Source organism: Papio anubis, chromosome 1 (assembly GCF_008728515.1).
Source record: "Papio anubis isolate 15944 chromosome 1, Panubis1.0, whole genome shotgun sequence".
Classification (NCBI taxonomy): domain Eukaryota; kingdom Metazoa; phylum Chordata; class Mammalia; order Primates; family Cercopithecidae; genus Papio; species Papio anubis.
Window position 1 is genome coordinate 11,577,276 of NC_044976.1, and position 71,155 is coordinate 11,648,430.

The 71,155-nt window shown below is 43.8% G+C and overlaps 3 protein-coding genes and 1 non-coding gene across 7 annotated transcripts in view; all 4 read left to right on the plus strand.

The window, feature by feature from the left end:
• Positions 1–7,371: 7,371 nt before the first annotated feature.
• Positions 7,372–29,883, plus strand: AADACL3 (arylacetamide deacetylase like 3). 4 transcript variants are annotated; one of them, XM_009195893.3, is made up of 5 exons: positions 7,372–8,091; positions 11,495–11,711; positions 13,203–13,266; positions 17,910–18,490; positions 28,082–29,883. In XM_009195893.3, exons 1-5 carry the CDS (start codon positions 7,924–7,926, stop codon positions 28,129–28,131), a joined length of 1,080 nt encoding a protein of 359 aa, XP_009194157.1. In that variant the 5' UTR covers positions 7,372–7,923; the 3' UTR covers positions 28,132–29,883. The 4 variants fall into 4 exon arrangements, with proteins under 4 accessions (XP_009194157.1, XP_017812817.1, XP_003891184.2 ...); XM_017957328.3 differs by having other exon boundaries at positions 7,373–8,091; positions 28,085–29,883; XM_009195947.3 differs by lacking the exon at positions 28,082–29,883 and having other exon boundaries at positions 7,374–7,783; positions 8,001–8,091; positions 17,910–20,209.
• Positions 29,884–33,204: 3,321 nt separating this feature from the next.
• Positions 33,205–33,308, plus strand: LOC116272448. Its single transcript, XR_004181126.1, has one exon. It is a non-coding gene; the product is annotated as a small nucleolar RNA U13 (small nucleolar RNA).
• Positions 33,309–38,504: 5,196 nt separating this feature from the next.
• Positions 38,505–53,686, plus strand: C1H1orf158 (chromosome 1 C1orf158 homolog). Its single transcript, XM_003891136.3, has 4 exons — positions 38,505–38,831; positions 48,185–48,298; positions 51,831–52,008; positions 53,285–53,686. Exons 1-4 carry the CDS (start codon positions 38,721–38,723, stop codon positions 53,464–53,466), a joined length of 585 nt encoding a protein of 194 aa, XP_003891185.1. The 5' UTR covers positions 38,505–38,720; the 3' UTR covers positions 53,467–53,686.
• Positions 53,687–70,731: 17,045 nt separating this feature from the next.
• Positions 70,732–71,155, plus strand: part of LOC100997607 (PRAME family member 12) — a 7,926-nt gene continuing 7,502 nt past the window's right edge. Inside the window, exon 1 of the mRNA XM_003891137.3 lies at positions 70,732–71,155. This exon is cut by the window's right edge and continues 1,649 nt beyond it. The gene's annotated coding sequence lies outside the window, so the exon portion shown is untranslated.

Below are 71,155 nucleotides of genomic sequence, written 5' to 3' on the forward strand. Positions count from 1 at the left end.
TAGACATGTGTGTTCCCTCCTTAAATTTGGATTCCCTGTTAGGAAACCTGCTGGGTTGAGTGAATTATCAGTGGTTAATGTTAAATCATTCTTTTCTAACAGAATGGCCTCATACTTTAAGATTCTTGAGTCAGTAAGCCATCTCCCTGCTCTCTTGTTTAAGATAGTTCTAACTTGGTGAGGTGTGCTTACTATCAATTTTCCTCCAAAGGTTAACTTTCTGCGTTCCTTGACTAAAATTGCTGTAGCCACGATGGACTGGATGCATTGAGGCCATCCACAAGTGAGTGGATCTGAGACCTTTGATAGGAAGGCCACAGGCTGCCAGAGGCCTCCGTATTCTTAAGTCAGCACTCCTAAAGCTACCCCACTGTCCACATTAACAAAAAGGTGGAACAGCTTTTCTAGGGAGGGTAAGGCTAAAACAGGGGCAGTTATGAGCTTTTCTTTCAGCTCCTTGACTTAATCAACTTCCTCAGAAGTCCACAGGAGACGGTTAGGCTTCTCCTGGGCAAGTTTTTGATATAACAGTTTATTGTACAGTGTGTGCAGTGCATATGAGTCAATCCGTAAGCGGCAGTATCAGACTAAGCCTAAAAATTTCCTGAGTTCTTGTTTAGTTTGAGGCAAGAGTAGGGACACGATTCCCTCGATTCATTCAGGCCCTATTCTTTGCTTACCTGCACTTATTAAGTGGCCTAAATATTTAACTTTGGGCTCTACTTACTGAAGCTTTCTTTTTGAGACTTGTAGGCCCTCAAACTGCAGATAGTTAAGAATATGTGAAGTGAAGTTAGTTACTTTCTCTATATTTTCAACAAATATAAGAAGGTCATGCACGTACTGGAGAAGGTGTATTTGTTTTGGGATGACAACTTTTTCTAATACTTGTTCTAAAATTTGGCCAAAAAGATTAGGGGAATCTGTGAACACTCTGGGTAAGACTGTCCATCAATATTGTTGTTTCCGCCCCAAGTGGGAATCCTCCCACTCAAAAGCAAATATATCTTGGTTATCTTCAGCCAGGGGACATGCCCCAAAGCATCCTTCAAATCTATTACAGTAAACTATTGGTGATTATATGGAATCTTGCTGAGAATGGTGTAAGGATTGGGGACAACAGGGTGGGTAGTCTGGACTATTTTGTTAATAGCTCTAAGGTCCTTTACTAGTTGGTATGACCCATCTGATTTCTTGACTGGCAGTATTGGGGTATTATAAGGGGACATACACAACTCGAGAAGCCCGTCTTTAATAAGGCCTTCTATTATAGGTTTCAACCCTATCCTACCTTCTAGGTGAATAGGATAGTGCTTCCTTCTTACTAGTTCTCCAGGGTTTTTTAACTTGATGTGGATTGGAGGGACTCAGAGTTTCCCTCAGTTCCCTTCTTCGGACCACATATTAGGATTAATATATTTTTCATCTGCAGTGGTGAGTAGGTTTAATGAGGTGACGAATCCTCTTGGGCTGACTTGTAGACCTATGCCCCACTTTAACATTAAATCCCTTCCCAATAAATTAGTTCCTGCTTCAAGGATTAATAAGAACTGAATATGAGCTGAGTGATCCTGGTACCTAACTTCTAAATTTTTTGCTCTAAATCCTTCCCCTTTTACCCCAGAGACTAAAAGTTCCTCTGAGGAGGAGACATTAGATGGGGGGAAACAGAGGAGCGGGGGGCCCCTGAATTGACTAAAAAGGTGATAAGCTCATGTTTGCGTCCCACCTCTAAATTTATCAAGGGCTCCCGGTGGGACTCAAGAAAAAAGAGACAGAGCCCCTGACCCCTCTATTCTTCCTCGAAAGTTATGAGTGGAAGGACTTCTTTTTCCTTTCTTAGTTCAGGACATCCTCTCTTGAAGGCCTGTTCTTCCACATCTATTGCACCTATCTTTCCTTTCCTTGCTCTTAGTTTTGGGATTCTTTAACCCTGCTCCCCCATACTCTTTAGAGGACGTGGTAGAGAGGGCCTTGGTCCTCCAGATGGAGGCTGGGGTCCTTTAAAGGAGGGTTTGGACCCTTTATAGTTTCTGACTCCCTGGAAATTCTGTCTAGAAGTACCTGGGTTTGGAGCCATCTGTTGGAAGGTGGATAACGTAAGTTTTGTCTTTTGTTTCTGTTTTTCTTCGTCCCTTCTCACATATACTTTCTGAGCTTCCCTAAGCTCACTTAGGGGACAGTCTTCCCAATCGTCTATCTTTTGTAGCTTTTTTTGAAATGTCTGGCCAACTTTTAGTGACAAATTCAAGTTTCAACATTCCTTGCCCAAGGGGATCATCTAAATTGAGGCATGCATATTGCCTCATTTGCTCCCTCAGTCTGTCCAGGAATCTCATAGGCTCTTCGTCCTTTTCTTGTTGTATATCAAATGCTTTAGAAAGATTTTGGGTTCAGGGTACTGATTCCTGAATTCCTTTTATTATTATCTCCCTTAGGTCCTGCATATTTTCCTGGTGATCTGCATTGTTATTGTCCCACTGGGGGTCTCGGGCAGGGAATTTCTGGTCTGCTGTAGGAATGTTTTCACCGGGAGGGTATTCACATTCCCAAACTACCATAGCAGCCCTATGAATCATACTCCTTTCTTTCCCTGAAAAGAGGGTGCCCAAGATGGACACTAACTGGACCCAAGTGTATAACTGAGGTCCTAAGAATTGGTCAGTTTGGTCTGTGACTCTATAAGGGTCATCTAGTAGCAGTTTAAGCTCCTTTTTAAAATTCCGGACTTCTGAACTGGTTAAGGGAGCATTTACAAAGTCAATGGCTCCCCCCTCCTTGTGGTACCTCTTTCAAAGGAAAGAGAATTGGGGCTGACCCCTTAGGTATGGAGGGAAATGGGAAATTCTGAATATCTTTTTTACATTGTTTTACCTCACACTTGATTCCTTTTAGAGAGGGGTATTTAGGTTGGGAGAGAACAGGCTGGTGGGATGGTAATTCCCTAGGGTCAGGGTTATAAGGAGGAGGGATAACATGAGTAGAGGAAGGATTTGGAATGGGATATGAGGCGGCAGTGGCTGCCTGAGGGGAAGGATTGGGGATAATGAGCAGGGGAAGATAGTTTAGGGGACCCCACACACTGGAATCTTTAGGTGTGAGAGCTGGCTCCTCTGACTTTTCACTTTGAGTGCCAGATTGGGTTCTTCCCTATTTGTTTTTAAGGGAAAAAGGAGGGCAGGCCCTTGCCTCCAGCAAAGAGCATAGCCTAGTTCTTCTTGAGACACTGGACTTTTTATAATTAACATTTTGGATTAGAAGCTGACACAGTACATCCCTCGGTACAGACAAATTTTGTACAGAAGATTGAGGTTTGAGATCTGGATCCACAGAGTCCAAATAAAACAGCAACATTTATCATTTTTGCTTTTTTCCTATGTTTGAATTGCTTCATTTGGCCAGAAGATTGAGGGTTTGAGGATGGGTCCCTGAGTCCAAATAAAACAGCAACATTTTATCATTTTTTGCTTTTTCCTATGTTTAGTCCTTTCATTATCCTTCCAGTATTTTAACATGAGACCTAGGGGACTCTCTGGGGGATATCTTTGTTACCATCTTTATCCCTCTTGCTCCCTGTCTTGCTCAGGGTATTTCCCATCTTGATGGTTTTGGGGTAAGGTTCAATTTCCCTTACTGGAAATTTCTTGCCTTTTGGGATGAGGCTCAATTTCCCCTATTGGAAATTTCTTGCCTTTTCTACTACTGGAGGTTTGTGTGAGGTTCAATCCCCACTAATGGGGATGTCTCACCTCTTTTTAACCCCTAAGCCACCCCAACCAAGGAGTATTTCACCGCCCCCCTGCGACTTTCTTACCTTGTTCCCAGCCAACAAGGAAATCCTTTACTAGCTCCTGTGGTGTCTTTTGCTCAGTCCATGCACAGACTTTTGTGGCCGTTATGGAGGATCTTTTTCCCCAGGTTGCTGGCCGGTTTCCTTCTGCATTACTGAGTTTGGGTTATTTCTCACACTGGATGGGTCCTGATTTCTCACTCCTGAGGCCGCCACAAGGGGGCAGGGCGCGCCTCCTCCTGAGAGAGAACCAGAGACCGCTCCTGGAGGGGAACGTAATCCTGGACGAGCCCCAAAATTGTTATACGTAAAGTTTTGGTGCTGCAAAAGAAATAGCACTAAAATACAAATGTTTTCTTCTCAGAAGGTGATTTACTTCTATAGAAGGATGCGCCCTTACAGATGGAGCAATGGTGAGTGCACACTTGGACAAGGGAGGGGAAGGGGTTCTTATCCCTGACTCACGTGGCCCCTTCTACTGTGTCATCACCCTATTGGCTAGGGTTAGACCACACAGGCTAACTAATTCTGATTGGCTAATTTAAAGAGAGTGATGGGGGTGAGTGGTTTGGCGGGAAAAATGAATGAGTCAGCATGGAGCAGGTAATCAGAATGATTCAAGGGGGAGCAGGTAATCGGAATCAGTCAGGGCAGAGTAGGTAATCAGAATTAGTCAGGGCGGAGCAGGTTATCGGAATGAGTCAGTGCAGAGAAGGTAATTCGAATGGGTCAGGGTGGAGCAGGTGATCGAAAAAGTTTGCTTTATGAGGAAGTTAAGTTTAAAAGTAGAAGGTAAAGAACTGAACATACTGACATATGATTCTTTGAAGAGAAATTTAGAATTCATATCTAATACAAGGATCTGAGCTCTGCCATTGTAAGGCTCAACCTTCTGAAGTCCTTGTCATGTACTCTGGAGCAAGGGAGCACAGAAGATTCTGTGGAGACTCTGTGGCCAATCATTGGGGGAATCACATGGACATGGTATATAGCCAGGGAATGGCCACAGTGTTCTCATTCACATTCCAGTGGCTAGAATGCATTACTTGGTCCCACCCAGATGCCTTAGGGGCTAAAACATTGTCTTTCTGTGGGCATATGAGAAAAATGAGGGAGTTTGAAGAACACATAGAAATGCTCAGTCCTGGCCAGGCACGGGTGGCTCATGCTTGTCATCCTAGCACTTTGAGAGGCTGAGGTGGGCAGATCGCTTGGGTCCAGGAGTTCAAGACTAACCTGGGCAACATGATGAAAACACATCTCTATTAAAAATATAGGCCAGGTACAGTGGCTCATGCTTGTAGTCCCAGTGTCAGGCCTCTGAGCCCAAGCCTGCACGTGTCCATCCAGATGGCCTGAAGCAAGTGAAGAATCACAAAAGAAGTGAAAATGGCCGATTCCTGCCTTCACTGATGACATTCCACCATTGTGATTTGTTCCTGCCCAACTTTAACTGATGACATTCCACCATTGTGATTTGTTCCTGCCCAACCTTAACTGAGCGATTAACCTTGTGAAATTCCTTCTCCTGGCTCAGAAGCTTCCCCACTGAGCACCTTGTGACCCCCGCCCCTGCCCGTAAGAGAAAAACCCCCTTTGACTGTAATTTTCCACTATCCACCCAAATCCTATAAAACAGCCCCACCCCTATCTCCCTTCACTGACTCTCTTTTCAGACTCAGCCCACCTGCCCCCAGGTGAAATAAACAGCCTTGTTTCTCACGCAAATCCTGTTTGGTGGTCTCTTCACATGGATGAGTGTGATACCCAGCACTTTCGGAGGCCAAAGCAGGTGGATCACCTGAGGTCAGCAGTTCATGACCAGCCTGGCTAACATGGTGAAAACCTGTCTCTACTACAAATACAAAAAATTAGCCAGTGTGGTGTCACACGCCTGTAGTCCTAGCTACTTGGGAGGCTGAGGCAGGAGAATTGCTTGAACCCAGGAGGCGGAGGGGTCAGTGAGCCAAGATTGTGCCACTGCACTCCAGGCTGGGTGACAGAGCGAGACTCAGTCTCTCACACACACACACACACACAAAATAAAAAAAGAAAAGATAAAAATTAGATGGGTGTGCGTGGTGGTGCATGCCTGTAGTCCCAGCTACTCCAGAGGCTGAGGTGGGAGGATTACATGAGCCTGGGAGATGGAGGCCGCAGTGAGCCAAGATAGCACCACTGCATTCAAGCCTGGGTGACAGCACGAGACCCCATCTCTAAAAAAGAAAAAAAAAGAAGGAAGGAAGGAAGGAAAGAAAGAAAGAGAAAGAAAGAAAGAAAGAAAGAAAGAAAGAAAGAAAGAAAGAAAGAAAGAAAGAAAGAAAGAAAGAGAGAGAGAGAAAGAAAGAAAGGAAGGAAAGAAAGAAAGGAAGAAAGAAAAGGAAGGAAGGAAGGAAGGAAGGAAGGAAGGAAGGAAGGAAGAAGGAAAGAAAGAAAGAAAGAAAGAAAGAAAGAAAGGAAGAAAGGAAGAAAGGAAGAAAGAAAGAAAGGAAGAAAGAAAGAAAGAAAGAAAGAGAAAGAAAGAAAGAAAAAGAAAGAAAGAAAGAAAGAAAAAGAGAAAGAAAGAAAAAGAGAGAGAAAGAAAACAAGCTTCAGGCCGGCTTCCTGACATCTAATTAAGTCTTCCCATGTGCCAGACTCATACTAGTGCTTGACACAGGCTGGTGTTCTTGAGGCAGCCAACAATCCTATGGAGTGGGGAGTACTATTATTATCCCCATTTGACAGACTTGGAAACTGAGGCTGAGTGCACATAACTTGCTCATGATCAGCATGCTGGCATTCGGCAGAGCCAGGATTTAAATCCAAGTGTTGCAAATGCAGGGTTTCTCAACCACCTTACTATCAGCTTGTTGGACTGCATAAGTCTTTGTGCATTGCAGGATGTTTGGCAATATCCCTGGCCTCTTGTCTATGGCACTCCAGCACCAGCCCTCTGCCCCTTCCTGAGTGGGGACAACAAAAATGTTTCCAGATAGTCCCATATCTTCTGGGAGGTAAAATCTCCCCTGTCTGAGAACCACTGCTCTCTCACTCAAGCAGGGAGGCAGGAGACACAGCACATATTGCTATTGTTACTGCAGATGTGGGACTTGGTTGTTAGGGGAAGATTTCCAACGGTGACATCAACCTTTGACCTGACCTGGAAAGGCAAGCAAGCACAGTTTCCCGGATTTGCAAGAAAGAGGACAAAGCCTGTCTATTCATTCCGTCACTCCATAGGCATTTGCTGAGCACCTACAAGTACCAAGCCCTGATCCAGCCTCTGATGATAAAATGGCACAAAAAGAAAATCCCTGTCTTCCCAGACAATAAGCAGACAAGTGAGGCAGGTGATGATAAAGGTCACAGGGAAAAACCAAGCAGTGGGGGGGTGAGGAAGGTGGGGGATGGGGAAGATGGGGGATGGGGAAGGGTGGGGGATGGGGAAGGTGGTGGGATGGGGAAGCTGGGGGATGGGGAAGGGTGGGGGATGGGGAAGGTGGTGGGATGGGGAAGCTGGGGGATGGGGAAGGGTGGGGGATGGGGAAGGTGGGGGATGGGGAAGGTGGATGTAGTCATGCTGGCGGGAGTTAATTTAAATAAGATTGCCAGGGATGCCCTCACTGAGAAGGCAGCATTTGAGCAGAGACCAGCAAGAGGGGAGGCATGGAGCCCGGCCGAGGTCTGGAGGAAGAATGGCATACAGAGAATGGCTTGCTGTACAACAGCTCTGGGACCTCCTCCGCAGGCTGATGGATGGATGATAAGCTGGAGTTGAATCAGGGAGTGGGGGATGAGGTCCAAGGACTGGTGGGAGGAATTGTGTTTGTGATGTCCATTGTGACTTGTGGCTTACCCAAGGCTGTTTCTAGTTAGCAGTGCCAGATTGTAAGCTGAGACTCTAGAACTTTCTTTTCTGGCTGGATCAGGCTGGATGGGTCACTTTCCCCTCTGCATGGGCCCTGTCCTAGAACCACATCCTCACCTGAGTCTGTGACTCATCTGGGCTGGGTCAGTGTTTGTGGGATGGAGGGAGGTGGGGAAGGGCAGGTGTGACTTATAAATGGAAGAGATCTGGGGCTCCGAACCGTGTCCTAAATGGTTTACACTGCGCACAGCTTCCTCTCAGCCCGCTCTGAGCTGGAAGCAGCATGTGGGTCCTGGCCCTGATCTTCCTCGCAGCAGACTGTGTGTTCTCACTAGGGGTCACTCTATGGGTCATTTGCAGCCAGTTTTTCATTGTGCACATCCCGGCAGCGATTGGCCACCCCGTGAAACTGAGAGTCCTTCATTGCATCTTCCAGTTGCTGGTGACATGGGTGAGTTTTGTGTTTTGTGTGTCCCCTCCAGCTGAGCATTAGGGAAGGGAACAGGAAAAATCACACACCAGAAACTTCTAGCTGAATGAACACCGGTATCATGGGGCCCGCAGTGACGGGGGATCGCACCTTCTGAAACCTGCATAATCTCTATTAGGTGGTTCTCAGCCTCTTTGGGTGTTTCTGAAGCTAGCCCCGGCTAATAACCACAAAATTCGAAGAATGATCTGCTTTCTCAGTTAACAGAAGGAGAAAACCAGTCTGGTTCTATCCACCTGTGTGTCTCCCATCTGACTTCCTTTTTTTGTTGTTGGTTTGCTTTATTTTTTAAATTGAGGTAAAACATGCATATAAAATTTACCATCTTTACCACTTTTAAGTGTACATTTCATGTGTCCATAAATGCGTCCATATTATTCACAGCACTCGCCACTCTCCGAAGTTGTGAAGATACGAATGAATTTTCCTGAGGCTCTGGGCCCCCATTGCTATCTGCCTGCTAGCTACAGTTAGCAAGCCACAAAGTAAACAGGTAGCAGATGAGTAAATTAGTGTCGGTGAGCAAAACGACAGAATATGACTTAAAAAATATGTTGTTGCTTTTGAGAGCTAGAAACCTGCCTAGGTAACATCTGGTGTAATTTGTTCAAATACCTGTAAATGGAACTGTGTAGGTGTTGCCAATATGGATTTCTTGTACTTTTTCTTGTACTTTGACAGAAATTGAATATACAAAATATTTTTTGTAAGTTTCTTACATAACGAAAAGCAATCGCCAGCGCCTCTTCTCAAGAGACACCCTAGGTGTTTCTTCTATGTTATTCAAAATAACTTCTATGCTATTCAAAAGAATGTAGCTATTACCTAAAAGAAAAGATCCCAGGAACTCAAGTCTTCTGATCTCCAGAGTCAGCTTTTATAAGATGCAGTGATTGGGTCCTAGGTTTTCCTGCCCTTGACTCTCAGATTCTGTAGTCCAGGCTCCCAAATACAGTGACTCGATTTCCTCCTTTACAAAGTAGGGAAAATTGCCCCTGCTTCACAGCATTTTGTGGAGACTCCATGAATAACCCTCTCCAGAGGGCATATTATAATGCCTGGCGCAGAAGGAGCCCTCTCTAAATAGTAGCCATTGTTACTCTTTCTTGATTCATTTATTTTTTATGCAAAGATGTGTCATGCAACTGCTGTGTGTCCTGCGCCAGTTCTGGGCCCTAGGGACAATGACAGGCGAGAGAGATGAAGTTCCCACAGGTCTGCCTTGAGGGAGTTTGTAGGGTCCAGGCGGTGGGGGGCGGGGAAGTGGTCCATAAAGGACCAAACTCACAAGTGAACAAGCTACAGATAAACAGCTTCCCAAAGTGGAGAATGCAAGGAGGACAGCAAAACCCATCAGGGGAGTCGAACAGGGCTTCTCTCCTTGGGCTCCTTGAGCCTCTGGGGTCACAGAACACAAGGGGGTCATGGATTTGGATGGGGTCAAAGTTACCCCATTTTCACAACTAACTTCCAATTGAAATTCTTTCTACAAGGAATGAAGGCAACAAACCACAGCCCTGAAAGCCAGACCTCGACTGTCACCAAAGAGGAATCAGACATATTTGCATAGCCTATTAGATATTGTGGAAACTCATGTATTCTCCTCATTTCTTTGAAATTAGGATAGTGTCAGGCAGCAGCTAGATCTTATTACTCTATGTGCTAGTAAGGAAGCACCTATGTTATTATGTCATACATTTTAATATTTTGATAAGTATATTTTTAAAAAACTGCTTTTCTTTATAATCCCATGTATTTATTTTATGTATTTAAAAATGTTCTGGGCTGGGTGTAGTGGCTCACACCTGTAATCCCAGCACTTTGGGAGGCTGAGGTGGGAGGATCGTTTGAGTCCAGGAGTTTAACACCAGCCTGGGCAACATAGTGAGGCCTCTGTCTCTCCAGAAAAACAAAACGAAACAAAACAAAACAAAACAAAAGTTCTCAAATGAGGCCTGCAGTCTTTTACCCGTGGCCAAAATTGCTGTGGCACAGACAAGGACTAGGAAACACTGGGAAGGATACCCAGAGGGAGAGCCCTCTTTATTTATGTATTTTTAACTTTTTTTTTGAGCTGGAGTTTCACTCTCATTGCCCAGGCTGGAGTGCAATGGCATGATCTTAGCTTATTGAAACCTCTTCCTCTCGGGTTCAACAGATTCTTCCACCTCAGCCTCCCAAGTAGCTGGGAATACAGGAGCCCACCACCACACCCGGCTAATTTTTGTATTTTTATTTTTTTAAATTTTATTTATTTATTTATTTATTTTTGAGATGGAGTCTCGCTCTGTCACCCAGGCTGGACTGCAGTGGCCGGATCTCAGCTCACTGCAAGCTCCGCCTCCCGGGTTTACGCCATTCTCCTGCCTCAGCCTCCTGAGTAGCTGGGACGACAGGCGCCCGCCACCACGCCCGGCTAGTTTTTTGTATTTTTTAGTAGAGACGGGATTTCACTGTGTTAGCCAGGATGGTCTCGATCTCCTGACCTCGTGATCCGCCCGTCTCGGCCTCCCAAAGTGCTGGGATTACAGGCTTGAGCCACCACGCCCAGCCAATTTTTGTATTTTTAGTAGAGACGGGGTTTCACCATGTTGGCCAGGCTGGCGTTGAACTCCTGACCTCAAGTGATCCACCAGCCTTGGCCTCCCAAAGTGCTGGGATTACAGGCATCAGCCACTGTGCCTGGCTGTATTTTCAACTCTTTATGAAACCTTGACCTATACCAAAGGGGAACAGGGTGCCCACTCTCCAGTGTCACCATCACTGACTCCTGGCCCATCTCCCTTCCTTGTGTCCCTAAATGTCCCTAACTTTTCCCTCATTTTCATTTATTTAAGAAGCCAATCTTGGACATCATATTATTTTATCCTAAAATTGTTCAGTAGGCATTTTCAAAAGATATGAACTCCCCCTTCCTGTTTTTAAAAAATGTACCCACACTATAGTTAGCTACACAGGCTTGGGGTGGCCAGATTGGCTGGGATGGCACAGGAAGGCCTCCCTGGAAACAGAGGTCATGCCCGGGCTGAGGTGGAGCAGGGCCTCGTGGTGGAGGCGGGTGTTGCAAGTACAGGGGCCATCGAGGGCGCCCAGAAGTCTGGCTTGTAGTGGCTGCAGTGGAAGGTGTCAGGAGAGTGGGTTGAGAGGAGCTGGCTGGTGCTGTGGTCACCTGGGCCTGCATGAGAGTGGATTTTCCTGCAGGTGTCCTGAGGGCACTGAGGGCTTGAGCAGGGCTGTGGTCCAATCTGACTGCAGTTTCCAATCACTCCTTTCGTCACCTGTGGAGGGTAGGTTGTGAAGGCCAGACCCGAGATGGCCTGTGAAGAAACCCATCTCGACAGATTTCTTCTTCTCTCTCCAACAGGGAATGATTTTTGAGAAGCTCAGAATCTGTTCTATGCCCCAATTTATCCGTTTCGTGCACGATCTGCCGCCGCTAAAGTACGACCCCGATGTTGTGGTCACAGATTTCCGCTTTGGGACAATCCCTGTGAAGCTGTATCAGCCCAAGGCATCCACCTGCACCCTGAAGCCTGGCATCGTGTACTACCACGGTGGTGGGGGCGCCGTGGGGAGCTTGAGTAAGAACGCTTTTCTCAGATCTCCCAAAGGGTGGTGGCACCCCTTAACATGACTTGAAAGAATGGGCATCTTCCTGGGGCTTAAAGTCTGCTATTATTACCAGGGAACACCAGGGCAGTTCATGGTTTGCAGATCATTGAGGGGGCAAAAATATGGGATATATTGCCCTCTTATGTATCTCCTTATTTACTTAAATGTAATCCTTAGTTAACTGTAATAATACTGTAATATAAGGAAGGATACTGTAAGGTAAAGATCCTGAAATATACCCTTACTTGCATTTATATGTGTACATATGTATATACATATAAATATATACATGTATATATCACTATTTTACTTACAATCACCACCTCTATTTAGTTGGAAATAAGGATATTTTAAATGAAAAGAATTAAAACACAGCAGTTTGTGTCACGTCAGGTGTTGCTAAGACAAATTCTGGTACAGACAAATAGGAAGATTTGAGAAAAATCAATGAGAGGAAAAAGTCACTATTGAGACAAATAATAATAACTATCTTAATTATTACTCCCAGGGAATTGGGGGAGGGGAAACATCTTTATATGCTTTGTAATCTGTGAAATGCCAGGGTCCCAGTGTGGCAGCCTTTGAGAGTAAGGGATTTAATGCAAGGGTGATGTTGGTTTTGTCTATATGAGAATGATAGTAACAGCCAATATTTATTAAGCAATATTTATTAATATTACTAATTACACACAGGCACTGTGAGAACCCTATAGGTGGATGATCTCATTCTAACTCCAACACTCTATGAGTTAGATATTCTCATTACCCCAGTTCACAGATGAGGAAATCGAGCCTCAGGAGGTTAAGAGGCGTGCTAGGCACGATGTCATCTCAAACTAGAAGGAGGCAAAGATGAGATTTGAACTCCAGTCTGTCTGAATCCAGAGCTCACACCCTAAACCTCTGCACTCTACAGTCAAACAGCTTTGCAGATATTTTTTTTTTTTGAGACGGAGTGTCGCTCTGCCGCCCAGGCTGGAGTGCAGTGGCCGGATCTCAGCTCACTGCAAGCTCCACCTCCCGGGTTCACGCCATTCTCCTGCCTCAGCCTCCCGAGTAGCTGGGACTACAGGCGCCCGCCACCTCGCCCGGCTAGTTTTTTGTATTTTTAGTAGAGATGGGGTTTCACCGTGTTCGCCAGGATGGTCTTGATCTCCTGACCTCGTGATCCACCCGTCTCGGCCTCCCAAAGTGCTGGGATTACAGGCTTGAGCCACCGCGCCCGGCCTGCAGATATTTTTAATGACTTGTAGGATGGATCGGAGGGTGGGCGTCTTAGAGAAAGTTGTTCAGGCAGTACCACGAAGGAGAATCAGTGAGAAGATTGACTGGAGCTTTGCTGGAGTAGAGGAAAACCTAGTCAGCGTTGGCCCAAGGGCTGTGTCTATAAGAAGAAGACAGCAACAATGGCTGGCAAAGGAAGCCTTCCTAGTGAATGTTAAAAATCTTTTATTTTCTAGAAACCCACCATGGCATATGCTCTCGTTTGTGCAAGGAGAGTGACTCTGTGGTTCTGGCAGTTGGGTGAGTAAAGGGGAGATTCCAGGGAGCCAGCAGGGAGCAAGGCTCTGATGCGGAGAGATGGGGTGGGAAGAAGAAATGGGGGTGGGGGTGGGAGCAGATTGGTGCTGGAGGAAGCCCAGAGGCGAGGATGGGCTGGGAGAAGCCAGTGAATAGAGAAAGAGGAGGCGGCTGGGTGCAGTGGCTCACGCCTGTAATCCCAATACTTTGGGAGGCCACGGCGGGCGGAATCCTTGAGCCCAGGAGTTCAGAGCAGCCTGGGCAACATAGTGAGATCCCATTTTTACAAAAAATACAAAAATTAGCCAGGTGTGGTGGTATATGCCTGTAGTCCCAGCTACTTGGGAGGCCGAAGTGGAAGAAGAACCTGAGCCTGGGAGGTTGCAGTGAGCCGTGATTGCGCCACTACACTCAGCCTGGGTGACAGAACAAGACCCTGTCTTAAATAAAACAAAACAAGAAAAAGAGAGTGAGAGAAAAATAAGGGGAGGTGAAGACAGATGGAGAGACAGAGAATGGGGAACCCCTTCCTCTGTGCATGCGGGCCTTGGGTTTGTTTAAACAGAGGTGTTCTGTGCGTTTGGAAGCTGGGTAGGAGGTGGTCTTTTTTAAGCGGATCAGGTGCAGAGTTTCACTACACGAACACCTGGGCTACATAGCTCTTCTTGGAGTAAAACAGCCCTGCACCTCCCTCTGCTAAACGCCTGTGGTACCCTGTACCATCACTCAAACAACCCGTAATGCTGCCACATCCACTTCCAAGTGCTCCCAAAAGGGAGGTCCCTCTGGCAGAGACCCACTGAAGAAAGCGAGAAGAACAAAAGCAAAACCAAACCCATTGTCTCTCCTAACGGATCTCTGACAGCCACCACCCAGCCTGGAGCCTCAAAGAGGGTGTGGTGAGCATTGGGTCCCCTGTCCTGCTGCCTGACGCAGCATCACACACGTGGTTCCTCCTGGTTAAGTCTCCCTGTAGTTTCACGTAGAGGTACACACTCTAAAGAAATATCAGTTCTCTATCAGTTCTCTGCGTCTCAGTGGGGGTACATATGCCAACTTTCTTATGGCACAGCTACCTGAGGAGAGTAGAAAATGAAGAGATGAAGCCGGGCACAGTGGTTCATGCTTGTAATCCCAGCACTTTGGGAGGCCAAGGCGGGTGGATCACTTGAGGCCAGGAGTTCAAGACCAGCTGGCCAACATGGTGAAACCTTGTCTCTACTAAAAATACAAAAATTAGCCAGACGTGGTGACATGTGCCTGTAATCCCAGCTACTCAGGAGGCTGAGGCAGGAGAATCACTTGAACCCGGAAGGCAGAGGTTACAGTGAGCTGAGATGGCGCCACTGCACTCTAGCCTGGGTGACAGAGTAAGACTCCGTCTCAGAAAAAAAAAAAAAAAAAGAAAAGAAAAGAAAAGAAAAACAAAATTAAGAGATGAGATGAGAGAGGGAACTGGATAAACCCCTGACTTTACAATTCTTAGCTCCAGAAGGGTTTCTACCATGGGACGTTGCTGGACACCTTATCATTCTGGTTGTGCCAAACCAAGAGATTGTCAGTAGAACATGCTAGCAAGTCTCCGCTAGAAAGTTATTTTCTAAATCCAAGGTAGACAGGATTTTGGAGTTAAGGGCATTGCTTTCCAGGACTTCCTGTTCCCAGGTGGCCTGAAATGGGGGTATGGAATGGAAATGGTATCAGCCATTTGTTGGTCCCATAGAGTATTTCTGTTTCTTTCTCTTTTCTTTCTTTCTTTTTTTTTTTTTTTTTATTTGTGACCAGCATTGAAAAATAGTGAACTTTCTCACAAAATCTGGATTTCTGGAATCTCTTAGCAATACCAGGTAGGCATGGCAGCAATGGTGTTGAGTGTGCATAGCTTGTTTGGAAGAGTGCTGTATATCTCTGGCCTCTGGTGGTACAGTCAGTCCTCAACACTGTCGACAGGTTCTTGGAACTATGACTTGGAGTAAAACCAATTTTACCTATTACAAAACCTAGGCTAATTGATATAAACAGAATTAAGCTCTGATGGTATAATCCTGGCCACAAAACACCAGCAAATTTATTAAATTTTTTAAAAATTTATTTTACTACTTTTATATTTTATCATTTTCTTTTTCTTTTTCTTTTTCTTTTTGAGACAGAGTCTCGCTCTGTCACCCAGGCTGGAGTGCAGTGGCGCGATCTCGGCTCACTGCAAGCTTCGCCTCCCGGGTTCACGCCATTGTCCCGCCTCAGCCTCCTGAGTAGCTGGGACTACAGGCGCCCGCCACCGTGCCCGGCTAATTTTTTTGTATTTTTAGTAGAGACGGGGTTTCACCATGTTAGCCAGGATGGTCTCGATCTTATGACCTTGTGATCTGCCCGCCTCGGCCTCCCAAAGTGCTAGGATTACATGCATGAGCCACCGCACCCGGCCTATCATTTTCTTTAGTAGAGGTGAGGGCTTGCCATGTTGCCCAGGCTGGTCTCAAACTTCTGAGGTCAGGCAATCCTTCTTCCTCAGCTTCTCAAAGTGCTGAGATTACAGGCGTGAGCCACTATGCCTGCTGTAAGCTTCTAAATAAAGACCAAAACCTGCTAATATTAAAAATTGAAATAAACGTGAGCTATACATATATTTTTAAAAGATTGATAAAAACAAAAAGATAATTGTTTGCCCAATTCTTGGTGAATCAGTGAGTGATGGTGGTCATTCTGGTGGTGGGTTAAATCTAGGAATAAATGTTTGCAAGGTGAAAATTGTCAGGAGTACCTCTGACCATCTCCCAGTTCAAAACTAAGCACTCACAAATGTGGCAGACTCACTGAGAGCTTCTGTACTGCATCATTTATTTTTGTGCAGATGTATGATTATTGTAGACTGTACGCATTTTTTTTTTTTTTTTTTTTTTTTGAGATGGGCTCTCCCTCTGTCACCCAGGCTGGAGTACAGTGGTGTGATCTCGGCTCGCTGCAACCTCCGCCTCCTGGGCTGAAGCGATTTTTGGGCCTCAGCCTCCTGAATAGCTGGGACCACAGATGCACACCACTACGCCTGGCTAGTTTTTTGTATTTTTGGTAGAGGCAGGGTTTCACCATGTTGCCCAGGCTAGTTTTGAACTCCTGAGCTCAGGCGATCCATCTGCCTTGGCCTCCCAAATTGCTGGGATTACAGGCATGAGCCACTGTGCTTGGCTGACTTTATAATTTTTTTTCTTTTTTTTCTGAGACAGAGTTTCACTCTTGTTGCCCGGGTTGGAGTGCAACGGCGCGATCTCAGCTCACCACAACCTCTACCTCCCGGGTTCAAGGGATTCTTCTGCCTCAGCCTTCCTGAGTAGCTGGGATTACAGGCATGTGCCACCACGCCCGGTTAATTTTATATTTTTAGTAGAGACAGGGTTTCTCCATGTTGGTCAGGCTGGTCTTGAACTCCTGACCTCAGGTGATCCGCCTGCCTCGGCCTCCCAAAGTGTTGGGATTACAGGCGTGAGCCACCACACCTGGCTGGCTTTATGCATTTTTCATTTTACAATAACGTATATTCCTTCATCTATTCGGTTTCCAACTCACTTATTCTAATTCAGGGTCATGGGGGCTGGATCCTATCCCTGCAGCTTAGGGAACAAGGCAGGAACCCGCCCTGGACAGGACACCCTCCTATCGCAGGGCACACTCACACCTACACCCACATTCACCTGGACCGGGACAATTCAGACATGCTCATGAATGTAACATACACGTCTTTGGGATGTGGGAGGAAACTGGAAGACCGGGAGAAAACCCACACAGACATGAGGAGAACGTGCAGACTCCACACAAACAGTAGTAGCCTAGGCTGGAGTCATTTTTCTGCCTTTCATCAATATAATGAAACAATGTTGAATGAAATGGCATTATTTGAGGGCTGCTTTTTTTTTTTTTTCTTCTTTGAGACAGAGTCTCACTCTGTCTGTCGCTCAGGCTAGAGTGCAGTGGTGTGATCATAGCTCACTGTAGCCTCAACCTCCCAGGCCCAAGCGATCCACTTGCCTTAGCCTCCTGAGTAGCTGGGACTACAGGCATCCACCACCACGCCCAGCTAATTTTTTGTATTCTTTGTAGAGATGGGGTCTCACCATGTTGCCCAGGCTGGCCTTGAACTCTTAGACTCTAGGGATCGGCCCACCTCGGCCTTCTAAAGTGCTGAAATTAAAGGCATGAGCCACTGGCCTGGCCGACCTGCTGTATTTAAGTCTATAAGATCCCCCCTAACAAAATCTGTAGGTATGGCATGATTAATTAAAAACCCAAGCAGGCCTTGAAGTTGCTCATACAAGAATCATAAGACAGGAAGCAGGAGCAGGTGAGTCAGGGAAGCAACATGAGGTAGGTTCAGGAAGATGGGGCCAGTGTGGGTGATATTTACACTGTTGGCCAATTGGTGGATGTCTCGTGACACGGGTCCCCCATTAGGGCATTGAGACAGTAGGAATGGCACCTGCCTAGGTATGTGGGCTGTATGTGTCTCGTCTCATTTAAACCTCACACCTAACTACCTGCTCAAGTTTCAGAAAGGGAAGTGAATGGACTAATTTGGGCTAAAAGATGCTAGACGCTGATATTTTTGGATCTGCTGGGGCGATGGGTATCAACTGTGTTTCTTGATTCCTTTTCAGTTACCGCCAGTTACCTAAGCATAAGTTTCCAGTGCCAATAAGAGACTGCTTGGTGGCCACCATCCACTTCCTGAAGTCCCTGGATGCATACGGAGTGGATCCAGCCCGGGTTGTGGTCTGTGGTGACAGTTTGGGAGGGGGAATAGCCACGGTGGTTTGTCAAAAACTTGTGGACAGGCCAGATCTGCCCCGGATCCGAGCTCAGATCCTGATCTACGCCAGTCTCCAAGCCCTGGATATACAAACCCCTTCCTTTCAACAGAGTAAAAACATCCCCCTGCTCAACTGGAGTTTCGCCTGCTACTGTTTTTCTCAATACCTGGACTTCAGCTCCTCCTGGCAAGAGGTCATCATGAAAGGCGCCCATTTGCCTGCCAAAGTCTGGGAAAAGTACAGAAAGTGGTTGGGGCCAGAAAACATCCCCGAGAGGTTTAAGAAGAGGGGCTACCGACCGATACCCCCTGAGCCCGTGAATGAAGCTGCTTACTTGGAAGTAAGTGTTGTCCTGGATGTGATGTGCTCGCCTCTGATTGCAGAAGATGACGTAGTGTCTCAGCTCCCGGAAACTTGCATCGTGAGCTGTGAGTATGATGCTCTCCGGGACGATTCGCTGTTGTACAAGAAGAGGCTGGAAGACCTGGGAGTGCCCGTGACCTGGCACCATATGAAGGATGGTTTCCATGGAGTGCTCACCACCATTGACATGAGCTTCTTTCACTTTCCGTGCTCCACGAGAATTCTGAATGCGTTAGTCCATTTCATAAAGGGGCTGTGACCATCTTTCTTCTCTGCTGGTACTGCGGTGTGGATTCCACTGGCCCCCAGCCTCCCACAGGGCTCTCTGTTGCTGATTTAGGTGGTGCATAGTGGGGCTAGGGAAGGGGTAGAGGTTGCTGTCACTTTTCTAGTCCAGGTTCTAGAACCACACGATGCATGCTCCTGATGTCCAGAGGATGTGGTAGAAAAGACAGGTGTGGGGGTGGGAGTGGGGGTCTCTGTCTCTGTTCTCTGTTGGGAAAATCTAGGCTGACAATCTTCAGTGGCCATTTGTGGGAGTGAATCAGCAGGTAAGAGCTATTCTCAGCCTCCCTATGGGGCAGTTCAGGCTCTCCAGATTGATCCATACTGTGTGTGACTTGTGTCCACTTGGCTGGACTTTGAAATAGCACAAGGACAACACGCATAACCTCACGGGGCTTTCCCAATGAGGCTCAGAGGCAGGAGCTCTGATGCTCTCGGCTGCTGTGAGGTAGTGGTGGTGGTGGAGAAACTGGCTTCACCCACCTTCTCTTCTGTGAACAGTAGTGACTTTTCCTGCTGTTTCTCAGCCTCTGGGATCAGAGTCTTGACTGCCTGGGCTGGAAATGTTAAGATAGAATGGATAGAGCTTCCACAGTTGTTGGCATCGTGTGGTGGGTGAAGACAGCCTGCAGCTGCCCGACTTGGGGAGCTCTGGAGCTCCTGGAATCAAAGCCTGGCTTTCAACCAGAAGCCCCAAAGCAATATTCTAAGAGTTTGAGGAGAGAAGTTGGGAGGGAAGTGGGGTCCTGAGTTAGAGAACCATGAAGGCTGAGTCTAACTAGATAACCCTGTCCACAGTGCAAAGTCAAGACAGCCAAAGGAACAGAAGATGTATTCGTGAGAACTATTTCTTTTTTAAGACATGGAACCAACTCAAATTGGCCTCCATTAGAAAGAGAATAGATTGGCTTCATTATCATTATCATTAAACTAGCTATGAAAGCCCTAGATGGCATCTTCTTCCCCTAGAAGGCTGTTTCGTCTACAATGAAAATCTGTTGTTTCGTGTAATCACCTTCATCAATCATCTTAGCTGAGTCTCCTGGATAACTTGCTGCAGCTTCCCCATCTTGCACTTGCTGCTTCACCTTGCACTTTTATGATTATGTTATGGAGACAACTTCTTTCCTTCAACCTCATGAACCAACACCTGCTAGCTTCCTCACTTCCCCCTCAGCCTTTATGGAATGAACGAGTTAGGCTCTTCCTCCAGATTAGGCTTTGGTTTACAGGAATGCTGTGGTTGATTTGATCTCCTATTCAGATCATTACATTTTTCTGCATGTCAGCAATAAGGCTGTTTTGCTTTCTTATCTATCGTGTTTCTCTGGAGTAGCACTTTTAATTTCCTTCAAGAACATTTCCTTTGCATTCACAAGCTGGTTAACAGGTATAAGAGATAGAGCTTTTGGCCTGTCTCAGCTTTCAACATGTCTTCCTCACTAAGTTTAATCATTTCTAGCTTTTGATTTCAAGTGAGAGATGTGTGACTCTTTCTTTTACCTGAACACTTAGATAAGTTCCTTGTAGGGTTATTCATTAGCCAAATTTCAATATTGTTGTGTCTCAGGGAACAGGGAGGCCCTAAGAGAGGGAGAGAGATGGGAGGGTGTCAGTCAGTGGAGCAGCCAGAACACACAATATTTATTAAGTTCACTGTCTTATTTGGGTGTGGTTTGTGGCACCAAAACGATTACAGTGGTAACATCAAAGATGATCACAAAGCAGGCATGGTGGTGCATGTCATGGCCCCAGCCACTCAGGAGGCTGAGGTGGGAGGATTGCTTGAACCCAGGGATTCGAATACAGCCTGTGCAACATAGTGAGACCCCTGTCTCTAAAAATTTTTTTTTTTTTAAGAAAGGAAACAAAGCTGGGTGCAGTGATTCACTCCTATAATCCCTCCTAACGCTATCCCTCCCCTTGCCCCCCACCCCCCAACAGACCCCGGTGTATGATGTTCCCCTCTCTGTGTCCATGTGTTCTCATTGTTCAACTCCCACTTGTGAGTGAGAAATGCGATGTTTGGTTTTCTGTTCCTGTGGTAGTTTGCTGAGAATGATGGTTTCCAGCTTCATACATGTCCCTGCAAAGGACATGAACTTATCCTTTTTTGTGGTTGCCTACTATTCTACAGTGCATATGTGCCACATTTTCTTTATCCAGTCTATCATTGATGGGCATCTGGATTGGTTCCAAGTCTTTGCTATTGTGATTAGTGCTGCAATAAACATATATGTGCATGTGTCTTTATAGTAGAATGATTTATAATCCTTTGGCTATATGCCCAGTAATGGAATTGCTGGATCAAATGGTATTTCTGATTCTGGATTCTTGAGGAATCGCCACACTGTCTTCAATCACAATGGTTGAACTAATTTACACTCCCACCAACAGTGTCAAAGTGTTCCTATTTCTCCATATCCTCTCCAGCATCTGTTGTTACCTGACTTTTAATAATCGCCATTCTAACCAGCATGAGATGGTATCTCATTGTGGTTTTGATTTGCATTTCTCTAATAACCAGTGATGGTGAGCTTTTTTTCATATGTTTGTTGGCTGCATAATGTTTTCTTTTGAGAAGTGTCTGTTCATATCCTTCACCCACTTTTTGATGGGGTTGTTTGCTTTTTTTCTTGTAAATTTGTTTAAGTTCCTTGTAGACTGTGGATATTAGACCTTTGTCAGATGGATAGATTGCAACATTTTCTCCCATTCTGTAGGTTGCCTGTTCACTCTGATGATAGTTTCTTTTGCTGAGCAGAAGCTCTTTAGTTTAATTAGATCCCATTTGTCAATTTTGGCTTTTGTTGCAATTGCTTTTGTTGTTTTAGTCATGAAGCCTTTGCCCATGCCTGCGTCCTGAATTGTATTGCTTAGGTTTTCTTCTAGAGTTTTTATGCTTTTAGGTCTTACGTTTAAGTCTTTAATTCATCTTGAGTTAATTTTTGTATAAGGTGTAAGCAAGAGATCCAGTTTCAGTTTTCTGCATATGGCTAGTCAGTTTTCCCAACACCATTGATTAAATAGGGAATCCTTTCCCCATTGCTTGTGTTTGTCAGGTTTATCAAAGATCAGATGGTTGTAGATGTGTGGTGTTATTTCTGAGGCCTCTGTTCTGTCCCATTGGTCTATATATCTGTTTTGGTACCAGTACCATGCTGTTTTGGTTATTGTAGCCTTGTAGTATAGTTTGAAGTCAGGTAGCATCATACGTCCAACTTTGTTCTTTTTGCTTAGGACTGTCTTGGCTATATGGGCTCTTTTTTGTTTCGTATGAAATTAAAAGTAGATTTTTCTAATTCCGTGAAGGAAGTCAATGGTAGCTTGGTGGGAATAGCATTGAATCTATACATTACTTGGGGCAGTATGGCCATTTTCACGGTATCAATTCTTCCTATCCGTGAGCATGGAATGTTTTCCATTTGTTTGTGCCCTCTCTTATTTCCTTGAGCAGTTGTTTGTAGTTCTCCTTGAAAAAGTCCTCATGTCCCTTGTAAGTTGGATTCCTAGGTATTTTATTCTCTTTGTAGCAATAGTGAATGGGAATTCACTCATGATTTGGCTCTCTGTTTGTCTATTGTTGGTGTATAGGAACGACTGTGATTTTTGCACATTGATTTTGTATCCTGAGACTTTGCTGAAGTTGCTTATCAGCTTAAGGAGATTTTGGGCTGAGACGATGGGGTTTTCTAATTATACAATTACGTAATCTGCAAACAGACAATTTGACTTCATCTCTTCCTATTTGAATACCATTTGTTTCTTTCTCTTGCCTGATTGCCCTGGTGAGAACTTCCACTACTATGTTGAGTAGGAGTGGTGAGAGGGGGCATCCTTGTCTTGTGCTGGTTTTCAAAGGGAATGCTTCTGGCTTTTGCCCATTCAGTGTGATATTGGCTATGGGTTTTTCATAAATAGGTCTTATTATTTTGAGATATGTTCCATCAATACCTAGTGTATTGAGTGTTTTTAGCATGAAGGGGTGTTTAATTTTATCAAAGGCCTTTTCTACATCTATTGAGATAATTATGTAGTTTTTGTCTTTGGTTCTGTTTATGTGATGGATTATGTCTATTGACTTGCATATGTTGAACCAGCCTTGCATCCCAGGGATGAAGCTTACTTTATCATGGTGGATAAGCTTTTTGATGTGCTGCTGGATTTGGTTTGCCAGTATTTTATTGAGGATTTTCACATCGATGTTCACCAGGGATATTGGCCTAAGCTTTTCTTTTTTTGTTGTGTCTCTGTCAGGTTTTGATATTAGGATGATGCTGGCCTCATAAAATGAGTTAGGGAGGAGTGCCTCTTTTTGTATTGTTTGGAATAGTTTCAGAAGGAATGGTACCAGCTTCTCTTTGTACCTCTGGTAGAATTTGGCTGTGAATCCATCTAGTCCTGGGCTTTTTTGGGTTGGTAGGCTATTAATTACTGCCTCAATTTCAGAACTTGTTATTGCTCTATTCAGGGATTTGACTTCTTCCTGGTTTAGTCTTGGGAGGGTGTATGTGTCCAGGAATTTATCCTTTTCTTTTAGACTTTCTAGTTTATTTAAGTAGAGGTGTTTATAGTATTCTCAGATGGTAGTTTGTATTTCTGTGGGATCAGTGGTAATATCTCCTTTACCATTTTTTTTATTGTGTCTATTTGATTCTTCTCTCTTTTGTTCTTTACTAGTCTGGCTAGCGGTCTATTTTGTTCATCTTTTCAAAAAACTAGCTCCTGGATTCATTGATTTTTTGAAAGGTTTTTTTGTGTCTCTGTCTCCTTCAGTTCTGCTCTGATCTTAGTTATTTCTTGTCTTCTGCTAGCTTTTGAATTTATTTGCTCTTGTTTCTCTAGTTCTTTTAATTTTGATGTTAGAGTGTTGATTTTAGAACTTTCCCCCTTTCTCCTGTGGGCATTTAGTGCTATGAATTTCCCTCTAAACACTACTTTAGCTGTGTCCCAGGGATTCTGGTACATTGTATCTTTGTCCTCATTGGTTTCAAAGAGCTTATTTATTTCTGCTTTAATTTCATTATTTACCCAGTAGTCATTCAGGAACAGGTTTTTCAGTTTCCATGTAGTTGTGCAGTTTTGAGTGAATTTCTTAATCCTGAGTTCTAATTTTATTGCACTGCGGTCTGAGAGACTGTTTGTTATGATTTCCGTAATTTTTCATTTGCTGAGGAGTGTTTTACTTCCAATTATGTGGTCAATTTTAGAATAAGTGCTATGTGGTGCTGAGAAGAATATATATTCTGTTGATTTGGGGTGGAGAGTTCTGTAGATGTCTATTAGGTCTGCTGGGTCCAGAGCTGAGTTCAAGTCCTGAATATCCTTGTTAATTTTCTGTCTTGTTGATCTGTCTAATATGGACAGTGGGGTGTTAAAGTCTCCCACTATTATTGTGTGAGAGTCTAAGACTCTTTGTAGGTCTCTAAGAACTTGCTTATGAATCTGGGTGCTCCTGTATTGAGTGCATATATATTTAGGATTGTTAGCTCTTCTTGTTGCATTGATCCCTTTACCATTATGTAATGACCTTGTCTTTTTTTATCTTTGTTGGTTTAAAGTGTGTTTTATCAGAGACTAGGATTGCAACCTCTGCTTTTTTTACTTTCCATTTGCTTGGCAAATATTCCTCCATCCCTTTATTTTGAGTCTACGTGTGTCTTTGCATGCGAGATGGGTCTCCTGAATACAGCACACTGACGGGTCTTTACTCTTTATCTAACTTGCCAGTCTGCATCTTTTAATTGGGGCATTTAGCCCATTTACATTTAAGGTTAATATCATTATGTGTGAATTTGACCCTGTCGTCATGATGCTAGCTGGTTATTTTGCACATTAGTTGATGCAGTTTCTTCATCGTGTCATTGGTCTTTATATTTTGGTATGTTTTTGCTGTGGCTGGTAATAGTTGTTCCTTTTCACATTTAGTGCTTCCCTCAGGAGCTCTTGTAAGGCAGGCCTGGTGGTGACAAAATCTGTCAGCATTTACTTGTCTGTAAAAAATTTTGTTTCCCCTTGGGTTATGAAGCTTAGTTTGGCTGGATATGAAATTCTGGGTTGAAAATTCTTTTCTTTAAGAATGTTGAATATTGGCCCCAACGCTCTTCTAGCTTGTAGAGTTTATGCAGAATGAACTGCAGAAAAGACCTGACATTTCTCTCTGGCTGCCCTTAACATTTTTTCCTTTGTTTCAACTTTGTTGAATCTGACGATTATGTGTCTGGGGGTTGTTCTTCTCAAGGAGTATCTTAATGGTGTTCTCTGTATTTCTTGAATTTGAATGCTGGCTTTTCTTGCTAGGTTGGGGAAGTTCTCCTGGATAAGATCTGAAAGTGTGTTTTCCAACTTGGTTCCATTCTCCCTGTCACCTTCAGGTACACCTATCAACCATAGGTTTGGTCTTTTCACATAGTCCCATATCTCTTGGAGGCTTTGTACATTCCTTTTCATTCTTTTTTCTCTAATCTTGTCTTCACACTTTATTTCATTAAGTTGATCTTCAGCCTCTGATATCCTGTCTTCCACTTGATCGATTCAGTTATTGATAGTTGTGTATGCTTCACAAAGTTCTTGTGCTGTGTTTTTCAGCCTCATCAGGTCGTTTATGTTCTTCTCTAAACTGGTTATTCTAGTTAGCAGTTCCTGTAACCTTTTGTCAAAGTTCTTAGCTTCCTTGCATTGGGTTAGAACATACCTTTAGCTCAGAGGAGTTTGTTATTACCCACCTTCTGAAGCCTACTTCTGTCAATTCATCAAAGTCATTCTCTGTCCAGTTTTGTTCCCTTGCTGGTGAGGAGTTGTGATCCTTTGGAGGAGAAGAGGCATTCTGGTTTTTGAAATTTTCAGCATGTTTGTGTTGATTTTTCCTCATCTTCATGGACTTATCTACCTTTGATCTTTGATGCTGATGACCTTTGGATGGGGTTTTTGTGTGGGTATCCTTTTTGTTGATGTTCATGTTATTACTTTCTGTTTGTTAGTTCTCCTTCTGCAGGCCCCTCTTCTGCAGGTCTGCTGGAGTTTGCTGGAGGTCCACTGCAGACTCTGTTTGCCTGGGTATCACCAGTGGAGGCTGCAGAACAGCAAAGATTGCTGCCTGCTCCTTCCTCTGGAAACTGTCCGAGAGGGGCACCCACCAGATGCCAGCTGGAGCTTTCCTGTATGAGATGTCTGTCGACCCCTTCTTGGAGGTGTCTCCCAGTAGGAGGCACAGGAGTCAGGGACCCACTTGAGGAGACAGTCTGTCTCTTAGCAGAGCTCAAGCACTGTGCTGGGAGATCCACTGCTCTCTTCAGAGCTGGCAGGCAGGAATGGTTAAGTCTGCTGAAGCTGCGCCTACAGCTACCCCTTCCCCCAGGTGCTTTGTCCCAGGCAGATGGGAGTTTTATCTATAAGCCCCTGAATGGGGCTGCTGCCTTCCTTTCAGAGATGATCTGCCCAGTAAGGAGGAATCTAGAGACTCAGTCTGGCTACAACGACTTTGCAATGCTACGGTGGGTTCTGCCCAGTCTGAACTTCCCGGAGGCTTTGTTTACACTGTCAGGGGAAAACCACCTACTCAAGCCTTAGTAACGGTGGATGCCCCTCCCCCCACCAAGCTCGAGTGTCCCAGGTCGACTTCAGACTGCTGTGCTGGCAGGGAGAATTTCAAGCCAGTGGATCTTAGCTTGCTGGGCTCCATGGGGGTGGGACCCACTGAGCAAGATGACTTGGCTCCCTGGCTTCAGCCCCCCGTCCATGGGAGTGAATGGTTCTGTCTCAGTGGGGTTCCAGGCACCACTGGGGTATGAAAAAAAGTTACTGCAGCTAGTTAGGTATCTGTGTAGACAGCCTCCCAGTTTTGTGCTTGAAACCCAGGGCTCTGGTGGTATAGGCACCTAAGGGAATCTCCTGGTCTGTGGGTTGCAAAAACTGTGGGGAAAGCATAATATCTGGGCTGGATAGCACTGTCCCTCATCACACAGTCCCTCACGGCATCCTTTGGTTAGGGGCGGGAGTTCCCCGACCCCTTGTGCTTCTTGGGTGAGGCAATGCCCCAATGCCCCTGCTTCTGCTCGCCCTCCTTGGCTGCAGCCAGTGTCTAACCAGTTCCAGTGAGATGAACTGGGTACCTCAGTTGGAAATGCAGAAGTTACCCACCTTCTGTGTTGGTCTCGCTGGGAGCAGCAGACCAGAGCCGTTCTCATTTGGCCATCTTGCCGGATCCCCTCAGCATATGATTTGGAGAATGTTACCACACTCTCAATCATAATATTTCCACTTCCACTTTAAAATATCTTTTAGAAGTTAATTTTAAATTATATAAATGATACACCAATATACTCTCCTTTTGTTGTTGTTGTTTTTTTAAATGTTTTTATTAAAAAGATAGAGATGGGGATTGGGCACAGTGGCTCACACCTGTAATCCCAGCACTTTGGGAGGCTGGGGCAGGTGGATCACTTGAGGTCAGAAGTTTAAGACCAGCCTGGCCAATGTGTTGAAACCCCATCTCTACTAAAAATACAAAAATTAGCCAGGCATTGTGGTGGGCACCTGTAATCCCACCTACTTGGGAGGTGAAAGCAGGAGAATTGCTTGAGACTGGGAAGGAGGGTAGGTTGCAGTGAGCAAAGATTGTGCCACTGCACTCCAGCCTGGACAACAGAATGAGATTCCATCTCAAAAAAAAAAAAAAAAAAAGAAATAGAGATGGGGTCTCACTATGTTGCCCAGGCTGGTCATGAACTCCTAAGCTCAAGTGATCCTCCCACCTCTGCCTCCCAAAGTGCTGGGACTACAGGCATGAGCCATCATGACTTGCCTATACTCTCCATTCAAATAAAACCTTAAAATATCAGAGACAAGACTCAAGTCCTTTTGGCCACCTTCCCCTCAACTCTTCCTTTTTATCTTGATGTAGGCACTGTTACCTTTTTCAGGGGAGGTGGGTATGGTCTAATCCTTTAACGCCTGTTTCTGTGCATTTATCCACAGAAAATAAAGAGCATTATGTTATGGTATAATTTTTCCATATATTGCTACATAAAATATATTGTTCTGTATGTGCTGTTGTGAAATTTGAGTGAGTTTTCACTCAATAGTATATCTAAGAAATTCAGCCTAGTAAAAATAGATTTACTTTACTCTTTTTAGCTACTGCATAGTATCTGTGGTTTGGCAATATTACACTTTTTAGCCATTCCCTACTGATGGACAGATTTGGTCTGTTTTCAGTTTCTCAATGTGATAAACAAATTTATAGTGAGCATTTCTGCACACATCTCCTTCTGCACATGTGATTCTCTGTGATAGATTCAAGAACTGTGAGCAGGGCACATCTTAAATGTTGATAAATACTAACAAAATGCTTGTTTCCTTTCTTTTATCAGCAGATCTCAGTTGGAAGGGAAGTAGTCACGTTGTAACAACCAATCCCTAAAGCCAAAAGAAAACTGATGAGTTTGACAATTGGCAGGATGGGAAGTAGCTGGTATGGCATATCTGTATTTTAAAAGGAAAGTTCCTTGACTCAAACCATTAGTGGATTTTTGCCTCAAATATCTTTGCCTCCATTTAACACAGCAAACGTCGTCAGAGTCAGCAAACGGGTTCCTAGTTATGCAGGTTGCCAAAGCTTGTTTGGTTCCCTGACAAGAACACCACTGCCTCAACATTGCAGCTTGCTGTCTTGCAAATTGCTGTACAAGGTTAAATCAGATAAGGCGGTGCCTGGGGTTCGGTTTCAAAGCATTTCTAGTCATAGAAAAAACACTCAAGCCTCTATCTCCATTACTATGAAACAGTTCCCTGGCTGTCATCACTAAAGGACAGAGGAGTTTTAATTTGATGTTGAAGAGATAAATTTTGGACTTGTTGCTGCTGCGTTCCCAAGGCCCTTCCAGGAAGTAGAATGATGCAGAACACGTGATCTGGAGCCAATCAGAAACCCAACATTTAACCTCCCAGCCCCTCAGTTTTCTTGCCTTGAAGTGGGGGATCATCATATCTAACAGGTTGTTCATGCTGACTCAATGCAAGTTGTGATTAGGTATATGCTGCTTGTCAGACTCAACTGTAGAGGGCAGGGAGTGCTGTTGATCGGACTCACAGCAAAGCCCCCGTTGGGGTTAAGAAGTTACTCTTGTATGCAGGAATTCTCTATTCAAAGAGAATCTAGAATTACATTCCTTGGGATTCTTCTGCCCCAAATTTTCAAATACACTCTTCTAATGAAGGAAAAGGATTAAATGTTGTTACTAGAATAAACTTGGTTTAGGCACAAAGAGAAGAAAGAATTGACGATTTTTTGACCTTTTCTATGTGACAGACATTTTACCGGGTGCTTTTAGGTGACATCTCATTGAATCCTCATCATGTTATGAAGCATATAATATTTCTTCCCAATTTATAGATCAGGAAACCAAGGTTGACGTGGCCTGGAAACTTGTTCAAAGTTTCTTGGTAAGTGGTGGAACTGGAATTTGACGCCTAGTTGGTTTGCATTCCAAATCCACCATCCTACAACCATTCGGTTCCCGTTGCAATAACCTGACACTGATTTGCCATCTTTAAGAAATATTTCTAGGTCATAGTGGATCAGGAGTGAAGAAGTCAATTCGTTATTCACTCCTTGGGTCCTGTCTTAGACTTTGCCTTCCCAGTAAGCCTTCCTACTCTAGTCAGGGTTAGATTCTTCTCCTTCAGGCTTGCATAGCAGACTGTAGTTCCTCAATCTTGGTTCTGAGCACATTGCATTGTGATTATACAGTGACTGAAAATGTGAATCAGATTGGATTAAAGTGTTCCATAATCCAATCCATACACTGGATTAAAGTGGTGCCCAATTTCTAATGTTCACAGGTGCTTGGAAAAGCAAATGACAATCATCTCTGGATGAAGGAAATATTCTATGCTTTACATTATTTTTGCAAAGAGTTTTTAAAATACCAGCTACATGAGAAGAAAAGAGCTAGAAATAAGAACCCAATGAAACAACAGTAAAAAAAGAAAAGAAAAAAAATCCACATTCTGTAAAAGAGGTCTGCTAACTATGCTCAAGGAGATAAAATATAAATCTGAAATTTGAGGAGGTTGAAAGTGGTAATTTAAAAGTTCAGGAGGCAAAACAAAATTTAAAAAATTAAAATGGTAAAAGTAACATAGCATTAATGCACATGCACACACACACATATATATAGGAAACAAATAGAAATTCTAGAACTGAAGAATGCAGTAATCAAAAGAAAAATTCAATGGATAGACCTGTCAAAAGAAAAACTTCAGCCAAGTTAAATTTAAAGGAGTTTAATTGAGCAATGAATGATTCACAAATTGGGCAGCCCCCAGAATCATAGCAGATTCAGAGAGACTCCAGAGGTGCCTTGTGGTGAGAACAAATTTATAGACAAAAAAAGGGGGAAGTTACATACAGAAATTGGAGGTGAGGTACAGAAACAGCTGGATTGGTTACAGGTTGGCGTTTGCCTTATTTGAACATAATTTGAACACGCAGCAGCCTGTACATGGCTGAAGTATGACTTCTGGGATTGGCTAAGACTCAGCTGTTGTTACAGGTGCATACTTCTAAGTTAGGTGTTCAATCTTGTCTGCCTATTAAGCTAGGTTACAATTTGTCCACAAGGACTCAAATAGAGAAGTGCAGAGTCCTCCTCAGGCCATATTTAGTTTGCTTTAACAGATTTGATTTCACCTTAGACACACCTGAAGAAAAGTTATGTAAACTGGAATCTAGGTCAGAAGAAACTGTAAGAAATCAAGCATGAAGAGACAAAAGGATAGAAAATACAGAAGAGGGGGCCAGAGGCATTGAGGATTCAGTGATAAGAAAGAACAAATATATAATTGGTGTTCTAGAAGGAGGGTAGAAAGAAAGGAGGCAGGAGCCACATCTGAAGAGAAAATAGCTGAGAATTTCCTAAAATGACTGAAAGACATTTATCCATAAATCCAAGAAGCATATTGCAAGCAGCATAAAGCAATCCACTCCTAGAGACATCAGAATAATGCTGCAGGAAACCAAGGACAAAGAGAAATCTTAGAAACAAAACAATCGCCCAAATACCTTAAAAGAATTAGTAGACTGACACCTGTTTTCTCGGAAGCAACAATGACAGTCAGGAAACAGTGGAAAATATATTCTCTGTGTGAAGAAAAGTAACTGCCAAACTGGAATTCTACCCTCACTGAAAATATCCTTCAGAATCAAAGTGAAATAAAGATGTTTTCAGATAAATAGAAACTGAGGAAGTTTGCCACCAGCAGAACTCCTTTAAAGGATATTCTAAAGCGTTCTTCAGGAAAAAGAAAAATGATCACAGATGGGAGGTCAGAGATGCAGAATGCAATAAAAAATAATGCAAATGGAAATTATGTGGGCAAATCTAAGTAAATGCTAACTATAAAATGATAATAATAATAACACATGTAATGTAAAATATATAGGAAACAGAATTAAAGTACACTATAACATATAGGTCTGGAAGGGACCAAATAGAGTTAAATTGTTCTAAGGTCTTTGAATTTTCTGGGAAGAGGGTAAAAGTATCAATCAACATTAGACTTTGCTAAGTCATGAGTGCAGGGTAATTTCTTTGGTAAACACTAAAGTAATAGAAAATAGTTTAGTCTATTATGGGAAGTAGAAAAATAATAGTTAAGGGAATTTATATTCTCAAAACAACAATTAAGGGAATTTATAGCCTTAAAAGCATATAGAAGAAAGGAATAAAGGCTGAAAATTAATGAACTAAACATCCATCTCAAAAAACCAAAAAACTGATAACAAAACAAATCCAAAGAAAATACAAGGAATATAATGAAAAAATAAAGTTTTTAAAAGTATACTTACCCTTTTTTTAAAAAAATTGCTTTTTATATCTTTAAAGGAAAATTTCTGAAATAAAACAATCACACAATAGAGATGATCAACCATATCACGTTTTGGCTCTTGGCAAAGACTGATAACATTGGTAATATCTGGTGAGAACAATAAAGGTAAAAGAGAAAAGGCATAAATAATAAATACTAGGCATAAAGGGAACTTTAATACAAGCCCTAGAGATACAAAAAGATAAGAAGATATTATGAGCAATGTATGTCAAAACTTTTGAAAATTTAGATGCAATGTGAAAATTCCTAGAAAAATACAACTTACCAAAACTGGAAAAGGCAACAGAAAACCTATGTAGTTTTGTACCTAATAAAGATAGTGAATCTAAAATAGAAAAGCCTCCCAACAGAAACAAAACCAAACAGAAACCTCCTGGCCCAGATGGATTGATTCACGTAATATTCAAGGAAGAAGTAACAGCCGTACACACACACAAAACCTGATTCAAAAATGAGCAAAGGCAAAGAACTAAAAATAGAATTACGGTTAGACCCAACAATCCCATTACTAAGTATTTACCCAAAGGAAAATAAACCCTTCTACCAAAAAGATACCCATATTTGTATATTTATTGCAGCACTATTTACAACAGTAAAGACATGGAATTAACCCGGGTGCCCCTCAATGGTGTGGATTGGATAAAGAAAATGTGGTACAGGCTGGGTGCAGGGGCGCACGCCTGTAATCCCAGCACTTTGGGAGACTGAGGCTGGTGGATCACTTGAGCCTATGAGTTTGAGACCAACCTGGGCAACATGGTGAAACCTCGTCTCTACCAAAAAGATAAAAATTAGCCAGGTGTGGTGGTACGCACCTGCAGAACCAGCTACTCAGGAGACTGAGACAGGAGGATTGCTTCAGCCTGGGAGGTTGAGGTTGCAATGAGCTGTGATTGTGTCAATGCACTTCAGCCTAAGTGACAGAGTGAGCCACTGTCTCTGAAAAGAAAACACAAGAAAAGAAAACGTGGTACATATACATCGTGGAATACTACATAGCCATAAAGGGGAATGAAATCATGTTCTATGTGGCAACATAGATGCAGCTGGGGCCATTATCCTAAGTGAATTAATGCAGAAACAGAAAACCAAAAATCACATGTTCTCACTTACAAGTGAGAGCTCAACACTGGGGACACATGGGCACAAACATGGGAACAGTGGACACCAGGGATTCCAAAAGTGGGGAAGGGGAAGGAGGGCAAGTGTTGAAAACTCCCTATTGGGTACTATGTTCACTACTTGGGTGGCAGGATCATCAGAAGCCCAAGCTTTAGGATTTTGCAATATATGCATGTAAAAACCTGCACATACCCCCCTTGAACCTAAAATAAAAAATGAAAAACAAAAAAATGGGCAAAGGACTTGAATAGACATTTCTCTAAAGTGGGTGTATAAATGGCCAATGAGCATGTGACAAGATGCTCGATACTGTTAGTCATTAGGGGAAATTAAATCACAATGAGATGCCACTTCACACCCACGAGGCTGGTTGTTATTTAAAAACTGGAAAATAACAACGGTTGGTGAGGAGGTAGTGAAATGGGAACCCTCGTGCTCTGCTGGCAGGAATGAGAAATGATGCAGATGCTGTGGAAAACAGATCCTTTTGTGGTTCGTGAGCCTGATGATTGGGTGTTCATGTACATGTGTGAGGTGTGCCACCCTTGAAACTTGTTATGACGTCAGCATGTCACCCATCTGACCTGGAAAAAAAAAAAGAAAAGAGAGAAGAAAACAGTTTTGTGGTGCCAATATCACTTCTAGGTATGAACCCAAAGAACTGAAAGCAGGGATTCAAATAGCTACTTGTACACCAGTGTTCATGCCAGCATTATTTACAAAAGCCAAAATGTGAAAACACAGCAAATGTCCATCACCAGATGAATGGATAAACAATGTGTTAAATACATACAACGGAAATACCGTTCAGCCATAAAGAGGAATGCAGTTCTGATATGTGCTACAACATGGACGAACCTTGACAACATTATCTCAGGGCAAGAAAACTGACACAGGAGGACAAGTATTATATGATTCCACTTATATGAGATACCTAGACTAGGCAAGTTCACGGAGACAAAGGAGAAGAGAGAATACCAGGGGTTGAGGAGAAAGAGAGAATGGGGAGTTACAGCTTGAAGGGTACAAAGTTTCTGTTTGGGATGCTGAAAAAGTTCCGGAAGGTGTGGAGCAATGGAAACGCCCATGCACTCATGGTGGGAATGTAAATTGATACAACCCTCTGGAAAATAATTGGCATTATCTAGTACAGCTGGAGGCACATATGCACTCTCTGATGTAGCAATTCCACTTCTAAGTATTTATCCTAGAGCAGTGGGTTTCCAAGTGAGAGCCACAGATGCTTGGAAGTCCCAAGTCCCTTTCAAGGGGCCTGGTGGGTGAAAACAATTTTCTTTTTTCTTTTCTTTTTTTTTTTTTTTTTGAGATGGTGTCTCACTCTTGTTGCCCAGGCTGGAGTACAATGGCGCGATCTCGGCTAACTGCAACCTCTGCCTCCCGGGTTCAAGCAATTCTCCTGCCTCAGCCTCCCGAGTAGCTGGGATTACAGGCACCCGCCACAATGCCCAGCTGATTTTTTGTATTTTTAGTAGAGATAGGGTTTCACTATGTTGGCCAGGCTGGTCTTGAACTCCTGACCTCGTGATCTGCTCGCCTTGGCCTCCCAAAGTGTTGGGATTACAGGTGTGAGCCACTGTGCCCAGCTGACAATTTTCATAATACTACTAAGATGTTATTTGCCCTTTTCCACTAGAGTGCTGACTTTTTTTTTTGAGACGGAATTTTGCTCTTGTTACCCAGGCTGGAGTGCAACGGCACGATCCTGGCTCACTGCAACCTCTACCTCCCGGTTCCAGCAATTCTCCTGCCTCAGTCTCCTGAGTAGCTGAGGAGGTGTGCACCACCACACCCTGGCTAATTTTTGTATTATGACTAGAGGCGGGGTTTCACCATGTTGGCCAGGCTGTTCTCGAACTCCTGACCTCAGGTGATTCACCTACCTCGGCCTCCCAAAGTGCTGGAATTACAGGTGTGAGCCACCGCGCCTGGCCCACAGTGCTGACTTTGATGGTGCAAAAGCATTTGTGGGTAAAATTGCTGGCACCTGTGCATGGATCAAGGCAGTGCCATTAATTGTATCAGTATCCTTTATTCTTCACTGCCACACACTTACAGTTTAAACAAAAAAAAATTATGTTCACCTAAGAATGTCCTTTGATGAAGAAGTATCAGTTATTACTTTGATCAAACCTTGACCCTGAGCAAATGCCTTTTTAGCACTCTGTGTGATGAAATGGGAAGGAGATACAAATAAGGCACTGATGTTGCACATCCAAGGGTGAGCACTGTCTTGAGAAACAGCATATGTGTGGGTGATTGAGTTGTGAACTGAATTAATTAGCTGGACTTTTTTTTTTTTTTTCAATGAAACACCGTTTTTACTTGACAGACCATGATTACTTGCAGACAAACCATGATTACTTAAGTTTGAAATGTTTTCTTTTTTTTGAAATGACTGAGATTAATTGCTGCCAATAACAAAATTTTGAGCTTTCAAACTAGAACTGGAATTTTGGAAAACTTATGTCCACCACAGTGAACTTGACAGCTTCCTAATAGTTCAATGCTTTTCTGATGATAACAGTAATGATGTTAGCAAATGTGATTTTTTTTTTTTTTTTTTTTTTGAGACAGGGTCTCACTCTGTTGCCCAGGCTAGAGTGTAGTGGTGCTATTGCTGCTTACTGTAGCCTCGACCACCTGGGCTCAGGCCATCCTCCTACCTCACTCTCCCAAATAGCTGGGACTACAGCTGTGGATCACCATGCCTGGCTAATTTTTGTATTTGTTTGTAGAGATGGGGTTTCATCATGTTGCCCAGGTGGATCTTGAACTCCTGGGCTCAAGTGATCTGCTCGCCTCAGCCTCCCAAAGTGCTGATATTACAAGGTGTAAGCCACCGTATCCAGCAGCAAGTGTGATTTTTAAAAATATTGTATAGTTTGGAAGAAGATCCACACAGCTTAGCAAAGCAATATTTTCCAGATGACCACCAAAATCACCAGTGGGCAAAAAATTTATTCAGATTTTTTTGTTTTGGAAAATGGAGTCAATCTTTATTAAAAAATTAATTATGTTAACATGAAATAAGTTTTTTTGGTATTTTGAAATTAATAAATATATTTTAAATGTCTGTTTTAATTCCTTTCTTTTTTTGAGACAGGGTCTTTCTCTGTCACCCAGGCTGGAGTGCAGTGGCACGATCATAGCTCCCTGTAGCCTCAAACTCCTGGGCTCAACGGATCCTGCCATCTCAGCCTCCCTAGTAGCTGGGCCTATAGGTGTGCATCACCATGCCTGGCTATTTTCCATGTATCTATATTTTTAAGAAATTAGTTTCTCCATGTTGCCCAGGCTGGTCTTGAGCTCCTGGGGCTCAAGTAATTCTCCTGCCTTGGCCTCCCGAAATACTGGGATTGCACACATGAGCCACTGTGCTCAGACTGTTTTAATTTCTAATATGGTAAATATTGATGAATATAACCAATAACATGTTGATAAACTCGCTTTCTGGGAGAAAAAAAACGAACAGCCTGATATGTAGCCTTTGCCAGTTCTGTGGTGGAAATATTCCCACTGTGACTGATGTCAAGCTACCAATGTGACTTCATAGAGCATGTTATTGGGACGAGACCACAACTGGCTCTCATGAGCAGGTACAACCTGGCTCCAGCACCACTAGCACAGTCCACTACAGGCGCCCGCCACCACGCCCGGCTAATTTTTTGTATTTTTAGTAGAGACGGGCTTTCACTGTGTTAGCCAGGATGGTCTCGATCTCCTGATCTCATGATCCACCCGCCTTGGCCTCCCAAAGTGCTGGGATTACAGACGTGAGCCACCGTGCCCGGCCCGGTATAATTCAGTTTTTAAAACCTTTTATTGTCACATAAAACACAAACATCAAAAAGTACATTAAAAATAAATGTACACAGATAAATGAATTTTCTGGAATAGCAAACCCCACAAAAAACACTGAGTTGGTCAGGAAATAAAATATTGCCAGCACGCCCAAAGTACTCCACATGCCCCTCCCAGTCACAACCCATTCCTCCTCTAAAGGAAACCACTCTCTTGACTTTTATAGCCATCACTCCCTTGCTTTTCTTTATATGCTTAATGCCAAAGTATGCTCCTAAACTATAATGTTCAGTTTTGCCTATTTGTGGTCTGCACAGGGAGATGGTCTCCAGCATGGGTCAGAATTACTGTCTCTTCCAAGAGAGGAAGGACAGGTTGGGTTTCATGCTTCACAAGGCCTTATTTATACATATTCAGCAGGTTTGGGGGAAGCTATTTACACTTATGAGTGGAACTGAGCACATACACAATGGAAGAACATGTATGTAACATACATCTTTCCTAAACAATAATGTTTAGCTTTGTGTGTTTGTGGACTACATATAAATGGAATCCTACCGTATGTATTTACTCAAGTCTGGTTTCTTTTCCCCAATATTGTTAATATTTTCAAGATTCACCCATGTTGCATGTAGCCATGGCTGCTATGACTGTTTTGTACATGATTGTTATCCAAAACACTACCAGGATGGCTGAATAGCACAGCTTTATTAGTGATACCAGTTTGCAAACTGCGGGCAGCGTTTTAATATTAAATGAGGTGGAATTTGGCTCTTTATGTCAAAAGGTGAATGCAGGACACAAAGAGAGTTTGTGCACAGCCTCTATAAGCTGGCTGAAACTGGCTTTAGGTCTGCAATAACTTATGAGAAAAGAATGTTTGTAAGGCCAGTCCTCTATCCAGTGAACCTGGGAGGTGGAGCTTGCAGTAAGCCGAGATCGTGCCAGCCCTGTCCCAACTGTGGTCTCTGCTAAATAAAGGTTTATTCTAATCTGCAGAACATCTTTCATGGTCTTTTCCTGCCACAGGCTTAGTTTCAAGATGGAACACGTAGTTTCCTGGACTTCCTCTATTTTTGTTTAAAGGCTGTTGGAAACTTTCTCTGAAATGCCTACTGAAATCCAGCCTCTTCATTTTTAGCAAGCGATACTGTAGCACACAGAGTTTTGTTTAGTTAACTTAACCACATGTTATAGACATCTTCCTAAGTCAACCATTAAAACCCTTGCAGAGGATTTCATCATATGGATGAACTACAATTTATTGAACCAGCCCTCTGTTGATGGATATCTTGGTGCTTTTTAATATTTTTTTTGCCTAATGAATGAGCAAGACAAAGGCCTTTATCTCATTGGACTGAGCTCTGTGGGGATGGTGCCCAGGTCTAATTGCTAATGCATTGCAGCTGTAGCTAAGCACCTGACATAGAATGTGAAATGATTGTGGAATGAATGAATGAAGACTGAGTGAATGAACCATATTATACCAGTGCGAGCACAAAGACAGAATTCTTTGTGCAAGCCCCTGCAAAGTAGCAGACAGGGAATGGAGCCCAGTGGTTTAGGTCTGAACCAGAGGGGATTTAAATCTCTTCATGGGATTTAAATCTCATCACAACTGCATGACGTTAGGCAGCTACTTAATCTCTTTGCTTCAGTCTCCTCATCTGTAAAATGGGTATAATAATGGCATCTGCCTCAGAGGGCGGCTGTGAGGATTAAACAGGTGAATAAATGTATATAAATGTCTTTGCTTGGAGCAAGCACATCAACATTCATTAAATAGTTGCAGACTTTAACTCACCCCAATTGTAAAAGTGTAGCAAGGATGATACTAGTATTGTGGTGACAACACAGAAACCAGGTTCTTCTGGCCAGTGCTTTTGTGGGGGTGGTTGGTTTGATTTGTTTCTGTGAGGTCAATTTTGCTTCTGCAGAATCAGCTGTTCTCTTACAGAGAGTATTTATACCCAGAGTCTGTCACCATGGAGACAGTCAACAGTAGAGGGGCCATTTTATTCTCTGAGATTAGCAGGGAGTAGTCTACTACTCAGTCAGGAGGCCAGTTGGGAAGACAAAATAGGCACCCCAAACTCAGCAACTTCATAGCACCTTCCTCTCCCCCTGAAGCCTTAAACTGTGTCAAGTCAAAGAAACCTGGGGCAAATCCTTATCATGTTTTTGACTGTAGTAAATCCACAGCCACTCTCTACTCCAGGCTGGCAGATTGAGACCAAGTACTCAACGAAAGTGCTCACTGGAAATTGGGTGGAAGAGAGGAGAAAGGTAAGGAAACGAGAGAGGCTGGACAGAGGGCTCAGAGGGAGGACCGATGGGGAGAGGCAGGAGTGAATTTCATCTCTGTTTTCAAATGGAGGGCAGCAGATGATTGCATCTTAAAAATATTAAGATTGCATCTTAAATATTCAGCAGGTTTGGGGGGAAGCTATTTATACTTATGAGTGGAACTGAGCACATACACAATGGAAAAACATGTATGTAACATACATCTTTGTTCTCTTTGTGTTCTACAAAGGATAGTTACATTCAAGCAATCATCAATATTCATGCATTTTGCATGGTTTCTATGACTGGTTTATACTGGTCAGCGAAAAGACCATTGACACTCTGTTACAGATATAATAGGGACATTGAAAATACGGTAACGGTGTCAATATAGTTGTGCCTCTCAGCACTCTTCTCAGTGAAGTGTTTCTAGGCATCTGGATATTTTCTGTCCTTAATTCCTTTATACTTGATTTGAAGAACACTTGCTCTCCTTATTCTGGCCCTTCCCAGAATGTGGTACCTCCTGAGGCCAGCTTGCCACTCTCTGCATTGATGTCTGGGGATTTGCTGCTGCTCTCTGGCACCTTTCCACAATCCTGCCCTACTAATGCATTTCAATTTTTACTTTTTTTCTTTTTTTTTGAGACACAGTCTCGCTCTGTTGCCCAGGCTAGAGTGCAGTGGCATGATCTCGGTTCACTGCAACCTCCGCCTCCCGGGCTCAAGCGATTCTCCTGCCTCAACCTCCCAAGTAACTGGTACTACAAGTGCATGCACCATGCCCAGCTAATTTTTGGTATTTTTAGTAGAGAGGGGGTTTCACCATGTTGGCCAAGCTGATCTTGAACTCCTGACCTCAAGTGATCTGCCCACTTTGGCCTCCCAAAGTGCTGGGATTACAAGCGTGAGCCACCGCGCCCGGCCTCAATTTTTACTTTCAAACAGAACAATTTGGCTCTTGGTTTTCCTCTGTGTTTTAAAGGTCTTTGGAAAATACTTTGCCTGAGTTGGTAAAGTTTCAAGTTGGCATACTTGAAATAGAATATCTTCATTTGTGTTTGGCAAGACTGAGCCACTTAAAGTTTTTCAGAGACATCTAGACTTCCCCATGTCTTCTTGGGAAGTGTGCAAGGGAAAGAAAGTGAAATAGAAATGTCAGCTTTGGTATGGGGAAAAGAAGGGAAGGTTAAAGGCTGTTTTCATGGAGAACGTTAGTAATTACCACTCTCTGGCCAGATACAACCTTCAGTCACCATCAGCTACAAATGTACTTGACCTTGTTTGGTGAGCAGGTGTGTGCAAGAGAAGTTCCAAAAGCAGGAAGGACTGGTTGAATACCTTCAGGTGCCCATGGGTGATGCAGTACTCAGGGATATTATGGCCTGGTCTCACACCTAGAGAAGATTGCATAAAAGTAGTGGAGTTGGAGTGACGTCAACAAGGTAGTGGACTAAGAAGCTCCAGGTTCTCATTCCCTATAGAAACATTAAAGAAAAAAACACAAAAACATTATAGGAGCTCTGGAAAACAGTCAAAGATATATAGCCCAGTCAAATAGCCAATCAAGAAAAAGACACATTCAAAATGAATAGGAAATTTCATGATGTTTTTACTTGTCCTTTCCCACTACCTCCCCAGCACAGCATAGCATAGTCTGCATTTTAGGCTAAGTGGCAGCTTGGCTGCAAGTTCCCTCCTTCAAATCCAGAGTGAGTGGAGCAACATTTGCACCTGTCTGGGGCTGCCTGAGGGATTGCTCTCTATTTCTTCTAACTTGGAGCTCAGACGGGAAAAGGTGGCATAGTTCAGATCCCAGGCTGGGAAAAGCCATGGAAAGCAATGACAGGCACAGCTAGTGAAAGCTGCCAGGGGATTACAGATCTATAAATATCTAGGGCAAGAGATTGTGCATAGAGGAATACGATAGAACATCTGAAGTCGAAGAAGAAGCAGGGGTGAGACTTTTTTTGGAAATTAAAACATTTAAAAGCAGCTGTGTATGTAGGGGAACTAAGAAAACACAAAAACACACACGCACATACACACACACACACAGGTCCAGGCAAGATGTACACCAGAAAAGACTTGAGAATATTTTAAGCCTTCATGTTGGGCTGACCCCAAGACTCAGAACATTACTTGCTAGTTAGAAAAAGTCTTCCCTGCACAGAGCCAGTCTACAAAGACTGAAAGAGTTGGCTGCTTTTCAAATGCCCAATTTTCAATGAAAAATCACCAGACATACAAAGATACAGGAAAAAAAAAGGCCCATCCAAAGGAAGAAAATAAAGTGAGAGAAACTCTCCCTGAATAAACACAAGCATCAAGGTACTAGTCAAATACTTTAAAACAACCGTCTTAAATATGGACAAATAGGTAAAGGACACAAAGAACTAAAGTCAATCAGGAAAACAATACATGAACAAAATGAGAATATCAAAAAGGAGATTGAAATTATAAAAAGGAGTCAAACCAGTTTTAGAGCTGAAAAATGCAATAACTGAATTGAAAAATTCAATGGAAGAATTCAACAGCAGATTTGAATAGGCAGGAGAAAGAATCAGCAAATTTAAAGGCAGTGAACAGAGCCTAAGGGACTTATGGGACATTATCAAGCAGATTAATATATGCATTAAGGGAACTGCATAAGGAGAAGAGAGAGAGAAAGGGGCCAAGAGAGTATTTGAAAAAATAATGACTAAAATCTTCCCAAATTTGAGTAAATACATAGATCTACAAATCCAAGAAGTTCAATGAACTCCAGGTAGGAAAAATCTAGAGAGTCCCTCATTGAAACACTTTATAATTAAAATATTGAAACCCAAAACAAAGACAGAATCTTGAGAGCACCGGAAGAAAAGTAACTCATCAAGAACAATGACTCCTCAGTGAGATTATTAGGGGATTGGCCAGATGAGGTGGCTCATGTCTGAATCTCAGCACTTTGGGAGGATAAGGCAGGTAGACTGCTTGAGCCCAGGAGTTCAAGACCAGCTGGGCAACATGGTAAAACCCTATCTCTACAAAATATATACAAATTAGTTGAGCACGGTGGTATATGCCTGTAGTCCCAGCTACTCAGGAGACTGAGGTGGGAGGATCACTTGAGCCTGGGAGGTGGAGGTTGCAGTAAGCCAGAATCATGCCACTGCACTCTAGCCTGGGTGACAGAGTGAGAGTGAGGCCCTGTCTCAAAAAACAAACAAACAAACAAACAAAAAAACAGATTATTAGGGAATTTTCTCAGCAGAACCCTTGGAGCCTGGAAGGCAGTGGGATAATATATTTAACGTGCTGATAAAAAAAAAAAATACTGTTATCTGATAATTCTGTATCCCACAAAACTGTCTTTTAAAAATGAGGGAGAAGTTAAAACATTCCCAGACAAACAAAAACTGAGGGTGTTTATTGACAGTAGACCTACCTTGCCAGGAAAGCTAAAGAGAATCCTTCAAGTTGAAACAAAAGGACATTAGACAGTAACTTGAAGCCATACAAAAATATAAAGTTGTCCAGTAAAGGTAAATATGTAGAAAAGCATAAAAGCTAGGGTTATTATAATTTTGGGGTGTAATTCCAGTCTTTATTTTTGACAGAATTTAGAAGACAAAGGCATAAAATTATAAATCTATGTAAATGAGTATGCATTATATAAAGATGTAATTTGTGACTTTAATAACATAAAGCAGAAGGAGGCAAAGCTATAAAAGAGTAGAGTTTTGGTATGCAATTTCAGTTGGTCACAATTTAAAATATGTTGTTATAGCTGTAGGATATTGTGTATAATCCCCATGGTACCCACAGAGAAAATGCCTATAGAATATTCACAAAAGAAAATAATAAGGGAATCAAAATGTGGCCCTCAAAAATTAAACACAAAAGAAGACAATAAGAGAGCAAATAAGGGACAAAAATCTACAAGACATACAGAAAACAAATACTAAAATGGCAAAAGTAAGTCCTTCCCTATCAATAATCACTTTTAAATGTAAATGGATTAAACTTCCAAATAAAAGGCATACGTTAGCAGAGAGATTTATAAAACAGGATCAACTATATGCTGCCTACAAGAGACAGACTATAGCTTGAAGTACACATGTAAGTTGAAAGTGAAAGGAAGCAAAAAGATATTTTTTTTTTTTGCCAGAAGGGAGCAGGTATATGGCTAATATCAGACAAAGTAGGCTTTAGGTTAAAAACTATTATGAGACAAAGAGGGACATTATATATTGATGAAAGGGCCAATTCACCAAGAAGAAGGTACAATAATTACACACATGTGTACACCAAATATTAGAGCTCTGAAATGTATGAAGCAAAAATGGACAGAATTGAAGGGAGAAATAGATGGCTCCACACTAATAGTAAGGTACTTCAATACCCCACTTTTAATACTGGATATAAAAACAGAAGATCAGTAAGGAAATTGATGACTTGAACAACCCTATAGACCAATTGGACCTGACAGACACTCCACCCAACAAAGGCAGAATAGGTGTTTTTTTTTTTTTTCTCAAATACATATGGAATATTCTCCAGGATAGGCCATATGTTAGACTACAAAACAAGTTTTAATAAATTATAAAGATTAAAATCATAAAAAGAATCTTTTCTGATCACAAATGAAATGAACTTAAAGATCAGTAGCAGAAGAAATACTGAAAAATCCACAAATATGTGGAAATTAAACAACACACTGTTTTAAAAAAACAATCAGTAAAGAAAAAAACCACAGAAAAATTAGAAAATAATAATGAAAATACAACATACCAAAACTTATGGGATGCAGTGAAAGTACTGTTAAGAGGGAAATTAACAGCTGTAAACACATTAAAAAAGAATAAATATCTCAAATTAACCTAACTTTACACTTTAAGAAAACAGAAAAACAAAGAACAAACTAAATGCAAAGCTAGCAGAAGGAAGGAAATTAAAGATTTAGAGAAGAGGTAAGTAAAATAGAAAATAGAAAAACAACAGAAAAAAATCAATAAAACCAAGTTAGGACCAGGTGCAGTGGCTCATGCCTGTAATCCCAGCACTTTGGGAGGCTGAGGTGGGTGGATCATCTGAGGTCAGGAGTTCGAGACCAGCCTGGCCAACATGGTGAAACCCCATCTCTACCAAAAATACAGAAATTAGCTGGGTGCTGTGGTGCATGCCTGTAATTCCAGCTACTAGGGAGACTGAGGCAGGAGAATTGCTTGAACCTGGGAGGCGGAGGTTTCAGTGAGCTGAGATTGTACCACTGCACTCCAGCCTGGGTGACAGACTGAGACTCCATCTCTAAACAAACAAGCAAGCAAACAAACAGAAAACCAACTTGGTTTTTTGAAAAGCTCAATAAAATTTACAAATGTTTATCTATATTGACTAAGGGAAGAAAAGAGGAGATGCAAGTAACTAAAATTAGAAATGAAAGTGTGAAATAATTACCAACTTTTTTCTGACTTAAAAAGATAATAAGAGAGTACTGTGAACAATTTATGCTAACAATTGGATAACTTACATAATTCTCCATGAAATGGAGAAATTCCAAGAAATATATAATCTATCACGACTGAATTATAAAGAAATAGAAAATCTGAATAGATCTATAACTAGTGAAGAGATTGAATTAGTAATCAAAAATCTCCCAACAAAGGAAAGCCTAAGACCAAATGACTTCAGTGGTGAATTCTAACAAATATTTTAAAAAGAATTAACATCAGTCCTTCTCAAATGCTTCCAAAATATTGAAGAGGAGGAAATAAATTCTAACGAATTTTATGAGGCCAGCATGACCCTGATACTAAAGACGAAGACATCACAAGAAAAGAAAACTACAAACCAGTATTCTTTATGAATATTGATGCAAAAATCCTCAAGTAAATAGTAGAAACCCCAATTCAATATTATATTAAAAGGGTTATATACACCATGACCAAGTGAGATTCATTCCTGGAATGCAAGAATGGTTCAGGGCTGGGCATAGTGGCTCACGCCTATAGTCCCAGCACTTTGGGAAGCCGAGGCAGGCAGATCAGTTGAGGTCATGAGTTCGAGACCAGCCAGGCCAACATGATGAAACCTCGTCTCTACAAAAAATACAAAAATTATCTGGGTATGGTGGCACATGCCTGTAGTCCCAGCTTGAAAATGGCTTGAACCTGGGAGGTGGAGGTCTCACTGAGCCAAGATCTCACCATTGCACTTCAGCCTGGCCAATTCTGTCTTTAAAAAAAAAAAAAGTTTGATATATAAAAATTAATCAATATACTAGAACGAAGGAAAAAAAAACTACCTGATCATCACAGTGTAGAAAAAGCATTGGGCAAAATTAAACTTCTTTTTATAAAAAAAAAAAAAAGCATTCGACAAACTACACATAGAAGGAAACTGCCTCAGCGTAATAACAAAACCCACAGCTAACATAATACTCGATGGTGAAAGATTGAAAACTTTTCCTTTAAGATTAGGAATAAGACAAAGATGCCAGCTTTTGCCACTTTTATTCAACATCGTACTGGAAGTTCTAGCCAGAAAAATTAGGAAAGTAAAAGAACAGCTTCCAAATTGGAAAGGAAAAAGTAAAATTATCTCTCTTTTTGCAGATGGCGTGATTTTATATATAGGAAACCCCTAATGATTTTATATGTCGGAAACACACATGCACCCACACACAAACTGTTAGAACTAATAAACGAGTCAAGCAAAGTATGCAAAAGTTGATTGTGTTTGTAAACACTAACAGTGAACTCTGAAAAGGAAATTAAGAAAACAATTCTATTTACAGTAACATCAAAAAATACAATACTTAAGAGTAGGCTTAACCAAGGAGATGAAAGGCTTATATACATTGAACACTACAAAACACTGCTGGAAAAAATAAAGAGGACATAAATAAATGGAATGACACCCTGTGTTCATGGATGGAAGACTTCGTATTGTTAAGATACCAATACTACACAAAGCTATCTACAGATTCAATGCAATCGCTATCGAAACCTCAGTAAAGTTTTTGCAGACATAAAATCCATCCTAAAATTCATATAAAATCTCAAGAGACTCCAAATAGCCAAAACAGTCTTGAAAAAAAGAACAAAATTGGAAGACTCACATTTCTTGGTTTCAAAACTTACTAAAAGCCACAGTAATGAAGACAGTGTGATACCGGCATACAGACAGATACATAGACCTATAGAACAAAAGAGAAAGCCCTAGAAACAAACATTTGTATATACGGTCAAACGACTCTTGACGAGGATGCTAAAACTGTTCAGTGGGGGAAAGGACAATTTCTTCAACAAATGGTGTTCAGTAAAGTGGATATCTGTGTGTACAAATATAAAGTTAGGTCCTTCCCTCATTCCATATACAAAACTGAACTCAAAGTGGATCAAAGACCTGGCTAAGACCTAAAACTACAAAACTCTTAGAAGAAAACACAGGGGGTTGGGTGTGATGACTCATGCCTGTAATCCCAGCACTTTGAGAGGCTGGGGCAGGAGGACTGCTTGAGGCAGGGAGTTCAAGACCAGCCTGGGCAACGTAGCAAGAGCCCATCTCTCTCTTTTTTAAATTAAATAAAAAAGAAGAAAACATAGGGGAAAAGTCTCATGACATTGGCTTTAGCAAGAATTTCTTGATATGACACCAAAAGCACAAGCAACACAAGAAAAAAATAATAAATTGGATGTCATCAAAACAAAAAACTTTGTGCCTCAAAGGACACTATCAACAGAGTAAATGATAACCAGTGGAGTGGGAGAGAATATTTGCAAATCACATATCTGATAAGGGACTAATATCCGGAATATGTAAAGGACTTCTATAACTCAACAATAACCAAAGACAAGCAACCTGATTAAAAAATGACAAAGGAGCTGAATAGATATTTCTCCAAAGAAGATGTACAAATGGCCAATAAACACATAAACATAGTCAACCTCACTGATTATTAGGGAAGTCCAAATCAAAACTACAATGAGATACCACTTCACCCTTTAATACGGCTAGTATCAAAAAACAGAAAATAACAAGTGTTGGTGAGGATATGAAGAAATGGGAACCCTTGGACCCTAAATGATACTGCCACTGTGGAAAACTAATATGGCAGTTCTCCCAAAAAATTAGACATAGAATTACCATATGATCCGGCAATTACGCTTCTGGTTGTATGCCCAAAAGAATCGAATGCAGGGACTCAACAAGATATTTGTACATTCACATTAATAGTAACTGTTCACAGTAGCCATAAGGTGGATGCAACCCAAATGCCCACTGATGGATGAAAGGATAAACAAAATGTGTAAGTATACCATGGAATATAATCAGACCTTAAAAAGGAAGAAGATTCTGACACATGCTATCAAATGGATGAATTTTGAAGACATTATACTAAGTGAGCTAAGACACAAAAGGACAAACATTGTATGATTCTACTTACATAGGGTGCCTGTAACAGGCAAGGTCATGCAGAGAAAGTAGAATGATGGTTGCCGGGGGCTGCAGGGAGAGGAGAATGGAGAGTTGGTGCTTAACGGTCACGGAGTTTCAGTTTTGCAAGGTAAGTAGAGTTCTAGAGATGGATGGTGGTGATAGTTGCACAACAGTGTGAATGTCACTGAACTGTAGAGTTGAAAATGGCTAAAATGGTAAATGAATTTTATGTTGAATATATTTTACCATATTAAACGTTAAGAAAACTAATTAGAGAACAAAATGTAATTTAAAAAGTGAGAGAGTTGGAAAGAGTGAGGAACGAAGAAGAGAAAGAAAGGGAGGACTGGGCACAGTGGCTCATACCTGTAATCCCAGCACTTTGGGAGGCCGAGGCGGGCAGATCACAAGGTTGAGAGATCGAGACCGTCCTGGCCAACATGGCAAAACCCTGTCTCTGCTGAAAATACAAAAATTAGCTGGGCACGGCGGCGCGTGCCTGTAATCCCAGCTACTCCAAGGCTGAGAGAGGAGAATCGCTTGAACCTGGGAGATGGAGGTTGCAGTGAGCCGAGATTGCACCAGTGCACTCCAGCCTGGTGACAGAGCGAGACTCCGTGTCCAAAAAAAAAAAAAAAAAAGGAGGAGGCAAAAAGGAGACAAGAGCAGGGAGAGAGAAGATGAGAAAGGACACAGGTGCGGATGATGAGAAGGTGGCCAGGGGAGACAATGACAGCTCTTCCCAGGGGTGACACATGGCAGGCTCCCTGTCCCCGAGCAAGCTCTTTTCCTGTGTTGGGCAGGATGTCCTGGGGTTTGTATTTACCTTTTCCTGACCCATCTTCTGATGGCCCAGGAGGTAAGGGGACCCAGCAGAAGTTTGAGAAGTGGCATCTCAGAGGTTTTCCTGAATATTTGGTCTTTTCCAGTTCACCAGAGACACTGACAAGACACCCCAATCCATTTACGGAAAAGAATACATCCCTTTCCCAGACCACAGACCGGACCAGATCTCCAGGTGGTACGGGAAAAGGAAAGTTGAGGTAAGAGGGAGTGGCGGCTGGGACACTCAGGCCTGGACCCCACCCACAGCTCAGGGGACACCAGCCAGGTTCTTATAGGTTTATTATCCTCTTGGGCAAAACAGGAGTAGTCTCATTAATACCCTCCCAGCCCAGGGGCTGCAGATAGCACTAACCCATAATTACCTGTGTGGGCTGATGATCTGTTTAATCTCAAACTGGTAGCATTCCCTCCAACCTATATCCCAGCACCTGGATCACACTCTTCCAACAGAATATGGGCAAAGAATGTGAGAAACAGCAACAAAAAGGTAAATGATGCATCTAGTCGGGAATCACATAAGGCACTGCAAAAGCAGCTAGCAGTGATGTATTTGGACAAACAGTGTTGTGTATTATCCGTGCTGCAGCTTCCTGTTCTTTTGTGTGAAAAGTCAAGCACCATTCACATGTTGTATTGACTGGGCACTTGTCTGTGGGAATCATGGTGTTCCAGGGGTTGGAAGCAGAAAGCAGGGCATTGCAACCTCAGAACATGCCCCCCACACCCAAGGAGGGGCATTTGAGACTATTATTACCTTTAGCAATCCCCCCGGTGAGTATATAGGAGACAATTATTAACTTGGTGTGCCAGAGGCTCAGAGATCCTGGCGCTTCCAGGAACAGCAGGGAAAGCGGTCTCCTACAGTAACTGCTGTGGGCAGCTCCCAGCCGGCACAGCCTGGGGAGAGTGAGCTTGTAGGTGCTCACCCACTGGGTGCGCAGCTGTGCTCTGTCCCCACCACACTCTGGGAGTTCCCTTGACTTGTTTCTTTTGCCAGCCTGCTGTTCTCATAAGTGATTTCTGTCTCCCCGCTCCCACCGCACCTGACCCTACTACACCTGCTTCAGCTCAGGGTGGCAGCAGAGAGGCACGGAATAAGGTCGTGGACATCTTTTGGAATTGGGGCATTTTAGTGTTTGGAGGGACCCAAGAGACCATTCAGCTCAGCGGCCGGAGGTGTCAAGTGTCTTTTTCAAAGCTGTGTGGCTTAATGGTAAGGGATGAAGCAAATTGCTGCTCTGCAACTCAGGCAAAGAATGTCCTCAGATTCCATTCGTCATCTGCCAGAGTCACCTATTTGCATACTGCATTTAGGGATCCACGTTAGGATAAGCAGCAACAGATTTTCAGCTCTGTGCTGGCAACCCCAGGCCACTCCCTCATCCTCAGACCACGCTGACATCCCCAAGCAAGCTGATGCTCTGGGGCTGCTGAGCTTCACCGGTAGTGGGCACCAAAGACACAAGTGAATTTTAACATAAACAAGTCAAAGTTAGAAGCCAGGATCGGGGGCTCTCGGTCTCCAACCATCCATGTGTGTGAGGTATTGACCGTAGTTCTCAGTACATTGTAGAGCATTTAGAGAGCTTTTCTGAAAGACCTTTGGACCCATTACAAGCTCTGACCAAGAGTTTAACATACAATCTAGTTAAAATTAAGAACCCCCGCCCCCACCCCACCCACACCCTGCACTGTCCTCTCCAAAAGAACAGACAATTGAATATTCATTTCTTCTTTTCTTTTCCTTTCTTCTCTTCTCTTCTCTCCTCTCCTCTCCTCTCCTCTCCTCTTCTTTTCTTTTCTTTATTTTGAGACAGAGTCTCGCTCTGTCACCCAGGCTAGAGTGCAGTGGTGCGATCTTGGCTCACTGCAACCTTGGCCTCCTGGGTTGGAACAATTCTCCTGCCTCAGCCTCCCGAGTAGCTGGGATTACAGGTGTGTGCCATCACACCCAGCTAATTTTTTTTTGCATTTTTAGTAGAGACAGGGTTTTGCTATGTTGGTCAGGCTGGTCCTGAACTCCTGGTCTCAAGTGATCTGCCCACTTTGGCCTCCCAAAGTGCTGGGATTACAGGCATGAGCCACTGTGCCCAGTCCTGAATATTTATGTCTAATGTTTCTGTTCAAATTGCCTGCTTGTGGGATGGGGCTCTGAACATAACCCTGCTACCACACGGCTGCTTCAACTCTGTCAGCTCTTCTGTTTCCTTCATGATGCCCTCCTTCTCCTAGGACAGCTTCCTTCTCCATCTCCCACTCTCCACTCCCACTTGCTCTTCCTTCTTAGGCAAAAACGATTCCAAAGCTCATATCCCCAACCGCCTCCTTTATCTGATTCTCACACACCAAGCCAATGTTTCCTCTGCCTTAAATCACCCCAGGGCTAAGTAGTAGATAGTAGAGACCACCTCTAGGGCCCAGAGCCCACAAACTATTCACACATCCAGTCCTAAACTTGTCCACCCTAAACTTGCCTCACCCAATGGTTCCCATGGAAACCACAGTAAAGGCTCTGGGCCCTGCTCCCCGCTCGTTCCTTCCGCCTCCCGACCAACGACCAACACTGGTGCTTCCTTATGTGGCCCTGCAGGGCGTGGCGTACTCTTCCTCTTGAGAACTGTAAGTAACAAGCTCTTCTTTCAAAGGTAGTTGTCTCTGTGTCTGTCACTTTCCCAAATAAGGAAAAATCCCAGGCACCCAATAAAGACAGCAGGACCACACCCCAAATCAAGAGAAACTACGAGAAAATTCCTCCTGGCGTCTCTCCCTCCCAAGCCACGAGGCTGCTTCTGCACTTCCCTCTGTTGATGGGAAACCCTCCAAGTCACTTCAGCACTGGAAATACACTATGGGGTACCTGGCGATGTGGATCTTGGGAATCCTGCTTAATGTCTGTGCCCACCCCCCTTGTCTTCCTCTGGCATTGTGATCTGACTTATTTATGGGACCACCACTTGAAATATTGGGTGCAGCTGGCATTTCCAGACCATAGCAGACACAGGCCTCCCTGTCTGCTCCAGACAAGAGGACAAGCATGGAAATCAACATTATCCCCTCTAGTAAATCAGTACAGTTCCCCAGGATTCCCTTCTGGGCCCAAGAGGATTTTCTTAGGAAAAGCACTGAATCAGGCAGACATCGCAGAGTAAGGAGAACATGGCTTTCTTCTCCCTGTAAATTACTCCTCACCAAAGAAATCACTCCCCTAGTTTCCAACTGAGCGAGCAGTAAATCGTGTGCAAGAGAAGATAATTTATAGGGTGTTCTCTGATTCTTCCCACAGTAACAGACTGAAATATAAGGCACACACGTCAGGCTGGCTTTCACCATCTTTTCCTTGCCCTTAGGAACAGGCTTGGATGCATGAGACTTGAGACAAATAGGCTGCAATTTCAGATCACAAGTGAGGTGGTACTGACTCTTCTCATTCAGCAGGATGTCCTGGCTTTCATTTTAATGTGCCAACGTAGCTCATTCTAGGAATGAATTGACTTGGCATGGGACCGGCCATACAGAGAACTGACTGCAGCTAGCTGGGATGTGTTTGAAAGTGGGATGCCTCAGAGTGGGATAAACAAGTGTGTTTCTGAAGACCTTTTGCCAGCCCATGGATGCCCACTCTCTCCATTGGCGCCAAAGACCCCTACATGTGGCAGCTCCTGTCTCCACCATGGCCAGGCAGATGCCTTGCTCCTATCAGTAATGAGCCCACTGTGTCTGTCCTTCCAGGGGCTCCCCTACAAACACCTGATCACCCACCACCAGGAACCCCCACATCGCTACCTGATCAGCACCTATGACGACCATTACAACCGGCATGGTTACAACCCGGGGCTGCCTCCACTCCGCACCTGGAATGGACAGAAGTTGCTGTGGCTGCCAGAGAAGTCTGACTTCCCCCTTCTTGGTATTTTTATAATTCAGGGTTTTCCTCTGAATTGGTCTGTAAAGGTGCACAGACCAATGCAGCTATACCTGCCTTATGCAGAAGGAGCCACACAGGTGGCCCTGGCTCCAGGAGAGCAGTGGATGACACAGTCGGGGCTGAGTCCTATTGTCCCCTCAGGGCTGCCTCCTGTGCTCTCCCCTTGATACGGGATAATCTTGGCTGTGTAATGAAGCCATCACCTGTGCCCCTTGATGGCATGCTTAGAGCACAGGTGGCAGGGAGCGCATCCACGCATCCTTCCTCCCAGTCGTATTTACTACATGAATAGTGACAATATTTCCCAGGTAGTGCTCCTTGCTGCAATGGTAACAAACACTGAGGAATTTCTGGCCTCGGGGAGTTGACATTCCAGTGGGGAAACAGGTAAGACACCACTAAAAAGTAAGAACACTTAAGATCACATAGATAATTTTAGACAGGAATGTGTGCTATGGAGAGAAAACAGGTAATGGATAGAAAGTGAGGTGGTGAATTTGTGAGCCTCCTTTGGTTCACACATTCCTCCTTGGAAAAGTGAGGGATGGTCTTTGTTGAGGAGATAGTTGAGTTGGGAAGAAGGGAGCCATACAGGGATCGATGGGGAGGGCATTCCAGAGGAAGGAACAGAAAGTGAAAAAGGTCTACGGCAGGAATGGAGGAGGGCCATGTAGGGGCTCATAGGGCACAGTGAAGGGAATGAAATTTGTCCTACCCACAATCCCAAGACCTGGAATGCATTTTTGCAGGAGAGTGCCTTGATCTGATTTACATTTCAAGCCACATCCACCCTAATGAGGACACAAAGCAGTGCCATCTCTTTGTGGTCCTACCTTTTGATGCAAAGGGACATAGGTCAGAGGATGAGCTGCTGGTCACTCTGCATTACTTTTGCATGGGATTCTTCTCAACATCACTCTCCATGCACACAGCTTCCTTCCCGACAGGGGTGGGACAATTACTCAGGACCAGCGAGGCCACGCACAACCTCACCATGGGGGCTGACTTCTCCAGGGCCCCCGTGGCAGAGCCTGGTCTCCCCTGAGCACTTGGGATGCAGGTGCACCTTGAGACCGCCAGGGACTGATTGAACCAATGCTCTCCGCAAGACTTTTTCCCTCTGGTGCTCTGCCGGCCTTGGTGCCTGACAGAGCAGCCTGGGAAAATCTCCAGGGCCCCTGCTGCCCAGTCTCGTGGCCATTTAGAGCAAGACTCCTTCTCTAAGCCCCATTCAACGGGACCCTGGTTTCTCTTGCAGCTCCCCCTACAAACTATGGACTCTATGAACAACTTAAGCAGAGATGGCTCACACCCAAGGCTGGCCTGAAGCAGAGCACGTACACTTCATCCTACCCCAGACCACCGTCGTGCGCTATGTCCTGCAGGGAATATGCGATTCCGGTCCCTCCCCATCGCCTGCATCCTGTCCCACACTTCTGAGAGCTGCCACCCCAGTAGCAGCTCAGATAGAACCAACTGGAGACCCACAGCATCCCTGGACTTGCCAGACAACAAGCGGCTGCAGATAAACTCAGAGTACAGTATCTGGCCTGTCAAGGATGCCCTCAGAATAATCATCTGCATTTGGCGGTACCTGTCCCCTCCTCAAATCCCACAGGTTCCTTTCTTTCCATCCCACAATTAAAGCTCTTTGACACTATTGCTGGGCTATGTACGTGCACAAGACAGATTCAGACTGTCAGAGAAAACAGGAAGGGCCCTTAAGTCCCACCCTGTTGTTTCACAGGAGGGGAAGCTGAGGTCCGGAGACGTAATGTGACTTGCTGAAGAGTCTAGTCCCATGGAGGAAACGAATCTGATGATGAAACCCATCGTGAAAACTCCACAGAATGACCGAATGTGGTTCCCAGGAGGGCAGTGCTGCAGAGCTGGCGATGGGGAAGGACCCCAGCTTGTCTGTCATTGCCAAGGCAGCGGAAGGCGTGCTCTGGCCCCATGGGACTCGGAAGGGGAAGACACATGGCATTTCCTCTGTCTCTGAGCTCGCAAATCTTTTTTGTTTGTTTGCTTGCTTTTTTTTTGAGACGGAGTCTCGCTCTGTTGCCCAGGCTGGAGTGCTGTGGCATGATCTCGGCTCACTGCAACCTTCGCCTCCCAGGTTCAAGTGATTCTTCTGCCTCAGCCTCCTGAGTAGCTGGGACTACAGGTGCGCACTACTGCGCCCGGTTAATTTTTGTATTTTTAGTAGAGACGAGGTTTCACCATATTGGTCATGCTGGTCTGGAACTCCTGACCTCGTGATCCCCCTGCCTCGGCCTCCCAAAGTTCTGGGATTACAGGCGTGAGCCACTGCACCTGGCTGAGCTCTCAAATCTTTATGAGCCTGGGCAGAGGGCAGAGCCTCTGGTGAGTGATTTGGGAGACAGAGTGGATCTCCTAGCAGAAGAACTCAGGCATGGTCCTCGCCTAGGACAGGGGTCCACAAGTGCGCATGCTCAGCGCTCACACAAAACTGCCTCTTTGAAGAAATGCCAGCGGACACCTTTGGCCCTCTGCATGCTTGGCTCATGGGCACAGGTGTGTTTTGTCAGTGATTTTGTACTGCAGACCAATAATATGACTCCCAGTTTGGGAACCTGAGTCTTTGCCATTGTTTTCGCAGGACACCTGCTGGCCTCAGGCCACCTATCTTAGGGTCACTTTGGCACCTACTAAGTTCCTTCCTTAGTCATCCAAGTGTCCATGTAAGGACGCTGTCTTCCATCCTGACTGAAAGTCAGAGCCTGGCACAGGTTAGGTGCTCTATAAATGTTTGTTGGATGAGTGAATGACAGGAGTTGAATGAATGAGTTGAATGAATGAATGACAGGAGGAGGAGCCAGGGGGTACAGAAAGGCTGCCTCAGGAGACAGCTGTGGGGTAAAGTGGAGCTGGCTGTCCTCACACCTCCAACATCCAGCCATTCTATTGAGCGTCCATTGAGCCATATCTGGGCCTGGCCCTGACCCCACAGAGCCGCAGTCCAGCAGTCAGGGAGGAGCATGAGGTAAATGGCTGCAGGACAGAGAGCTGCTGCAGCTGGAGGCCCTGGGGGACAGTGAGGGATTGCGGGGAGTGAGGGAGACCCAGGATATGCTAAGCAGGGGTGTCCAATCTTTTGGATTCCCTGGGTTACATTGGAAGAATTGTCTTGGGACACACATAAAAAAAATGAACACCGGCCGGACACAGTGGCTCATGCCTGTAATTCCAGCACTTTGGGAGGCCAATATGGGTGGATCACCTGAGGTCAGGAGTTTGCAACTAGCCTGTCCAACACAGTGAAATACTGTCTCTATTAAAAATACAAAAATGAGCTGGGCACAGTGATTCATGCCTGTAATTCCAGCTACTCGGGAGGCTGAGGACGCAGAATCGCTTGAATCCGGGAGGCGGAGGTTACAGTGAGCTGGGATGGTGCCACTGCACTTCAACCTGGGCGCCAGAGTGAGACTCCATCCCAACAACAACAACAACAACAACAAACTTACACTAATGATAGCTGATGAGCTGAAAATATATAGCAAAAAATACCATAATGTTTTAAGTAAGTTTACAAATTTATGCTGGGCCACATTCAGCCTGCAGGCGGAGGGTTGGACAAACTTGTGCGAAGGTAAAGGATGTCAACGGGCAGGGGTTGACGGGTGATGAATGAAGACCTGGCCTGTCTAGGTAGGGCCAAGGAGAATCAGGTAGGTCAAGGCCAGAGAGCTGAGGGAGATTACCCAGCTGAAGGGACAGGTGGGGAGGGAAGAGAGGGTGGCTTGGGCCATGGGGGCAGCATGTGTGAAGCCTCTGACTTGGGAAGAAACTAAGCAGGTTCCTTAAAAGTCCAGAAAGACCATGCGTCGGTCTCCTGTTACTGCTGGAACAAAATACCACAAACTCAGTGCCCTTAAGCAACACATGTTTATTTGACAGTTTTTATTATAAATGTGAATAAATGCACATTTATTCAAAATATCATAAGCTCAGTGCTTTAAAACAACACACATTCATCCTCTTGCAGTTGTCTTACGGGTAAGAGTCTACAGTGGGTCCTCAGGACTGCGTTCCTTCTAGAGAGTCTGGGGCAAATTGTTTCCTTGTCTTTTCCACCTTCTAGGGCACATCACCGCTCCCCATCTCGTGGCACCATCACCCTGTCGAGAGCCCGCAGTGCAGCCTCTTCCTTCCTCTCTCTCTCCCCTTACAAGGATCCCTGTGACTACACTGGGTTCCCTGGATAACCCAAGATAACCTCCATCTCAAGATCCTTAATTTAATCACACCTATAAAATTCCTTCTGAATCTAAACTAACATATTCACAGGTTCCAGGATGAGGATATGGACATTCTAGGAGGGACGAGGAGAGAAAAGTTCTGTGCACTTGACACCTGCTCAGTCACTTACCCCCCTCCTACCCCCAATGTATCTGGTCCTTTCCAGGCAGCTGGGATGGTCAAGGGGCAGGGGCAGGGGGAATCCAAAGAGGGCCACAGACTGCGGCTGCCCTCAGCTGGTCAGCACTGCCTCACCTGCCACCCACACGCATTAAAAAGTCACTGAATGTGAGAGTGACCAGAAACTCAATTGAGCCGGAGTATTGTGTTCAAGGTCAACAGTGCAACCAGATCAACAAGATGGGGTGCACAACCAACAGCAGAGGCTCCAGCTGACCAGGGCGGAGGTTCTCCCCAGCTGTTCCCAAAGGAAGATCAAGCCAGTGGGAGTCTATTTCCTACAGCCCTGCTTCAACCCAACCAGCGGTTCTCAAACGTGAGCCACATCAGCTTCACCTGGGGGCTTGTTGAAACACAGATGCTAGGCCCACCCCCTGAGCTTCGGAATCAGTTGGTATCGGGTGGGGCTGAGAAGCTGGATTTCTCATGAGTTCCCAGGGGAAGCCGGTGCTGCTGGCCTGGGGACTGAACTTTGGCAACCACGGCACTAGGCTGAGCTAGTCTAATTCTTTTTTGTTTTTTAATTAATTTATTTTTGTTGATACATAGTAGTTGTACATACTTTTGAGATACATGTGACCATTTGATACATTTATATAATCAAATCAAAATAATTTGAATATCTGCCACCTTAAATATTTCTTTTCTTTACACTGGGAACATTCCAATTATTCTCTTCTAGCTATTTTGAAATGCGCACTTAATGTCAACTATAGTATCCCTACTGATCTATCAAACTCCAGTTCTTACTTCTTCTAAGTGTATATTTGTACCCATTAACCAACCTCTGTTCACCCACCCCTCGCACCCAACTCTTTCCCACCTCTGGTAACCACCACTCTATTCTCTATCATCATGATATCCACTTTTTAAGCTCCCACGTATAAGTGAGAACATGCGTTATTTGTCTTTCTGTGCTTGGATTATTTTACATAATGACATTGTTTTACATAATGATTATTTGAACATAATGACCTCCAGTTCCATCCATATGGCTGAAAATGACAAAATTTCACTTTTAATGGTTGAATTTAATTTCATTATATAGATATATGTACCACATTTTCTGTATCCATTCATCCATTCATGGACACTTACGTTGATTTCATGTTTTGGATATTGTAAATAGTACTGCAATAAACATGGTCGTGAGGACATCTGTTTGATATACTGATTTTCTTTCTCTTGGATATATGCCCAGTAATGGGATTGCTGGATCATATGGTAATTTTAGTTTATTGGAGAACCTCCATGCAGTTTCTATAGGGGCTACACTAATTAATTTACATTCCCATAAACAATGTACAAGAGTCCCCCTTTCTCCATATACTCACGGGCATCTGTTATTTCTTGTCATTTTGATAAAAGCCATTCTAACTGGGATAAGATGATATGTCATTGTGGTTTTGATTTGCCTTTCTCTGATGATTAGTGATATTGAGCATTTTTTCATCTATCTGTTGGCCATTTGTGTGCCATCTTTTGAAAACTGTCTATTCAGAACTTTTGCCTGTTTAGAAATGGGATCATTTGATTTTTTTCCCATTGACTTGTTTGAGCTTCTTGCATATTCTAGTTATTAGTCTCTTGCCAGTTGGGTAGCTTGTAAGAATGTTCTCCCATTCTGTGGGTCATCTCTTCACTTTGATTGTTTCCCTTGCTGTGCAGAAGAAGCTGTTTACCTTGATGTAATCCCATTTGTCTATTTTTGCTTTGATTGCCTACGCTTTTGAGGCCTTACACAAAATATCTGCCCCAAACCAATGTTCTGGAGCATTTTTTCAAGTTTTTCTCCTGGTTTCATAATTTCAGGTCTTAGTCTTACACAGAATATCTTTGCCCCATCAATGTTTTGGAGTAATTTTTCAGGTTTTTCTTCTGGCTTCATAATTTCAGGTCTTAGATTTAAGACTTTAAACCACTTTGCTTTTTTTTTTATTATTATTTTTTAGATGGAATCTCGCTCTGTCACCAGGCTGGAGTGCAGTGGCGCGATCTTGGCTCACTGCAATCTCCACCTCCCGGGTTCAAGCAGTTCTCCTGCCTCAGCCTCCCGAGTAGCTAGGACTACGAGCACGTGCTGCCATGCCCAGCTAATTTTTGTATTTTTAGTAGAGACGGGGTTTCACTATGTTGGCCAGGATGGTCTCGATCTTCTGACCTCATGATCTGTCCACCTCAGCCTCCCGAAGTGGTGGCATTACAGGTAGTGAGCCACCGCGCTGGCTCAAGACTTTAAACCACTTTTACTTGATTTTTGTATACAGTGAAAGATAGGGATCGACTTCCATTCTGTACATGGCTATCCAGATTTTCCAGCACCACTGATGGATGAGACTGTCATTTCCCAGTTGTATACAGGCTTACTGCCTTTGTCAAAAATGAGTTGGCTGCAAATGGGTGAATTTATATCTGAATCTGCTATTCTGTTCCATTGGTTTATATGTCTATTTTTATGCCAGTACCATGCTGATTGGGTTACTATAGGTTTGTATTGTATTTGGAAGTCAGGTAGTATGACGCCTCTAGTTTTGTTCTTTTTGGTCAGGATGGCTTTGGCTATTCATGGTCTGCTGAGGTTCCACATAAAAATTGTAGAATTATTTTTGCTATTTCTGTGAAGAATGCCATTAGTATTTTGATAGGAATTGCACTGAATCTGTAAGTTGCTTTGGGTAGCATTTTCATTTTTAATGACATGAATTCTTCCTATCTATGAGCATAAAATAGCCTTCCGTTTTTTCTCATATCCTCTTAAATTTCTTTCACCAGTGTTTTATAGTTTTCCTTGTATTAATCTTTCACATCTGTGGTTAAATGAATTCCTAGGTATTTTATATTCTTTGTCGCTGTTGATAATGGAAGTGATTTCTTGATTTCTTTAACAATCTTTAAGATTGTTTGCTGTTGGCATATATGAATGCTATTAATTTTTGTACGTTGACTTTGTATCCTACAATTTTACTGAAACACACTTTTTGTTAAAGTCTTTAGGTTTTTATAAATATAAGATCATATCATCTGCGTACAAGGTTAATTTGACTTCTTCCTTTCCAACTTGGATGCCCTTTATTTCTTTCTCTTGGCTTATTGCTCTGCCCAGGACTTCCGGTATTATGTTGAAAAACAGTGGTGAAAGTGAACATCCTGGTCTTGTTCCAGATTTCAGAAGAAAGGCTTTCAATTTCTCCTCATTCAGTATGATGTTGGTTGTGGGTCTGTGAAAAACGCCATTCATTATTTTGAATTGTGTTCCTCTATACCCACTTTGTGGAAAGTTTTTATCTTAAAGAATTGTTGGATTTTATTGAATGATTTTTCAGCATCTATTGAAATGATCATATAAATTCAGTTCTTGGTTCTGCTAACATGATAAATCACATTTATTTATTTTCGTATGTTGAACCATCCTTGCACCACTGAAATGAGTCTTACTTGATGAGTGTAAATGATCTTTTTAATGTGTTACTGATTTCGGATAGCTAGTATTTTTAGAGGATATTGGCATGTGTGTTGATCAGGGATATTGGCCTGTAATTTTCTTTTTTGGTTGTGCCCTTGTCTGGTTTTGGTATTAGAGTAATGCTGGCAGTTCATGTATTTCTATTTTATTTGTAAAATTTATTTGGAATAACAGATTGTGCAGTGAAAATAAACATAGTAAACGTTAGACCTGATGCTCTGGACCCCAGGTCTTGCACAAGCCTCTCACTGTGGAACTTTATTACAAAGCATTAAAATGAGCAGCACTTTGGCAGGGACTAGGACAAATTCTGGGTGAAATGAGACAGAAGGGGGCCAATGGCCCCAGGTCCCAGATGAGCATAAAGGAGGCTTTTATCAGCTGTGAGCTATAGGAGAGCCCCAGGCCCAGTGGGTATTGCTGCAATGACCACATGGTATGTCTGTGTGCATTTGTGTGTGACCACCTAGAAAGTCACAGCTCTCCAGGATGAGCTGTCCCCACAGCAGAGAAAAGTAAAATGTCCCATATCCCTGGCAGGACACATCTCCCAGGAGTTCAGCAAGAAGACATGGGATCTGTGGACAGGAGGGCACTTGGTAAAATCCCTCATTTGAGGTTGATATGAAAAGTTGAACTCAAGATCCTGAGGCCCTACATCCTTCCTACTCCCCACAGGGCTCCTGCTGAGCCAGCCCTGACTCCCAGATGCAAGAGCCCAGGGAGGAGGTGGGAGAGAGGAAAACCCGCTGGGACCTCAGGGCATGGAGGGAGCGCTGGACCTTTCTCCCTGTGATGTCTCCCCTACTCTCACGTTCCTCTGGCCCTGGAGCTTCCAGGGAATCCTGCATCCTTTCCTTCCCACAGCCCTGCCTTTGCCAAAGCTCCATGCATTTGCCTCCAGGTGGGTCCCCAACCCCAGGCTCTGGGAGCTGTGAGGAGGTCCAGGGTTCCTGCAGTCCTTGCTCTACATGGACCTGTGTGGGTTCTGGGATCCCTTCCTGCACAGGGCCACCTGCAGGTCCCACACATGCATCTTCCCTAGAGGAGCCAATGGGGATGGGCAAGGGCCCCAAACCTTCTCCCAAACTCCACATCCAAAGGAGGGAGAGGGATCACCTGAGGCACAAACCTGGTGGTGGGTCCTGGCCCCACTGTCTCCTCCTGATCCCAGAGGCCAGGGATGTGGCCACAGGTGCCCTACCAACTCCCTATGCACCCCCAACCCAAGATGAACAAACTCCTGCAGACTCCCAGGCCCACCCAAACTTAAAGAAAGTAGGAGAATTCTCCAAGGGGAGAAGACAGCGGCTGCCTCTGTGGTGCTGTGCCCTGGATTCTCAGTGTTTTGAATTACGTTGCACTTTATAAATATTAGTTTTACTAATGTTTTCCACTTACCTGTCTGTTTTTATTCAGCAGTGAGAGAGTTCTTCATATTCAACAAAAAGTGATTAAAGGACATGGGATATCTGTCATTTTCCCCATGGATTATTAAGATCACTCTGCACATTTCATTCTGCATAGTCATTTTTTTCTGACCTGGGCTGCAGTGCTGAGCCACGTGTACTCTGTTGAGTTCATTTTCCAGATTCTTTGCTTTCTGTTTGTCTTCCTCAGTAGCACTGAGAATAGTAGATGGCACATCCCAGGCACTCAGTAAAGATTTTTGAATGAATCAAGGGGAGAGGAGGGACAGGAAGGCGCTGCGTGTTGGGGGGTCACATGTGCCAGAATCTTCCCTGAAAACGTGACCCAGAGTCTCCCCCCCAGGGCCTCATGACGCTCCTCAGCACTGGACATGGCAGGATTTTTCTGACTGAGAATCAATGTGCACCTTCTCCTTCCACAGGGAGGTGCTGGGCAGGCTGGTGGGCCCTGTTTTGACTTCCATGCCCCAAGACATTTCTCTGGCTTGCAGGAGGAGATTTGGCGTCTCTTGGATGACAAGGACTTTGGACCAGACTCCGTTCTCCCTCATTCCCTCCTGAAAAGCCCAGTCCTCCCTGTTCCACGAGGCTGTGACGAGCGAGGAGACAGAAATGCACAATTTTCAGAGAGCATCCCTTCCCCTGGCCTCACACCAAGGCTGCTTCCCAGTGACCTGTCCCTTGTCTCTGCATTCAGGATGGATGCATGCCACCTGTGCTCCCTCCCCAGGACTCCGCACTGGACTGACTCTGTGCTCCTGGGGCGGGGGCAGCCAGTGGAACCTCATGCAGACCAGGGCACACCCGCAGGCGGCCTTGAAGACTCTGAGGTCATATCAGGCCCCAGTCCCCCAGGGTCTCAGGCATAGGCTGTAGCTGTTCAGGGACATGGCTTTGTGAGGCCAGAGAACCTGGCCCTGCCCTGCTGCCACCTCTTTCCTCCTCCCTTATTCCAGCCCACTAGCATCTCTAGCCCACTCCTGGCTTGGCTTTTGCTCTTTCCCTTAGTTCCTCTGTCATGCAGCCTGCAGTGAATTACCAAGACACACACTTTGGGGTGCTGCAAGCACCTCCCACAGCATCCAGGCGCTATCCATCGAGGGGCCTCCTCAGATCCTTGTGGAAAAAAGGACAGCCCCTGCACAAGTGTCAAAAGTGACCTGACTCAGACAGAAACAAACTTATACATCCCAGGTGCAGCCTTGTCAGCTTTCAGGCTGGGCCAGGAGCCTGGAAAGGAAGGCCCTGCCCCAGAGACCTCTCCCAGGGATTCCCATCAGCCTGGAACCCTAGGAGGGAACCAGAGGGGAGTCAGGTCTTCCTCCTGCAAATGAAGCAAGGTCGCCTGCAGCAGTCAGGTGCCTCTTTGGAGTCCAGAGCAGCAGAGGCTCCCAGCTGTGCCTTGCTGCTATTCACCAGAATGCCTCAGTAGAACTTGGGGAGAATGCAGCTGCTTTACTGCTGATGACAGGGGGAAAGGTCTCAAGCATCATAGCCATATTCCAAAGGTCAGAGATGGGCTGATGTTCCTGGGATCTACAAAGAGAATGGGCTGCTCTGGCCCTCCAGGTTCCCCTGGTGTATAGAGCTGAGAAAAGGGGCTGCACCTGGAGGAGAGGAAGGCAGAGCTCCAGAAATATTCTGGGGACCCTGGGCAAGGCCCTCGGAGGAGAGCACGAGATCCCAGTGAGGATTCCCGTGAGTGGAGAAGGGGTCAGGTGGGTCCCTTGAGGATGGGCTGTGAGGCTGCTCTGACCTGGGCAGACAAGCACCTTGAGAAGAACAGGCAACAGGACACAGTGGGAATAGCCGAGGTGCGGTCTCACCCAGGGGTCCTGGGGTGAGAATGCAAGACTCCTGAATTGGGCAGGAAGGGAAGCCTGTCAGTCAGTTCTTTCTGCGGTTCAAGGTAGTGAGATAGGAACAAGCTCAGTCTACAGCTTCCAGCATGAATGGCCCTTGAAGATGGGAGGATGATTTCTGCATTTCCAACTGGGGCTGGGGTGCATCTCACAGAGTCTTGCTCCCGGACCCAGTGGGTGCCAGGAAGGACAGTTTGTGCAGCCCACCAGGAGTGTGAGCCAAAGCAGGGCGAGGCATGGCCTCATCCGGGGAGGCATGAGGATGGGAAGTCACTTTCTAGCCAATGGGAAGCTGTGACAGAGCTGGCACCTGGAAAATGGGGTCCTCCCACCTAATGCCTGCCCTTTTCCAATGATCTTAGCCAATGGCACACTGGGAATTATCCACGCCCACAAGCTCGGAGGGTCCCGCCGCCAGAGCCTCTGGCTCCTCTACCAGCACAGCAATCTGAGATCCAACTGTAGAAGTGGCAGCGAGGTTGGGGAGGGCATGGCTGTGAGGCTTGAGTAGGTAAACAAAGAGACTGGGAAGCTCAAGGCTGGGTGGGGCCCACTGCAGCTCAGGAGGCCTGCCTGCCTCTGTGGAATTCCACCTCTGGGGAGCCAGGGCATAAGCTGAACAAAAGGCAGCAGAAAACCCTGTAGACTTAAATGTCCCTGTCTGGCTTGGCTTGAAAGAGAGTAGTGGTTCTCCTAGCATGGAGTCTGAGATCTGAGAGCCGGGAGGGCTGCCTCAAGTGGAGTTCCCTGAACCCTAGAGTATTAGCCTAGCAGGAGGCATCCCCTGGTGAGGGCAGACTGACACCTCACATGGCAGTACCCCTCTGAGAATTGAAGATTCAGAGGAATGATCAATTTGTAACATTTGCTGTTCAGCAGTATTTGCTGTTCTACGCTCTGTTGCTGATGCAGGCAAACTAAACAGGGTCTGAGTGGACCTCCAGCAAACTCCAAAGAGACCTGCAGCTGAGGGGTCCTGGCTACAGCTAGAAGGAAAGCTAACAAACAGAAGGACATCCACACAAAACCCCATCTATGCATCCACCATCATCAAGACCAAAGGTAGATGGAAAAACTACAAAGATGGGAAAACAGAGCAGAAAGCTAGAAGATTCTAAAAATCAGGTGCCTCTCCACCTCAAGGAATGCAGCTCCTCACCAGCAATGGAACAAAGCTGGACAGAGAATGACTTTGATAAGTTGAGAGAAGAAACTTCAGATGATCAAACTTCTGGAGCGTTAAAGGATGAAGTTTGAACCCATAGCAAAGAAACTAAAAACATTGAGAAAGTAGACGAATGCTTCAGATAAACTAGGTATGAGAAGCTCTTAAATGACCTGAAGAATGAAAACCATGGCACAAGAACTACATGGTGAATGCATAAACTTCAATGGTATGAAAGAGAGAGATTAGACCTGTGCAACTGTCTGTATATAGAAAGAAGTAGACATAGAGACTCCATTTGTTCTGTGTGCTAAGAAATTCTTCTGCCTTGAGATGCTGTTCATCTGTAAGCCTAGCTAGCCCTGTACTGCATGAGACACATGTGCTATGTTGACAAGGTTTGTTGGATTTAGGGCTGGGACATGCTTTTGTTAAAAAAGTGCTTGCTTGAAGGCCGAGTGCTTGGTGGCTCCAAGCCTGTAATCCCAGCACTTTGGGAGGCAGAGACGGAGCAGATCAGGAGTCAGGAGGTCCGAGACCATCCTGGCTAACCACAGTGCAGAAACCCAGTCTCTACTAAAATTACAAAAACTGGCAGGCTGAGGTGGCCAGGCGCCTGTAGTCCCAGCTACTCGGGAGGGTGAGGCAGGAGACTAATGAACCCGGAGGCTTGCAGTGAAGCCGAGATCCAGCCCACCTGCACTCCAGCCTGGGTGACAGAGCAAGACTCGTCTCAAAAAAGTGCTTAAAGACAATATGCTTGTTGAAAGTCATGCCATTCTCTAATCTCAAGTACCCAAGGACACAATACACTGAGGAAGGCCTCAGGGACCTCTGTCTAGGAAAGCCAGGAATTGTCCGAGGTTTCTCCCCATGTGACAGCCTGAGATATGGCCTCATGGGAAAGGAAAGACCTGACTGTAACCCAGTCCGACACCCGTAAAGGGTCTGTGCAGAGGAGGACTAGTAAAAGAGGAAGGCCTCTTTGCAGTTAAGATAAGAGGAAGGCATCTGTCTCCTGCTCGTCCCTAGGCAATGGAACGTCTCTGTGTAAAACACAATTGTATGTTCTATTTACTGAGATAGGAGAAAACTGCCTTAAGGCTGGAAGTGAGACATGCTAGCTGCAATACTGCTCTTTAATGCACTGAGATGTTTCTATATGTGCACATCAAGGCACAGCACCTTTTCTTAAACTTATTTATGACACAGAGACCATTGTTCACATGTTTTCCTGCTGATCCTCTCCCCACTATTACCCTGTTGTCCTGAAACATCCCCCTCTCTGAGACGGTAAAGACAATGATCAATAAATACTGAAGGAACTCAGAGACCAGTGCCAGCACGGGTCCTCCTTATGCTAAGGGCCGGTCCCCTAGGCCCACTTTTCTTTCCCTATACTTTGTCTCTGTGTCTTATTTCTTTTCTCAGTCTCTCATTCCACCTGAGGAGAAACACCCACAGGTGCGGAAGGGCAGGCCACCCCTTCAAGTAGCCAATTTGATCAACTGCAAGAAAGGGTGTCAGTGATTAAAGATCAAATCAATGAAGTGAAGCGGGAAGAGAAGTTTTGAGAAAAAAGAGTAAAAAGAAACAAACAAAGCCTCTAAGAAATATGGGACTATGTGAAAAGACCAAATCTACATCTGATTAGTGTACCTGAAAGTGACAGGGAGAGTGGAACCAAGTTGGAAAACACTCTGCAGGATATAATCCACGAGAACTTCCCCAACCTAGCAAGGCAAGCCAACATTCAAATTCAGGAAATACAGAGAATGCCACAAAGATACTCCTCAAGAAGAGCAACTCCAAGACACATAATTGTCAGATTCACTAAAGTTGAAATGAAGGAAAAAATGTTAAGGGCAGCCAGAGAGAAAGGTCGGGTTACCCACAAAGGGAAGCCCATCAGACTAACAGAGGATCTCTCAGTAGAAACTCTACAAGCCAGAATAGAGTGGGGGCCAATATTCAACGTTCTTAAAGAAAAGAATTTTCAACCCAGAATTTCATATCCATCCAAACTAAGCTTTATAAGTGAAGGAGAAATAAAATCCTTTATAGACAAGCAAATGCTGAGAGATTTTGTCATCACCAGGCCTGCTCTACAAGAGCTCCTGAAGGAAGCACTAAACATGGAAAGGAAGAACCGGTACCAGCCACTACAAAAGCATGCCAAACTGTAAAGGCCATCGATGCTAGGAAGAAACTGCATCAACTAACGAGCAAAATAACCAGCTAACATCATAATAACAGGATCAAGTTCACACATAGCAATATTAAATGTAAATGGGATAAATGCTCTAATTAAAAGACACAGACTGGCAAATTGGATAAAAAGTCAAGACCCATCAGTGTGCTGTATTCAGGAGAGCCATCTCACACGCAGAGACACACATAGACTCAAAATAAAGGGATGGAGAAAGATCTACCAAGCAAATGGAGAACAAAACAAGAAAAAGGATTGCAATCTTAATCTCTGATAAAACAGACTTTTAACCAACAAAGACCAAAAGAGACAAGGCCATTACATAATGATAAAGGGATCAATTCAACAAGAAGGGCTAACTATCCTAAATATATATGCACCCAATACAGGAGCAGCCAGATTCATAAAGCAAGTCCTTAGAAACCTACAAAGAGACTCAGACTCCCACACAATAATACTGGGAGACATTAACACCCCACTGTCAACATTAGACAGATCAACGAGACAGGAAGTTAACAAGGATATCCAGGAATTAAACTCAGCTCTGCACCAAGTGGACCTAATAGACATCTACAGAACTCTCCACCCCAAATCAACAGAATATACATTCTTCTCAGCACCACATCACACTTATTCCAAAACTGACCGCATAGTTGGAAGTAAAGCACTCCTTAGCAAATGTAAACCAACAGAAATTATAACAAACTGTCTCTCAGACCACAGTGCAATCAAACTAGAACTCAGGATTAAGAAACTCACTCAAAACCACTCAACTACATGGAAACTGAACAACCTGCTCCTGAATGACTATTGGGTACATAATGACATGAAGGCAGAAATAAAGATGTTCTTTGAAACCAATGAGAAAAAAGACAAAACATACCACAATCTCTGGGACACATTTAAAGCAGTGTGTAGAGGGGAATTTCTAGCACTAAATGCCCACAAGAGAAAGCAGGAAAGATCTAAAATTGACACCCTAACATCACAATTAAAATAACTAGAGAAGCAAGAGCAAACACATTCAAACACTAGCAGAAGTCAAGAAATAACTAAGATCAGAGCAGAACTCAAGGAGATAGAGACACAAAAAACCCTTCAAAAAATCAATGAATCCAGGAGCTGGTTTTTTGAAAAGATCAACAACATTGATAGACCACTAGCAAGACTAATAAAGAAGAAAAGAGAGAAGAATCAAACAGACACCATAAAAAATGATAAACGGGATATCACCATCTATCCCACAGAAATGCAAACTACCATCGGGGAATACTACAAAGACCTCTACGCAAATAAACTAGAAAATCTGGAAGAAATGGATAAATTCCTGGACACATACACCTTCCCAAGACTAAACCAGGAAGAAGTTGAATCCCTGAATAGACCAATAACAGGCTCTGAAGTTGAGGCAATAATTAAGAGCCTACCAACCAAAAAACATCCAGGACCAGATGGATTCACAGCCAAATTTTATCAGAGGTATAAGGAGGAGCTGGTACCATGCCTTCTGAAACTATTCCAATCAATAGAAAAAGAGGGAATCCGGCCAGTATCATCCTAATACCAAAGCCTGGCAGAGACACAACAACAACAAAAAGATAATTTTAGACCAATATCCCTGATGTACATCGATGCAAAAATCCTCAATAAAATACTGGCAAACCGAATCCAGCAGCACATCAAAAAGCTTATCTACCATGATCAAGTGGGCTTCATCCCTGGGATGCAAGGCTGGTTCCACATATGTAAATCAATAAACGTAATCCAGCATATAAACAGAACCAAAGACAAAAACCACATGATGATCTCAATAGATGCAGAAAGGCATTTGACAAAATTCAACAGCCCTTCATGCTAAAAACTCTCAATAAATTCGGTATTCATGGGACATATCTCAAAATAGTAAGAGCTATTTATGACAAACCCACAGCCAATATCATACTGAATGGGCAAAAACTGGAAGCATTCCCTTTGAAAACTGGCACAAGACAGGGATGCTCTCTCTCACCATTCCTATTCAACATAGTGTTGGAAGTTCTGGCCAGAGCAATCAGGCAGGAGAAAGAAATAAAAGGTATTCAATTAGGAAAAGAGGAAATCAAATTGTCCCTGTTTGCAGATGACATGATTGTATATTTAGAAAACCCCATAATCTCAGCCCAAAATCTCCTTAAGCTGATAAGCAACTTCAGCAAAGTCTCAGGATACAAAATCAATGTACAAAAATCACAAAGCATTCTATACACCAATAATAGACAAACAGAGCCAAATCATGAGTGAACTCCCATTCCCTGGTAAAAGCTGAGAGAATAAAATACCTAGGAATCCAACTTACAAGGGATGTGAAGGACCTCTTCAAGGAGAGCTACAAACCACTGCTCAACGAAATAAAAGAGGATACAAACAAATGGAAGAACAGTCCACACTCATGGATAGGAAGAATTAATATCGTGAAAATGGCCATACTGCCCAAGGTAATGTATAGATTCAATGCCATCCCCATCAAGCTACCAGCTTTCTTCACAGGAGGGTGGAAAAAACTACTGTAAAGTTCATATAGGAGACAAAAAAGAGCCTGCATTGCCAAGACAATCCTAAGTCAAAGAATAAAAACTGGAGGCATCCACCTTTCTGACTTCAAATTATACAGGGGCTACAATGTAAACAACATGCTACTGGTACCAAAACAGAGATATACCTGCATGAACAGTAGAGCCCTCAGAAATAATACTGCACATCTACAACCATCTGATCTTTGACAAATCTGACAAAACAAGAAATGGGGAAAGGATTCCCTACTTAATAAATGGTGCTGGGAAAACTGGCTAGCCATATGTAGAAAGCAGAAACTGGATCCCTTCCTTACACCTTATACAAAAATTAATTCAAGATGGATTAAAGACTTAAATGTTAGACCTAAAGCCATAAAAACCCTAGAAGAAAACCAAAGCAATACCATTCAGGCCATAGGCATGGGCAAGAACTTCATGTCTAAAACACCAAAAGCAATGGCAAGAAGAGCCAAAATGGACAAATGGGATCTAATTAAACTACAGAGCTTCTGCACAGCAAAAGAAACTACCATCAGAGTCAAGAGGCAACCTACAGAATGGGAGAAAATTTTTGCAGTCTACTCATCTGACAAAGGACTAATATCCAGAATCTACAAAGAACTCAAACAAATTTACAAGAAAAAAACAAACAACCCCATCAAAAAGTGGGCAAAGGATATGAACAGACACTTCTCAAAAAGAAGACATTGATGCAGCCAACAGACACATGAAAAAATGCTCATCATCACTGGCCATCAGAGAAATGCACATCAAAACCGCAATGAGATACCATCTCACACCAGTTAGAATGGCAATCATTAAAAAGTCAGGAAACAACAGGCGCTGGAGGGGATGTGGAGAAATAGGAACACTTTTACACTGTTGGTGGGACTGTAAACTAGTTCAACCATTGTGGAAGACAGTGTGGCGATTCCTCAAGGATCTAGAACTAGAAATACTATTTGACCCAGCCGACCCATTACTAGGTATATACCCAAAGGATTATAAATCATGCTGCTGTAAAGACACATGCACAGGTATGTTTATTGTGGCACTATTCACAATAGCAAACACTTGGAACCAACTCAAATGTCCATCAATGACAGACTGGATTAAGAAAATGTGGCACATATACACCATGGAATACTATGCAGCCATAAAAAAGGATGAGTTTATGTCCTTTGTAGGGACATGGATGAAGCTGGAAACCATCATTCTCAGCAAACTATGGCAAGGATAAAACACCAAACACCGCATGTTCTCACTCATAGGTGGGAACTGAACAATGAGAACACTTGGACACAGGAAGGGGAACGTCACACACCGGGGCTTGTCGAGGGGTTGGGGGAGGGGAGAGGGATAGTAAACACGCTTTACCTTCTAGAGGGGACCAGGACTGTATCTCGTCCCATGCCCTCAAAGACAATATTATGTTTTGAGTCTACAGTGTCTCTTTTGTAATTATTTCCTTTTTAATTTTTGAATTCAATCTGAGTGGAGTCTTCCAATCCTTCTGTCTCCTCCCCCACAAAATACTTACCATGTTTTGTGTTGTCTTGGTTCCTTCCCAGGGTCCCATTAGGACACCCAGTCCCATCCTTCCCAGCCCCCACCTCACTTTGTAATTTTGGCCTAATTTCCTCCGGAGAAGCCTGAACCTTTGTCGTGAGATCAATCATACCCTCAGTGGTACTCTTCTTACACCTGAATGGGCATATGATCTACCGTTAGAAAGCATAAATCCCAGGTGACCAGTGGATACACAGAGATATTTATTCTGCTTTCTTAGGGATGAAATTACTGTCTTCTTAGAGTTGTTTTAGCTCTGAGACATTTCGTTAATGTTTATGTGGCCAAATATCTCCCAACAAAGATACCAAATATCTCCCAACAAAGGTTTTGTTTTTTTCTGTCAAATGCCAGAAACAGATTCAACCCTTTCCTGCATCACTATGAAGCGCTCATGTCAGTCAAACTCCATCAGTGTTTGTGGAATAAAGGA

What these genes read in the sequence shown, in the direction of transcription:
- C1H1orf158 (XM_003891136.3), top strand. Translation starts at nt 38,721, where the DNA reads ATGTTTTTGACTGTAGTAAATCCACAGCCACTCTCTACTCCAGGCTGG. An exon ending in ACGGGAAAAGGAAAGTTGAG is followed by an intron (nt 48,299 to 51,830) that starts GTAAGAGGGAGT and finishes CTGTCCTTCCAG; the next exon opens with GGGCTCCCCTACAAACACCT. An exon ending in GTCTGACTTCCCCCTTCTTG is followed by an intron (nt 52,009 to 53,284) that starts GTATTTTTATAA and finishes TTTCTCTTGCAG; the next exon opens with CTCCCCCTACAAACTATGGA.
- AADACL3 (XM_003891135.4), top strand. Translation starts at nt 7,924, where the DNA reads ATGTGGGTCCTGGCCCTGATCTTCCTCGCAGCAGACTGTGTGTTCTCA. An exon ending in TCCAGTTGCTGGTGACATGG is followed by an intron (nt 8,092 to 11,494) that starts GTGAGTTTTGTG and finishes TCTCTCCAACAG; the next exon opens with GGAATGATTTTTGAGAAGCT. An exon ending in TCTGTGGTTCTGGCAGTTGG is followed by an intron (nt 13,267 to 17,909) that starts GTGAGTAAAGGG and finishes ATTCCTTTTCAG; the next exon opens with TTACCGCCAGTTACCTAAGC.